A 72,089-nucleotide genomic window follows, 5' to 3' on the forward strand; every position below is an offset into this window, starting at 1 on the left:
GAAGCCATCTTCGTGCTTATCTATTGTTCCCTGTGAATATGAGATTTATAACTATCAAAAGCATTCAATTAAATGATGGCTCATTGAAAGAAAAAAAAAATGACAGATTAACAATGACTCAAGTGACCAAACAACCATAAGAACAAATTCAAAGAGAATAAGGAGATGGGACACCCACTTCAAGTAGATTGAATTGAAACAAAGCAGACCCTTTTGCTGCACAAGAGTGAAAGAGGGGGGAAATTCTTAGCTTGCTGACCTTGGAGATCTCATTGAGCTTGGGTTTGAAGCAAGCGATCTGGGAGCTGAAGGAGAAGAGGTGGACTAGAGATATAGAGCAGGTTCTTGGAGTTTTGATGCACAATGAAAAGTGAAATTCGAAAGCTTTGAGTTTTGAGTTTTGAGACTGAAAATTTTCACTAACGTGCCCAATTAATTCCTTTCTAAAAATTTTGAATTTGTTCTTCAGATTTCAACGGGTTAACAACACATTAAGGTGGGTGAAGTTTATTTAGCTGATGTGGCATAAAAGTTTATGTAAGCAAATTTTAGTGAGGTGTCTTAAATCTATTGGTTGGGACTACAAGGTTAATTAGCTTGCTAACCTTGTAGCTAACCTTGTAGTCCCAAACCACCCAATAATTTCCCGAAGTGGACATAGAAGAATCCCCAAATTAGACTAAAATCAAGGACAATTAATGTTCCTTGATTTTAGTCGATCAAGGAGATCAAAATATGTTAAATTGTGGATTGGTTAATACTTTTTTTTTTTTTTAATACAAGATAGAATTTCTATTCTAGCCTAATCTAAATGTATATGTGTGTGAAGCTCCTTCTTGGAGACTTGAACCCCAGCCCTTGGCCCCCACACCCCACAAGCATTTATACTTGTGGAGTGACCACTGCACCAAGGGTGTGCGGTGGTTGGATTGGTTAATACTTAATACACTAATCGGTTTGAATTGTTTGATATCTTAGTTTGGTAAATTTTGTTGAAAGTATTATTGAGATTGCATAAAATTATTTGATTGCGCCCTAATAGATTAGAGCTTGGACCATTATGAAGTCGTAATTAATTTAGTAATAAAGTAAAATATAAATAATATAACAAGTCAGTAAGAATTAGCAAAATTGACTAAAAAATATAAAAAGAAAGTCAAACAATTTTCAAGCTCATTTTTTCAAATTACCCAAAAAAAAAAGAGAAATAATAAAGAATAAAAAAAATTAATATTAAATTTATAATTATTCCATCAAATACAAGGCATGATAACATAAATAAACAAAGAATTTCCAAGTTTCACATTGTAACACCACAAAGATAAGAACCATTCAATAAAAATATATACCGCCATAATCTATAAACATAAATGTTAAACTTGTCAAGTACATAAAGTCATACTGAATGACATAATAAAAGAACTATAAATAATTTAGTTATAATCTATATATCTATATAATATCCAAAAGTACAATATTTATTGTTATTATGCTTTTATTGAGCCACATTAACATAACATTTCGGTTAATTTAGTCCACTTGATCCATTTCAGTCCCATTATGTCCACTTCAGTCAATTCGGCCCACTCCACTCCATTCGGTCCACTTCAGTCTATTCTGTCTACTTCAGTACACTTTGGTTTGCTTTTTGGTCTAGTTCAGTCCATTCAATCCTTTTAGTCCATTCAGTTCACTTATGTTAGATTCTCAGCATAATGTTTGTAGGATCTTTATAAAATTACATTTTTCTTATATGTTATTAAAGTCTTGTATTTTTTTTTTTCTAATGTTAGTGATGAATTTACTTATATCTGTTTCATCTTTAGGCCATTCTAGATGTGTAGAGGATGAATTTTTTGTAAATAATACTAGAAAAAAATTCCAACCACACATTATATTATTTTTAAAAAATCTCATCTTATATTATAATTGAATATAAAATGTATTATGTTTCCTTGTAAAAAATCTTACAAAATATAAAACACATTCAAATAACAAATACACTTAATTTATAAAATCTAATATATTGTATCAACTATAATTTGTTAGATAATAATCACATCATTTTAAGGAGATTTTGGGACTAATACTTATAAGTTGTCAAATTTTTTCTGCACATCACTCAGGTCTCTGACTAGTACTATATATATATATATATATATATATATATATATATATAAGGTGAAACGTAACATCTATTTTTGTTGTACTTCTGTTAAGCCATATCATCATTTATTTTCTCCTTATTAATTTATCTCATTTTTTAGGGAGATTTTTAATTTATAACCTTAAAATTACATTTCCCCCTCACTTCCATCTTTTATCTTCCATTTCCGTTATATCTTAATGACTAATTTTACAATTCCTCCATCCATTCATTTTCCTTTTATTTTGACTCTTCTTCTCGTCATTTTATTTACTACAAAAATGTATTATTCTCTCTTTTTGTTTCAATCCATATTTTTCCCACAAAAAGGTGAATACTCGCTCTCTCTCTACTTTAGGTTGATGAATTTTTGTGTTGAAGTCTACTTTGGGTTGATGTGATTTGATTGAGTTTTATTTTTATTTTTTTTAATCTTTTTCTCTTTATCTTTTTTTTTTAGAATCATCTTTGTTTTGATTGTTAAATGTTATCTTCTGAAATTATATAGTATAAAATGTTATAATGTTATTCTACTATGTAGCATTACTCGGATAATTTAGCATTTACAATTATACATTTTTTCTTTCAGTATTCTTCATTTCTTCTACTCATCTTTTTTTTATTATTATAAAAATTTGCTATTTCTATCACATTATCTCCGAAAAAGGTAATTATTCTCTCTCTCTCTCTCTCTCTCTCTCAATTATTTATTCTTTATTGCAACCCTACTTTGAGTGATGAATTTTTGTGGTTTTGTATCACTACTTTGGGTTAATACATTTTGGCGGTGTGCCTTTTGAGTTCTTCATCACATGTACTTTCTCTTGCTCTTGTAGTTTTGTTTGAATTAATTCTTAGATATTTTGAAAGTGAGAATTGGAATTTATGTCAAAATACACGGTACATGGCTAAGTATTTGAATGTGCCTATCAATTATAAATTTATGATGAGGTTTGATTATCATGATAATCTTCTTTAGAAAATGAGAAATTTGAATAATTAATTTGAAACTTAAAGTAGGTTAATTGCACTAAAAAAGAACAAAACACACTATAACAAAATTTTGAAGAATATAGACCACTTCAAAAAAGAATAATATTAATCAAACGCACCCAAGTTTCTCAAAAAAAAAAAAAAAAAAACCGAAAATTATAGAATGATATTTTTGTAAAGAATCTAGAGATAATAAGATGAAAACTAATTTTAGAAATAGTTTAATTTTTAAGGAAAATAAATTATCTTTAATACATTTTAGAAAATAAATTATACATTATATCACGTTACCAAATAATTACATATTTCCACATATTGTGTGGGACTATGACTAGTGTATATATATATATATACACACACACGCATATATGTATTAAAAGGAAACAACTTTCATTAGAAAAACAACAACAGAAACACAGTATATTTTCGATTAAAAAATTGGTAAACCTAAATTGTGAATCAAGCAAATCACAAGGGGTAAATAATTTATCTACTAATTGAAAAATCAATTAATTTGAATGGAATTTTAAGGATTTTATTTTAGTTCATCCTTTAAAAGATCAAATATAGCAATCAAAATCTCTTGTAATTAATTGTGATAGAACCAAACCACATTGGATAAATTCCCATTTCTTCTAAAATTAAACCATAAATTCGAAGGTTATATCTAAATTCTTTCGTACTTCACTTCTCTACATCAGTAAAAAGATGCTTACCTTTGGTATTCCAATCATGTTTATTTTTAAGTTACACTTTGATTTTCAAGCCAGAGGACAATCACATTACCATAAGAAGTTAAACATTACTGTACCTATCCAACTTGCAAGCTTAAGTGATAATATCATCTTTTATTATATAAAGAAAATTGAAGACATTAAACGGAAAAATGAAAAATAAGTAGTACTTTGAATTGAAGAAAAGAGTAACCAATAAAAGTGTAAGGTTGAATTTAATCAACCATGTGTTGGCTTTATTCCATGACAAATTTGCTTGTAATATAGCACTTAGAAACCTTGTATTTAGGTGGGAATCATGTAAGGGTAGTGTGTGAGAGAGTGTGAAAAAATGCTCAAGACAGTGCAGTGAAGCAGAGACTCGCGGCTAGGACTCGCGAGTGGCTCGCGGCTTGCAAGCCGCCAAAAGTTGCTCACGTGCAGAGCATGCAGGGGAGCTGAACAGTCATGCTACCTGGAGCACTACACGACAAAAATCCAGACTGGCCATTAAGTTAGCTCGCGCCTTGAACTCGCGACTTAGTCAAGTCGCGAGGTCAAGTCGCCAGCCAGCCCTGTTTTTGGAAAAACTGACTCTTCGCATTCCATTCTCATACCAGTATAAATACCCCTCATTCCCACAAGATATGTGTGGCTATTCAGAAAGAAAAAACCCTAAGAGAGGTTTCTTCAAAACACCCACCCAATTAGAGAGAGCTACTCATTCTTAGAGAGAAACCTTTGTAGTCTCTTCTCATTCCCTCTCTCATTGTCATACCTATTGAGAAGAGATTTCTATCCAAACACTACCCACACCAATTTAGAGTGTTGAGTGTTTTTGGAGTTTTGGGAAGCATTGGAGGATGCCAAGGATGGCGGATGCTACGGTCTAGTAGCGGAATCCAGTAAGCTAGAAAAGAAAAAGGTTCGGCGCAACCTCGTTGGAGCAAGAAGCTTGGAGGGCTTAGGTACATCGGGTAGATTAGGCTTGGAGGGTCTATTGTTGTTCATGTATCCCAACTACATTTTCTAGTGGATTATTGACCGCTTGGAGGGCGGCGGAGAGGTTTTACGCCGAGGGCTTCGGTTTCCTCTTCGATAACACATCGTGTGTTGTCCTTGTGTTTGCATCTCTCTTCCCTTTGTCTTTGCCTTTTATTTTCTGTTGTGGATGTGATTTATAATTGGCTTAGATTGATTTCCAATTCTATTCTATAGCTTTTGTTCATTTTTCGCACACTAGTTGTTTGACATAAAGCTTGAATTGGTTATTTTGTAATTTGAGGGTCTAAACGTTCAAGGGTGTTTATACACGTTTTTGAACTTTCATTTGGTATCAGAGCGGGTACACTTGTTGTGGTTTAAATACCTAAGTGTGATCCTTGACCCCTTGTGTTTATTTGCCATGGATTGTTCTTTGTATGCCTCTTTGTTTGATTTGGTTGGTGATGAATGTAATATGCCACGTGTTTGTGAAAATGCCTCTATGAGTGTTAATCCTCATAAGTGTGATGACATGTTATTTGAATCTATGGGTGTTGTTGACAAACTCTTAACGAAAAATGCTAAGAAGTTTCAAAAGAATTTGAGCAAGTTATTTTGTGAAAATGATGATTTGATTGCTAAGTTCAATGAATCCACCAAATTGGTTGAGAAATATAAAAAACTTGCTGAAATTTCTCATGAAAAGCTAAAAGAGTTTGAATGTTTGAATATGGACTTGGATGCTAAACTTGTTTTGTCTAACAAACTTGTTGATGATCTTAAATGTGAAAATGAATCTCTTAAGATGCATGCCAAATGTTTGATTGCTGAACCTATTGTTAAAAAGGATGAAAATATTTGTTGCAATCATGTTATAGTACCCGATGTTGTGCCTAGTGTGTGTTCTACCTTAAAGGACAAATCGGTGTACATTCCTCCACATAAGAGAAATCAAAAGGTGGAGAGAAAGGCTGTTAAGTCAAAACCTCCGTTTAGGTCTCAACCTAAGGTTTTGAATGGATCTAAGTTTGTTCCAACTTGCCACCATTGCAGTGTGATCGGTCATATAAGACCTCAATGCTCCAAGTTGAAAAGGGAACAAAACAATGTTGCTAGATCTCTTTCTAAAAAGCCTAGTAGACCTAAACGCATTGTTTGCCACCATTGTGGTGCCTTTGGTCATCTAAGACCTCAATGCTCTAAGTTTCATGCTTTTAAAAGAATCAAAAGAAAAGAGAAACTTGAGCTTTTTGGAAGTGCTAAAAAGAGTAAACCGGTTTTGAGTGAAAATAGCATGTTATTAAAGAAAATGTTTAATGCTCTTAACTCCTTGACTATGTGCATCTCCGGTTTTCATTCTTCCAACCCTCGTCTCACTTCTCTTGAGACACTCATTCCAAAAAATCGTTTCGTTTGGATGAGGAAGGGTTCCTATGGTTGAGCTTTTGCTCTTTTGGTCCTTGATTTAATTTTTTCGATCTTTGTAGGACCCTTCATGCATTAAATGTCATATCTTCATGCATTTTGTGCATCTTACATTTATTTATATGCATTGTTTTGTTTTTTATCTTACTTTTATATTTCAGTTTTGTGTGAGTAAAAAATCCAAAACCACATAAAAAGTGAAAAATTCAAAAAGTTTGATCGTATATGTTTGAGCACATATCACATGTGAGTTTGGCCTTGTACCTTTGTACAAATGGCTTTGTGCATTTACGAGCTTAGCTTGTTATTTTTGCACATATATCTTCGTGGGAAAAATCTTGACATCTTTGTGTGATTGTTGTAAATCGATCTTCAAGCTTGTCATGAATGATTAGTCAATAGTCATGTTGGTATTGATACATGCGTAGACTTGTGCTTATATCTCTTCCCACTCTTTTATTTTTATTGCTTAAAGAGCTCAATAAATGTAAATCTCAAAATGAAAAGAGATAATGAGCTGCAAAAGCCGTCGCATATACTAGTATTTGACTAGGAAAAAGGGAAAGCGACTTGTATTGAAAATGTTTGATGCCCAAAAGCCAAAGGCTTGTTCATCAAATTGAAATATCAAAAATTTCAGGCATCAACCTAAAAAATGAGATGTATTGCTCAAAATGAGTTGTATTGATTCAAAATGATCAAATAATATGAATTGTAAGAAGCCAAATGAAAAGCTTCAATCTTATGTAATCATTTTCTTGTGGGAGGTCATATATGTTCATTTCTATAATTGAGATAGACCACTTGACTTAGTACTAGTTGTGTATGACTTGATTGAATTGATCATTGAAGCTTCACTCTAGACTAAGGACTATTCCACATTTGATACACACACATAACACACTTGCCTAATGTTCAATGAATGTCTTATTCATTTGTTAGATTGTACTTGTCTAAATGTGATGTGTGTGTGCTCAATCTTATATGGATTAATCCAAAAAGATTTTTGATCATTTTATATGTTTTTGGAAGTGATTTTTATCACTTTTTGTGTTTATGTTTAGTGCTTACTTTGTTTTTCAATGTTTAAACATGTTCTGTATTGAAAAACAGGTGTCAGAGTTTTTCGCGGCTCAGCTAGCGACTCGCAAGTCGCGAAACCCCAGTCGCGAGCTCATCCAGAAGCTTTTGGCGACTCACTCGCGGCTTGCTCGCGACTCACTTGCGACTCGCGAAGATTTTCGCGACTGAAACTCGCGACTCGCGGCTTGCTCGCGACTCACTCGCGACTCACGAAAATTTTCGCGACTGAACCTCGCGACTCGCCCAGTCGCGAAACGCCCAGAAACAGCTTTTTAAAGGGCTTTTTGTGGGAAACTTGTTTTAAACCTCTCCCATCCTCTCTAAAACCCCTCTTTCAATATTTTTATATCAAAACCCAACCAATTTGAATGGTTTTTCATTCCATTAACATTTCTAAGGTATTTATAAACTCTTTTCATTAATTTTGATCCTTAGATTATGTTTTGGAGAATTTTATGCTCTTGGTTGGGATTTTTATCATAGGGGTTGGGAAAACTTAATTTTTGTCAAATTTCTTCATGGGTTTGGTTTCTTTTGCTGATTTGCATTGGTTGTTGGCCCCTTGTGGCAAATAGAACTTGTATTAAGGGTGGATTTCATGATGTTCATGCATTGTTTCACATTATTGTTCATAGTGTGCATGCTAGGTGTTTGATAAAATGCCTCTTAGACATTTTCTCGCTTGTTTGGACTCTGATGAGTACCAAACTTTGGGGTTTCTCATGTTTTTTCTTTAGGAACATGTTTGGTTCATTGGTTGTGTATTTAACACACCTTGCCCCACATGTGCATTTTTCATGCATTGGTCATGCATTGCACACAGCCACCTCTTGCACACACCTTTGCTACCCTTGTCATGCTTTGGTCTAGACCTTGCTTATTCATCCTAGCATGTCATGTCTACCTTATGCTCTGTAACATTTTACAGTGTCTTAGGTTTGAGCTTCATTTTCTCATTCATCTCGCACCCCTCATGCATCATTAGCATTGTTCGTACCTTCATCTCTTGCCCTCGTTTCTTCTTGACCCTTTGTCTATTCCTGACAAAAAGAGGGAGAGTATACTCTAGAGAGTATACTAGAGTGTTTTGTCATTTCTATATGACTCTTGTGTACATCCTTTGGGGGAGAAATTCTATTTCTCATGCACATTTGTAGGGGGAGAGATATTCCATAGGGGAGATGCATATACCAAGGGGGAGAAGGCATTGAGATCATAAGAAAACTTTGTTCTATTTGTTTTCTTGTTGGCTTTATGGTGCTTTGAGTTATACTTTGTTGTTCTCATTGCATCATGTTTGTGCTTTGGACATGCATATATCCCTATGCTATTGTGCTTCTTTGAATGCATGTTCGGATGATCATTTGCTTTGCTATGAGATCATTTTAGTCATTTCTATATGACTGTTTTGGTGTATGATCAAGTTGCTCACATGTTTCACATCATGTTTACTTAATCGCAATTTACTTGTTACATTATACTTGTCCTTTTATTACTTGCTTTACCTTGAGAGTCTAATGTATTTTGTGCAAGTGTTTCAGGTTACAAGTATATATGTTCCTAGTGCATCACAGCTTCTCATCATTTTGAAGGGGAGAAACTTTAAGCACTTTTAGTTTATATTATTTAAGTTTTTATTCAATATAATGTGGTTTGTAACCATGTTGCTTTTGTAAGCTTTTAGGGTTTATGTTCTTTTACTTGTAGGCTTTATGGTTTGTACCATGCTTTATGCAGCCTCTATGATTTTGTTAAATCAGTATTTCTATCCAAATGTCATGCATTTGCTGGTTAAGTACTGTCACTCTTGTGCCCTTGTAGGATTGTTCCTAGATGCATATACTTAGTGTGTTGTGCATTGGTTGAGTGTAGAACATGCAAGTGACTTGCATTGAGCTTGTTTACTTGTTTGTTCAAGTGTTCATTCCAAGTGTGAATGAGCATTATGGTCACTACCTTGTAGTGATTGCTTTGTTGATCTAGCCATGGTTTGTTTCTTAACTCCATTTTTGCTTGATCACATATAGCTTGCTTCATATGCATTTCATGCTTTTCTGCATACAATAATCATGGTGTATTGTTGTGTTTCAGGAGACTCATGTTCATATGATTCAAGTGCTTCACAGCTTCTAGATTTAGGAGTGAGTGAGTTTTGCCATTGTTCCCAAACTCACGTTTAAGTCTAGAGTCTGTTTTAGGGTGATTTGTCACGGAATAGCCAAAGGGGGAGATTGTAAGGTTGAATTTAATCAACCATGTGTTGGCTTTATTCCATGACAAATTTGCTTGTAATACAGCACTTAGAAACCTTGTATTTAGGTGGGAATCATGTAAGGGTAGTGTGTGAGAGAGTGTGAAGAAATGCTCAAGACAGTGCAGTGAAGCAGAGACTCGCGGCTAGGACTCGCGAGTGGCTCGCGGCTTGCAAGCCGCCAAAAGTTGCTCACCTGCAGAGCATGCAGGGGAGCTGAACAGTCATGCCACCTGGAGCACTACACGACAAAAATCCAGACTGGCCATTAAGTTAGCTCGCGGCTTGAACTCGCGACTTAGTCAAGTCGCGAGGTCAAGTCGCCAGCCAGCCCTGTTTTTGGAAAAACTGACTCTTCGCATTCCATTCTCATACCAGTATAAATACCCCTCATTCCCACAAGATATGTGTGGCTATTCAGAAAGAAAAAACCCTAAGAGAGTTTTCTTCAAAACACCCACCCAATTAGAGAGAGCTACTCATTCTTAGAGAGAAACCTTTGTAGTCTCTTCTCATTCCCTCTCTCATTGTCATACCTATTGAGAGGAGATTTCTATCCAAACACTACCCACACCAATTTAGAGTGTTGAGTGTTTTTGGAACTTTGGGAAGCATTGGAGGATGCCAAGGATGGCGGATGCTACGGTCTAGTAGCGGAATCCGGTAAGCTAGAAAAGAAAAAGGTTCGGCGCAACCTCGTTGGAGCAAGAAGCTTGGAGGGCTTAGGTACATCGGGTAGATTAGGCTTGGAGGGTCTATTGCTGTTCATGTATCCCAACTACATTTTCTAGTGGATTATTGACCGCTTGGAGGGCGGCGGAGAGGTTTTACGCCGAGGGCTTCGGTTTCCTCTTCGATAACACATCGTGTGTTGTCCTTGTGTTTGCATCTCTCTTCCCTTTGTCTTTGCCTTTTATTTTCTGCTGTGGATGTGATTTATAATTGGCTTAGATTGATTTCCAATTCTATTCTATAGTTTTTGTTCATTTTCCGCACACTAGTTGTTTGACATAAAGCTTGAATTGGTTATTTTGTAATTTGGGGGTCTAAACGTTCAAGGGTGTTTATACACGTTTTTGAACTTTCAAAAAGAAAAGAATTACCTTTCAAAACATAATAAATTTTTCTTCTTTGGAAATTTAATATGTAAACATTTATATTTAAGCTTTTTTTTTTAAATTTTTTTTAAAATACAAGATAGAATTTCTACTCTAGCTTAATCTAAATGTATATGCGTGTGAAGCTCCCTTCTAAAGACTTGAATTCTAGCACTCGGCCCTCACACCCCACAAGCACTTATACTTGTGGAGTGACCATCACACTAAGGGTAGTTATTTAAGCTCTGTGTATGTGTGGTTTTTTTTTTTGTTTCTATAAATTATTAATGACTGAATTTAGTGTTAGTTTACGTTTATGTATATGTTAATATTTAGGGATAATTACAGATTACCCACCTATGGTTTAGCCCAAATTTAACTTACCCACCCGTGGTTTTATTTTTGATACTTTACCCACCCATGGTTCATTCTGTCTATGCTCCATAACCCACCTCTAATTTTTCCGATACTTTGACACATTTCATCAAAAAACCAAATAAGAAATCAAATCAAACACTCCTTTCCCACACACTCTCTACACTTGCTCACCCACTCAGGAAAAAGAACATTTGATATTAGCTTCCATAACAGGATTCACCATTTGTGAACACATGACACCAATACCTTGCTGCCATTGTTTCCTCCATTTTTTCTCCTCCCTTCTTTCCCCACCACCACCATTACCTTTGACTCTGTCATGATCAAAAATTTAAATTAAAAAATCAACACAGTAATTCAATGAAGTATAGACAACAACCATCCCCAACACAACTCTCATAGTCAAACATTCATTCACAGGCAAAGAATCAAACAGTTTGCAAATCTTTCATAGATCTTAATCATCATCAACCTTTTCAACCACCACACCTAAAAAAAAAAAAAAAACCCCAAAAAAAAAATCCAAAAAATAGAAACCCCACAAAATTCCCAGATTAAAAAAATGCCCAAAAACACTGTTTAAGATTATAGAATAAGGGTCAAAGATTTGCATACCCATTAACCCAGAAAGGCAAAAGTAATACCCCAAAAAGCAAAAGAACTTGGTTAAAATTGTGAACAAAGATAATCAAGTAAGCAAAAAAAGAAAAAAGCGTTTTTGAAATTGATATATTATAACAAAAATTGTTGGATCCACAAATAAAGAAAAAGAAATGAGATTGAGAGAAATTTTGCACTTACCAAGACCCAAAAGAGGAACAAGAGAAGAGAGCGAGAGCAGGTCCAAAATTAAAATCTAAACAAAAATTTATAAAATTTGGCTTTTGGGTATTGGATCTCGGAGAAAATAAGGATGGTTTAGACTCAACAATTTATGTTTTTATAAATTGCTAAGTCTAAGCCCTTCTTATTTTCTAAGATCCCAAGTGGGTGAGCAAGCATAGAGTGTGTGGGAGAGGATACAAGTGGGTAAGTTAAATTTGGGCTAAATCACAGGTGGGTAATCTGTAATTATCCCTAATATTTATGTTTGTTTTTTTTGTCCACGTGCTTATACATATATTTTGTTGGGTCGTGTATGTGTAACATTTTATAAGTCACTTTATGGTCGAAAATTACTAGGTACTAGGAAAGAAAAACATTAGCAAAATAATAAATCACAATCTCTGTTGTATTTGTATAAAATATAGATTTGTTTCAATTTCTTAGAGGCAAGTACATTGCTTTTTACATTTCCTATGTAGTGAATTTAAGTGAGAGTGCAACTTACCAATACATATATATTAGATAAGAGTTGCACTGGCACTAAAATCTATAAGATAGGAGTTGTAAATGAAAACAGAGATAAGAATACTAGCAAACTGCTATTAGTGAGAGGAAAAAAGGAATTAGATAAGGCCATATCATGCAACTTTAGTCTCTCTTGTATTTGTCTAAAGACAGATTCTCATCAATTTTTTAGGTGTAAATAATTAGAAATTGATGGTTTTAAATTTCAAAAAAAACAACTAATATGTATATATTTTTTATGGTTTTGAAGAAACTATATCGAAAGAGCTGGACAAAATCAAATAGAATGCCTAATAATTTTTCATCATAAATTGATTCATCAATAAATAAATAAAAAATAAAACTTGCATAAAACTGTGATTTGGTAAAGATTTATAGCATTAATTCAATTGTTACACATACACAATCCAAGGAAATAAATATGTCATCCAAAAGAAAAAAAAACATAAATACAAAATAAAATAACTTTAGAATAACCTTTTAAAACTCATTATCTTTGTTCTTCTTAGTGAATTTTTGTAGATAAACTTAAAATTTAAGATGTAGTATATTTTTATTCACATAGCTATTTTATGTTTCCGTAAAAATATTAATTGTTGAATTTAGTGTGTTAGTTTGTGTATATGCATATGTTAATGTTTATGGTGTTTTTATACTTTTATATATATATATATATATATATATATATATATATAGATATTTCAAAGCATATGTTTATGTTTGGGTGTGCATGTGGCCCTACCACTGGTATTGGACTTTCTTTTAAATTGAAAGCTAAACGACTGCTCAAATGATCATAACCTCGAGAATCATAGGCAATGGGAATGCTTTCAAGATGCGTTCAAGAGAGGAATATTCAACGCAATCTCTTCTCAACAGATTTCCTAATCATCTCCTTAGAAATGATCCAAGGATTCAGCTTAACAACAACTTCCTTCTACCATTGACAAAGTAACAAAGTGATCAAATGTGATTAGTAAATAGTTCATAGCAATGTGGGTACCTCAAACTACGTTTGGAAACTCCAAACTCTAGATTAGGATATCAATGTCATCTTTCCTACCCTGAAATCATTGAGAAGTCAAGCAAAGATTATTACTCACGGGTACCCAGCTCGAACCATTACCATGGCTCCAACGATGTAAAAGATATCCACAATTTGAACTGATCTAAACTATCCATACTTGTCCACGCTCCAATGACAATCCCTAAAACCGCAGTTATAATAATACAATTGCAATAGGTGCTATGTCATTTTGGAGCCATCTTTCATACATAGAATTAGCAAAATCATTAATTATGTAAAACATAGCCACAAGACTTGTCATACATAGAATTAGCGATAGAATGTTAAATTTAATATTTCACAATTGGACAATATTAATTTGGGGAAGAAAGCAAAATGAGAGAATACATTGAAAATTTTAGATAATAATAATATATTAGGAAATTCGAGGAACCAAAAACACTGACTTAGCAAACTTCTCAAGTTAGTGCTTTTGGTCCCCAAGTTCAAGTTTTTGTGAGTTCAGTCTTATTTCTCAGAGATTTAATGCCTATTCAAGTGGAAGTTTATCATGTGAGCTTTCTAGTTGAAGTAAAATGTTAGTTCATATCATCATATGTTACAGGTAGGTGCGGTATTAATTAGCAATTTTTGGAATTGACCTTAATGCTCTAATATACCAAAAATTTTGTGCTAAAGAGAGTTAAATCATCCTTAAGATGATTTAATGGTTTGCTTCTACGTAGATAGGACTAATGGTGGACATAAGAGAGAATAGAGGAGTAAGTATTAAAACCATATAACATGCTGGAAATGTCTATTATTTGTACCAATGGTTTTGAATATACATTCGATCAGTTCGTTGAATACAAACAAAAGTTTTAAGATTCTTCTGAAAGTGTTCAAAATGAATAAATAACCAGAACATGACTATGTCAATAACACATGCCAACTATCGACCTTGAACCATTGTAACAGTAACATTGTTAACAGAGCATTCTGTTTGGCTGCGTTGAGAGGAATCTGTATCTGATGCGATCTGCCTTTCAATGAAGGCTGGTTTCATTGGAAGAGGCGGATGAACAATCTCACTTTTAAGCATGGAAACAACATCAGATACTGTTGGCCGATCTTGAGCAAATTCTTGCACACACAACAGTCCAACTTGTATGCATCTTAAAATCTCTATTTCAAAGCAGGGCTCATATATCATCACGTCTATTAATGCTATAGCGTTGTTTGTGTTCCACAATTTCCATGCCTAGAAAAGTGAACAGATGATAGAAATTATAACCAACAATAAAAAAAAAAAAACTTATTAAAGAACAAAAGGAATTGGATATTAAAAAAAAAAAAAAATGAGGCAATGAAATGACTTACAAGTCCTAAAAGGCTTTGGGACTGCTCATCATTATAAAAGCTACTGTTTCTTCTTTCACTAACTATCTCTAGTAACAACACTCCAAAGCTAAAGACATCTGATTTCTCTGAAAATCGGCCTTCCATTGCATATTCAGGAGACATATAGCCACTAAATAATAACAACAAAACACATCCAAATCTTGTCATCTCAAATATTAGTATTAGCATCTAATTGAAATGATCAAGTCGGGAGTTACTTACTAAGTTCCGACGACCCTATTAGTATTGGCCTGGTCTTCATTACTTCCAAAAATCCTGGCCATACCAAAATCTGATATTTTTGGATTTAGCTCTTTATCTAACAATATGTTACTTGCCTTTAGATCTCTATGAATAATCCGTAATCTAGAATCCCTATGAAGGTAGAGTAGACCTCGGCCAATTCCTTCAATAATGTTGAAGCGTTTTTTCCAATCTAGCAGTCTTTCTTTGTGTGGATCTAAATAAATTAAACAAAAGAAACGTTAACAAGAGAAAGAAAGTGATTAAATCTACAAGGTGATGAACATGAACTTTGCAAAAGTTATTTTGGTGGAAGTCATCAGAAAACTATTTCAAGTGAAGTCTGTCCAGAAAATTAAAATATGTAAAATATTTTTGTAATAAAAAAATGGTACAAAAATTAACTAACCGAAGAGAAATGCATCCAGACTTTTGTTTGGCATGTATTCATATAACAACATCCTCTCTTCTCCTTCAACACAGCAGCCAAGGAGCCTAACAAGATTCCGGTGTTGGAGTTTAGAAATTACCACCACTTCATTCATAAATTCTTCTAACCCCTGTGCAGAGGTTCTGGAAAGTCTTTTTACTGCAATTTCTTGTCCATCTGACATTTTTCCCTATTTTAAAAAAAAAAAAAAAAAAAAATGTCATTAACTATATATTCGTAGTATTTGATAATAAACCTTTGGGAAAGCAACCATTACCCTGTATACGGGACCAAATCCACCTTGACCAAGCTTGTTAGATAGATGGAAGTTGCTTGTTGCGTTCACCAGCATCTCAAAATTGAATAGTGGGAGCTCCTGGACTTGTTTCTGGTTGTCACTAGAAAATTTTTTATGTGATTCCTCTTTGTTGAGCAATAACATCCCATTTTCTTTCGTTCTCCTTGCTGATTTCAACTACAGTTGTGATCAATCTGTAATATATTGAAAAATTTCCTAGTCGTATTATTTTAGTAGGATTATTACCTTTCCGTTTAGCAATGATCCACTTCCACAATTTGTAAGTGCAGAATGAAATGCTAACAATTCCCATGATCACTGAGATTGTTACAATTTTTTTCACGTCTCTCTCTGTATCTGGAAATCAGAAAATATATATATATATATATATATATATTGCATTTAATTCAAAGAAAACAGCTAACTAAATATGTTTTTTGGGAGTCAAATAGATTGCTTCTTACCAGGATTTCATTAGCTTGGGGAGCTGAGGACTTTTTGGGGGTTGTTGGGTTAAAGATTCACCAAGTTCCGAATAGGCAACATGAATGTAAAGATCAACTCTGCCGCTAGATAATACCTATGGGTCAATTAAGCTTCCATTGTGGAAAAATAATGCAGTTGATATACAACCTGTCCCAGTATTAAATGCATAAGCTATAAAAGAACTGTTACGTGTGGCTTTAACTTGTGGAAAAGTAATGCAGTTGACTAGAATTAATAAACTTTCATTACGTATGTGATAGACCAAACTCTTTCAACTCTCTCTATCTTTTTTATTTTTTTATTTAATTAATTTTTAGTTTTATTATTATTAAATGCTTCACATCTCTGTTTTAAGCCTATTTGTCTATCTGTGTGTGACAAACACTAAAGTTGACATAAGAGAATCTCTTAATTGGACTAAAATCAAGGACCATCACGATGTGCTAAGGATGATACCCTAATAGAGAAATAGGTTTGAATAATTTGATATCTTGATTTGGTAAATTTGATAAAAGTATTTTTGGGATTGCTAAAATTATTCAATTGATTATCTTTATCGTAATTCATGTAAAGTAGATTGTAACCCAAAAGATTAGAGCTTGGAGCATTATAAAGTCATAATTAATTTTTTGATTCAAATATATATGTGTGTGTAATAAATTTGTAAGAATTAGTAACATTGACTAAAAAATATCTAAAAAAAATTAAACGACTTTCAAGCACTTTTTTTTTTTTTTAATTACATAAGAAAACTAAGAAATAAGAAAAAAAATAAACAACAAAAATTTAATATTAAACTTATAATTAATCCATCAAATACAAAGCATTGTAATATAAATAAACAAATTGCTGGTCTATTTTTAGTGCAGTTGTAGAGAGTCAAATAATAGTCACACTAACAATCTCTCGCTCACAATAATGCTCGTGCGACTTGAACTCATGACTTGCCTGATGCCTCTAATACCATTTGTCAAACTGTGAGCTATGCCACTTCTCTATAAAATATATTGGTGATGTGGACACTCAAGCCTTTCATGACATTCAACAACACATCCTATGGGCTTGTTTTTAAAGTAGTTGTAGGGAGCTTTTCTTTTCTTTTTTTTATTTTATTTTTTATTTTTTAGATCTCCCAACAAAAATAGTTTTTAAATTTCACATTGTCATATCACAAAGATAAGAATTCTTCAATAAATAAATTATATAGTCATAATCTATAAACATTAATTTCAATCTTGTCGAGTATATAAATTCATAATGAATGACACAATAGAAAACTATAAATAGGTTATAATTGAAAAAATATGTGCTTTCATTTATTATTGGTTATTGGTAGGTGCCATATTAATACGAAAATTTTGAAATTAGTATTAACACCATATATAATGCGAGAGTATAATCATATTTATTTCAGTTAAATTATGTGAGATATATAAAATTACTTAAATTCTTTAGCTTCTCTTCTGATTACCAAAAAAATAAAAAGATGCTACTAATACGGTAATTCCTTAACATGTATTTAGAACCAATGAACCATTTTACTAGCTTAATTAATCACTTTTAATCTAAAACTACCAATTAAACCTATGTACGTGATTAAACAAGTTCCATATAGCAAGCACGAACAATTAAGAGCTAAATCAAATGGAAACGCTGAAATAAAAAACAAACCAAATCTAAACACAAGAAAGTGTTTAGGCTGAAATAAAAAACAGACCAAAGCTAAACACAAGAAAGTGTTTAGGAAGAGGAAAACCTCAGCCTCCAGTCGAAAAACCCTCTTCCCCAACCATACTATTTGGAAAATTTCCACAAGATGAATAGTTGCAATACAAGAGAAACAATGAACCCTCCAATCCCATATCCCCCTATCAAGGGAGTCAATCTCATACCAGAAGTTGTACCAGTTTAACCAATGAAACGATATATTTTAGTATTGGTCAATACCGGTATATCATTTCAAGTTTACCACTATATATATATATATATATATATATTTATATATTATAATAAATATAAAAGTTTACTATAAAACATTACCTCAAACACTACAAGAAAACTGAGCAATTGCGGCGGACCTATTGCGGCGGGTGCAAAAACCGCTGCTATATGTCACCTATTGCGGCACTTTTTTGGCCCGCCGCTGTATATGAGATCTATTGCGGCGTTCCATATGCCCGCCGCAATAGCTCTAGTATTTTGCGGCGTACAACAGCGGCGGGCTGATGACCCGCCGCAATAGACCTGTTTTAGCGGCACTCAACTTAGATATAGCGGCGGGTCAATGAACCGCCGCAATAGCTCCAGTATTTTGCGGCAGACTATAGCGGCGGGCGAATGACCCGCCGCAATAGACCTGTTTTTGCGGCAGTAATCTTAGATATAGCGGCGGGTCATTGGCCCGCCGCAATATGTACTCCTTTTTGCGGTGGGTTGGACCGCCGCAATAGACATTTAAATTTCCCTCTATTTTTTTCTCATCCCATTTAAAGATCAAATAGTAAATTACACCCGATTGGCATGAAAATTGGCATGCATGTTAAGAACATATAGAAAATGTGATCTAACGGTTGGATTTTCAAAATTTAAATTCAACAATAAGTTATTAGTTTGTGTAACATTTTTTAAAGTTACATCAAGTGTAACTAGAACTCCACGATATATTTCTTAATTCGATGTGAATTTTGACAAATGTACCGTTAGATTACATTATCTTCATATATTTTTCATGCATACAAAATTTCAAGGTGATCAAAGATTAACAGTCATGTCATTGGTTGGTGTGATATTTTTTAGAGTTACATCAAGTGTAACTTGAACCCAACCCTATATTTCTTAATTTGATTTGAATTTTGACAAATCTACCGTTGGATTACATTATCTTCATATATTTTTCATGCTTAAAAAATTTTACGGTGATCAAAGATTAATAGCTATGTCATCAATCAATTGTTTAAATTCAAGTTTTCGTAATTTAAAATAAGGCATGAAAGATGAGTTTAAAGATCAAAGGGTAAATTACATCCGACTAGCAAGAAAATTGACATGCATGTTAAGAGCAAATAGAAAATGTGATCTAACGGTTGGATTTTCAAAATATGAATTCAACAATAAGTTATTGGTTCGTGTGACATTTTTTAGAGTTACATCAACTGTATCTTGAATCCAACCCTATATTTCTTAATTTGATGTGAATTTTGACAAATCTACCGTTGGATTACATTATCTTCATATATTTTTCATGCTTAAAAAATTTCACGATGATCAAAGATTAATAGCCATGTCATCAATCAATTGTTTTAATTCAAGTTTTCGTAATTTAAAATAAGGCATAAAAGATGAGTTTAAAGATCAAAGGGTAAATTACATCCGATTGGCAAGAAAATTGACATGCATGTTAAGAACATATAGAAAATGTGATCCAACGGTTGGATTTTCAAAATATGAATTCAAAAATAAGTTATTGGTTCATGTGACATTTTTTAGAGTTACATCAAGTGTAACTTCAACCCAACCCCATATTTCTTAATTGGATATGAATTTTGACAAATTTACCGTTGGATTACATTTTCTTCATATATTTTTCATGCTTAAAAAATTTCATGGTGATCAAAGATTAATAGCCATATCATCAATCAATTGTTTTAATTCAAGTTTTCGTAGTTTAAAATAAGGCATAAAAGATGAGTTTAAAGATCAAAGGGTAAATTACATCCGATTGGCAAGAAAATTGACATGCATGTTAAGAACATATATAAAATGAGATCCAACGGTTGGATTTTCAAAATATGAATTCAACAATAAGTTATTGGTTCGTGTGACATTTTTTAGAGTTACATCAAGTGTAACTTCAACCCAACCCCATATTTCTTAATTGGATGTGAATTTTGACAAATCTACCGTTGGATTACATTATCTTCATATATTTTTCATACTTAAAAAATTTCATGGTGATCAAAGATTAATAGCCATGTCATCAATCAATTTTTTTAATTCAAGTTTTTGTAATTTAAAATAACGCATAAAAGATGAGTTTAAAGATCAAATGGTAAATTACACCCGATTGACATGAAAATTGGCATGCATGTTAAAAACAAATAGAAAATATGATCCAACGGTTGGATTTTCAAAATATGAATTCAACAAAAAGTTATTGGTTGGTGTAACATTTTTTAGAGTTACGTTAAGTGTAACTTAAACCCAACTTTATATTTCTTAATTTGATGTGAATTTTGACAAATCTACCGTTGGATTACATTATCTTCATATATTTTTCATGCTTAAAAAATTTCACGGTGATGAAAGATTAATAGCCATGTCATCAATCAATTGTTTAATTCAAGTTTTCGTAGTTTAAAATAAGACATAAAAGATGAGTTTAAAGATCAAAGGGTAAATTACATCCGATTGGCAAGAAAATTGACATGCATGTTAAGAACATATAGAAAATGAGCTCCAACGGTTGGATTTTCAAAATATGAATTTAATAATAAGTTATTGGTTCGTGTGACATTTTTTAGAGTTACATCAAGTGTAACTTCAACCCAACCCCATATTTCTTAATTGGATATGAATTTTGACAAAACTACCGTTGGATTACATTTTCTTCATATTTTTTTCATGCTTAAAAAATTTCATGGTGATCAAAGATTAATAGCCATATCATCAATCAATTGTTTTAATTCAAGTTTTCGTAGTTTAAAATAAGGCATAAAAGATGAGTTTAAAGATCAAAGGGTAAATTACATCCGATTGGTAAGAAAATTGACATGCATGTTAAGAACATATAGAAAATGAGATCCAACGGTTAGATTTTCAAAATATGAATTCAACAATAAGTTATTGGTTCGTGTGACATTTTTTAGAGTTACCTCAAGTGTAACTTGAACCCAACCTTATATTTCTTAATTTGATGTAATTTTGACAAATCTACCGTTGGATTACATTATCTTTATATATTTTTCATGCTTAAAAAATTTCACGGTGATCAAAGATTAATAGCTATGTCATCAATCAGTTGTTTTAATTCAAGTTTTCGTAGTTTAAAATAAGGCATAAAAGATGAGTTTAGAGATCAAAGGGTAAATTACATCCGATTGGCTAGAAAATTGACATGCATGTTAAGAGCAAATAGAAAATGTAATCCAACGGTTGGATTTTCAAAATATGAATTCAACAATAAGTTATTAGTTTGTGTAAAATTTTTTAGAGTTACATAATGTGGAACTTGAACCTAACCCTATATTTCTTAATTCAATGTGAATTTTGACAAATCTTCCGTTAGATTACATTATCTTCAATGTGAATTTCTAATTTTTTTTTTTTTTTTAACGTGAGTCTTTTTTTTTGTATTGAAACTTAAAGTGAGTCCTTTTTTTATATATTAAAAAAATCTAAAATAAGGTCTAAAATAAAGAAAATTTTATAATTATTTTTTGAATAAAATACCCATCCAGCAGCCACTTCATATGTTTCAACCCAAGCAGTTCAGTCAAAAAAAAAAAAAAAAACCATCTGGACCAAAAAAACCCAAACCAGAAAACCCTCGCCGATGAGCTCCGTTGAGCGTCAGGTCGCCGATGAAGCTCAACGACGATGCTTCGGTGAGCTAAATCATCGCCGTTGAGCTTCATCGGCGACCTGACGCTCAACGGTGACGCTTCAGCGTCGCGATCGGCGAGCGAAGCGTCGCGTTCGCGACGCTTCGCTCGCCGATCGCGACGCTGAACCATTGCCGTTGAGCGTCATCAGCTAGCTGACGCTCAACGGCGATCACGACGCTGAAGCGTCAGCGTCGCCGTTGACGCAGCGTCGCCGTTGAGCGTTAACGGCGACGCTTCAGCGTCGCGATCGGAGAGCTGAAGCGTCGCGATCGCGACGCTTAGCTCGCCGGTTCGCGACGCTGAAGCGTCGCCGTTAACGCTCAACGGCGAGCTGAGCGTCGCGATCAACGGCAACGCTTAGCTCGCCGGTTCGTGACGCTGAAGCGTCGCCGTTGACGCTCAACGGCGAGCTGAGCGTCGCGATCAACAGCGACGCTTAGCTCGCCGGTTCGAGACGCTGAAGCTTGGCGATTGCGACGCTGAAGCGTCGCCGTTGACGCTCAACGGCGACGCTTCAGCGTCGCTATCGCGACGCTCAGCTCGCCATTGAGCTTCAGCGTCATCGCGACGCTCAGCTCGCCGTTGAGCTTTATCGTCGCGAACTGGCGAGCTAAGCGTAAAGTGTCGCGACCCCTTCCCACTTCAATAATTATCACTTCTGGAAACACAAGGTCCCTTCTTCTTCTAACACAAATATTATTTATTATTTTACAATTACAATTCATGATGTTTGTTTGTTTGTTGTTGTTGTAGCTGAGAGAGAAGTGTTACAAGAGGGTTCGAGAGGACAGAACGCGCTTGCTTTGGAAATTAAGGTTGCCATCTTCTCCCAAGCATAATAATAATAAGGTTAAGGTTGGCGTCTTCTTCTTAGATGATGCTTACGTTTTGATTTAATGCATTGTGTTTTATATTATGATGATAGATAGATAGAAAGAGTCAAGGAATATTTATTTATCTTATTCATTAATAGGTTTAGCAGAAGATCCACCCCCAACCCCACATACCTGTTTCAATGTATACCATCTCATATTATTGTTGGCATAGTTTTGTGTGTATTATTCATGGGAAGCATTTATCACTTGTACCTCATAAATTGTATCAGTGAAGGATTGTGATTTTGTCTTGTGTAGTGTAGTCCAATTTATTCACTTTACTGCTCTTCACCTTATCTAGAAACCTTTGAAATCTCTTAATTTTCTTTGTACATTCACTAGTGCACTTCAAATTTAATTCCTCCAATAGGAAATAAATATGTCTACTTACAGTTTTGTCATCATTGGCTAGTCTAAAAATAAAAATTTAATTTATTTTTACGGTTTCTGTTCAATGTGTTTCTTTTTTTCTTTTCTTTTTTTTGATAAACTGTTAAATGTATCATTGATATGTATAATTTTCATAATTGGAGTACACCACTTTGGATGGTGTACTTAGTTATTTGCCTTGTCCAACTGAAGTCAGTAGCTATGCTCTTGGCCAAAGTAAGAATGTAGTGGAAATGTTAGTACTCAGACATGTACTGCAAGGTGACCAAGCTTCTATTTTTATCTGATTGCAATGCTCGTTATTATGGTTCAATATGGTAAGACATGTTGTATGTGTGTTATGCACTTGTGCTTTTATGAATGATATAATCTGGACAATTACATCCATTAAATTTTGAAAAATAGTTATATTTTGTTAATGAATTTTCCGGCATGCCCATTTTATCATGCTATCAGCGCTTTGATACTGATTGAATTTCTAAATTAAATTTAATAGTTAAGGATATATTATCTTCTTGGTACAGATTCCTCGCTTGGTTTGGATGCATTCTGATGAGATGGAGGTTAGTTTTGCTTTGACATTCATCTTAGTAATTAATTCTAATGATATGATTGAGAATTTTTTTATACATGAAATCAAATTTTGCAAACCAACTATCTCTACAATGTCTTCTACCTGTCCCCATGCTGTGGCTTAGGTGGTAAAGGGGTAGGGGTGAAGTTGGGGTAGGTTGCACTCTAATCTTTCAGAACAAAATAATATTTGTGTTAAATTAATAGATTGGGGTTTCAAGTCATATGTTTTCTATCCAAACTAATTTACTCTTTTTCTTCTTCCTTCTTGGGTTTGTGTTGTTGATTTTCTTTTTTATATCTACAGGATATTCAAGAGGCACATGCTGGGCAAATAGTTGTTGTATTTGGTGTGGATTGTGCATCAGGTCCCACTTATCCCTTTGCACTTGTGTACACAATAATTTATGTTTCTATATTGTTTTCCATAATTGTCTGAATAGAATGGGGGTCGAAGTGAGAAGTGAGGAGCTAGTGCAAGTTGAAGTTTCTAAAAGTGAGAGGAAAATATCAAAATGGACATTCAAGCCCATAACCTCTAAGTAAAATGGCATTCCTTATAGTTTGCAACTGAGATGTCTAGGGTTCGAGTCTCCCTTCCCCGACTTGAAATGTATGAAAATAATAATGGTTTTCAGAATGGGTAAAATTACTTAGACTGCTAATATTTGAGATAAGGGCATGAGGCTTTGAAACCTGATGATTATGACTTTTGGATAGCAATCATTCCTATTTCAGTAAGTTCTCTTTTTCTTTCTTCTTTTTTTATTTATTTATTTTTTATTTTTCATTTGTAGCTTTAACAGTTATGCTGGTTCAATACATTGTACATTCTAAGGTGGTAGCATAGATGTGCATTGACAAACTGACAGTTGCATAAAAAATCACATAGAGCTCTTTCTTTATGAGGCATATCATATTTCTTGAAGTATGCTTGTGGACCTTTTTTTCAGATAATTAAAAGAAATTTCAATGAAAAAAAATTTCATTGAAGTATGCTTGTAACATTTGGTTCAAGCATTTGCCAATTTGGTCCTATTTGGTCATTTATTTTAATTTTGGTCCTATTCGGTTTATTTCAGTCTTATTCGGTCCACATCAGTCCTATTCAGTTCATATTGGTCTTATTCAGACCACTTTGGTCTAATTCGGTCCATAATGTGCTCTTCGGTCCAGTATGGTCTTATTTGGTCTGATTTTGGTCCACTTTGGTACTATTCGGTCCAATTCGGTTTATTCGGTCCACTTTGTAACAGGTGTGAACTTATTTTCTAGCAAACAGCAGTTTTAAAACCCACTGGGAAAAAAAAAAAAAAAAAAACCTATAGCGGCGGTCCAAAAAGCGCCGCTAAAGGTTCATATTACGTTTTAAATATATACCTATAGCGGCACTTATAGCCTGCCGCTAAAGGCAGAGACCAATAGCGGCGGTCACGGCCCGCCGCTACAAGTACGATCTGCTGCTTTCAATTATTGCCTATAGCGGCGCTCTTTGCCCGCCGCTAAAGGTCGAACCAATAGCGGCGGGCATTACCCCGCCGCTAAAAGTCTATCCCACCTATTTCATAGACGTATTGTGGCGGTTTTATGCCTGCCGCAATAAACCTTGACCCGCCGCTAAAGGGTGTGTCTATAGCGGCGCTTGAACCGACCGCCGCAATCTACCTATAGCGGCACTGCAGCACCGACGGGACGACCCGCCGCAATAGCACCCGCCGCTATAGGTCAAATGTACCTTTAGCGGCGGTTTTTGGGGCTTTAGCGGCGGTTCTGGACCGCCGCAGTAGCCCGTTTTTCTTGTAGTGAAATCAGAATAAATTATTCATAGTTTTCGACTTTAGCATCAACAAAAAGAAAAGGAAAAAAAGAAAAACAATATAAAAACATATAAAGCTTAATTTTTTGTTGCATACTAAGAAAACAAATAATACTAATAAGTTAATGCAAATAAGTTACCATTTTACCCTTACAAAAATTCAAAAATTACAAAACTAAAAAAAAAAAAGAAGCTTTTTTTTGTACCGGCCAATATGCCCGGTATCGGCTGGTACACCTGAAATCGGTCGGTACACTCGGTACATGGCCGGTATGTCTGGTATTTAAACCGGTATGAAATGTTGGCATTTCAATACCGGTACGGTACATACTAGTCGGTACGGCCGGTACTGGTACGGTATCGACCACCTTGCCCCCTATGCACTTAAACCTTTCAAGCTCTTGCTAGCAATTGACTTCCCCGAGTCCTTTATTCAACTAGCTTGTTGGAGACACCACCATTAAGCAACCGACGGAAAGCCACCAAAAGTATTGTATTTGAGATGACACCATAAGTTTCCAAACCTTCACTCATATCGCACAAAAGTCAGCTATAGGTGAATGAGATGAAGGGAATAAAATTTCACTTAAGAGGATGACAGTGGTGAAAGAAATGCAGAAGAGAGATTGAGAGTGTTTAAAGCTCCAAGGCAAAGACTCTCTCTCTCTACAAGGTGGGAAGATGAAAATGAGCTCCAGCAATAGGCTTATACTTAGATCCCACTCTCTAGGCACGTCCAGCTTGCACATGGTGAAATATGGAGAAAGCATATCAGGATGAAATATGTCAATCTATCTGCATGTAGTTCGCGATCTAGTCTCGACCTAGCTAGGTCACAAAGACGCCGTAACAAGCCTTGTCAGTAGCCACCTTGATCTTCTACCACGTGTCAATTGCGAGCTTTGCAGATCACATGAAGGCCGAGAGGTCATAGAAGTAGCATTGGCCATGATTGACTAGGGTCAAGTACTTTCTACCCTAAATACAATTAAGCCTAAAAAAACATTAAAGATAAAATAATTATATAAAACTTAGTCACTGAATAAAGCCAATAAAAACATAGACTCAACAATAGTGTCTATTTTACTCTTAAAAAAAAAAAATAGTGTCTATTATTTGTACCAATGGTTTTGAATATTCATTCACATTGATGAATATTAGCAAAACTTTTATGATTTTTATGAAAGTATTCAAAATGAATACACAACAAGAACATGATTATGTCGACAAAACATGCTAGCTATCGACCTTGAACCATTGTAACAGTAACATTGTTAACATAGCATTTGTTTGGCTCGGTTGAGTGGAATCTATCATCTTCCTTTCAGTGAATGTTGGTTTCTTTACATGAGACGTATCAACAATCTCACTTTTAAGTATGGAAACAACAGTGGATATAGTTGGCCTATCTTGAGCAAATTCTTGCACACACAATAACCCAACTTGTATGCATCTCAAAATTTCCATTTGAAAGCTGGGTTCAAATATTATCGGATCTATTAATGTTATAGTGTTGTATGCATTCCACAATTTCCATGCTTTGAAAAATGAAAACAAGAATGTAACTATTACTATCAATACCAACACTTATTAAAGAACCAAAGGCAGTTGAGGCTTTAAAAAATGAGGCAATAAGATGACTTACAAGTCCTAAAAGGCTCAGGGACTGCTCATCATTTTAAAAGTTAGTGTTTCTTTTTTTGATTGACTATTTCTAGAAACAACACTCCAAAACTAAAGACATCCAATTTCTCTAAAAATTGCCCTTCCATTGCATATTTAGGAGACATATAACCACTAAATTTCAACAATAAAAAAAATCCAAGTCTTGTCATCTCAAATTTTTGTATTAGTAGCTAAATTGAAATAGCCAAACAAAAAGGTACACTTACTAAGTTCCAACAATCCTATTAGTATTGGCTTGGTCTTCTTTACTTTGAAAAATCCAGGCCATACCAAAATCTTATATTTTTGGATTTAACTCTTTATCCAACATGATGTTACTTGCCTTTAGATCTCCATGATTAATCCGTTAATCTAGAATCCCCATGAAGGTAGAGCAAACCTCGACTAATTCCTTCAATAATGTTGAAGCGTTTGCTCCAATTTAGAAAATTTTCTTTGAGTGGATCTAATGAATTCTAACAAAAGAAAAAAAAAAAAAAAAAAAAAAAAAAAAAAAAAAAAAAAAGAAAAAAAAAAGAGAAAATGAGGATTAAGCTTACAAGGTGAACAAACATGAACTTTGCAGTAGTTTATTTTGGTGGAAGTTGTCGGAAAACTGTTTCAAGTGAAGTACAACAACAAAGAATATTGTTCCATTATCTCATAATATCCTATTTCTGTCAACACAATTAAAAGAAATATAACATATATTTTTGCAATAGAAAAATAGTTTCAAAATTAACTAACCGAAGAGAAATGCATCCAAACTTTTGTTTGGCATGTATTCATATATCAACATCCTCTCATCTCCTTCGACACAACAACCAAGAAGCCTAACAAGATTTTGAAGTTGGAGTTTAGAAATTACCACCACCTCATTCATAAATTCCTCTAACCCCTGTGAAGAGGTTCTAGAAAGTTTTTTTACTGCAATTTCTTATCCATTTGACAGTTTTCCCTATAAACAAAACTTAAATCAATTTCTTATCCATTTGACAGTTTTATTAATATTTAAATTCAGTCACATCATCCCTATCATTAAATTATTTATATGTTCTCTCATTTTCATTTTAAAAATTAAACATATAATACTTTACTTAAATTCTTTTGAAGATATTTCGGAATCAAGGACCCATGCATCCAGCACACGTGAATCAAGGCTCCTTGAATCAAGCAATCATACCAAAGCTGGCAGCCAAAGTCAAATACGTGCCAAATAAAGGAAATCCCTCAATGGGATATTTTCATTTAATGTAAATATTATAATGGCAGATTTGTTGCCTTCCATTGCGTATAAATTCAATATATATATATATATATATATATATGAAAGTCCCCACCACACATTTGCAGTGTGTGGGAATTCAGAATCACTTTACTCTTTTTAATTCAAATAATAAAATTGTCCTCATGAAACGTTGCAATGTATCAAAGGAAAAATGGAACACAAAAAACACATGCCAATTTAAAAACATTAAATTTTAAAAAAAGAATTGATAAGGATATCAGGCCAAAAATAAACACAAACAAATTAATAGTTGTGGATATACTAACTTAAAGCATGGGTCCATGACTAGTAAATCTTTAGAAGAGCAACCATTACCCACTACACGGGGCCGAATCCACCCTGACCAAGCTTGTTAGAGAGATTGAAGTTGTTTGTTGCACTCGCTAGCTTCTCAAAATTGAATAGTGGTAGTTCCTGGACTTCAACTTCGTTCTTGTTGTCACTAGGAAAAGTTTTCTGTGATTTCCCTTTGTTGAACAACAAGAACCCCTTTTCTTTCTTTTTCCTTGCTGATTTACAGTACAGTTGTGAGTGATTATCCACCTTCACAGTAAGAAAGTGCAAATTGGAATAGAAACTGCTCCTATGATCGCAGTAATTGTGACAACTATTACACTAATTCAGAAAAATAGTTAATTAAATATGGTTTTTTTCCGGTTTATTTATTTATTTATTTTGGTCATGTAGATTGTATTTTACAAGGATTTCATTAGATTGGGGAGCTGAGGTGTTATGTGGGTTGGGTTGAAGTTGGAAAACAAAACAACTCACCAAGTTCTGAATAGGCAACACAAACGTTGAGATCAATTCCGGCGCTAGAGAATTTCTGTGCGTCAATTAAGCTTCCTGTCCATGACAAACAACCAGTGCCAATATTAAATGCGTAAGCTGTACAAGGGCAATTCTATAAACACTGCTGTTTGCAATCAGATTCAAGAACAAATGAGGAATCTGCAGAGTCTGGGACTTTCATCATATTCAATGTCACAAACCCATCCATTTTACCGATTTCACCACCGGTGGCAACCCTCTCACACTGCAATGGTGTGCTCCTCACACATCCACCAATCCAATTCCCTCTATTCCATTCTTCTGTGTTATTTGGCTTAAACCCCAGTAAACAGCTGCAAATTGGCAAACTCTGTGAATTGCAGCTACCAAATGCCCCACACCACACTAACCATAAACATCATACTCACTCTGCAAAGCTTTCCACACGACCTTCGAATTGTTCTTGTTATAATTCCAAATTATCTCCTTTGTATTTCCTTGCACATTGAGGGATAAATGTATCAAAGAATAGTTCCCATCAGAAAACATAAAAGAAATTGTTCCTTCTTCTTGATCATCAATGAGACTTAATCCGTTCAGAAGTCGTGAAAGCATAGATGGTATTCCAAAAAAGAGCTGACCATTCCATGGACCACTCTGCGCCAATATGGGCTACCATCTTTCCATATGAATACTTGAGGAAGAATAAGTGGTTGAATACTAACCAAGAAGCTTCCAATGCATGGACAAGAGTGTATCACAAGGATGTTGGAAACTCTGCCATATGATTGTCCCTGTAGTGTTTTGTTACAAGACAAGGTTCCCTGAATACAAAAGCTGGGCAGTTGAATTGGGAACAGAGGTTGTAACATTGGCTGACCAAATTACCTCCTTTTGTCCGTTTAGTAGCACCAGAAGTCCGTCCACAGATATAGTAAGAACCCCAAAGAATCATGGTTTGTCTCTGTTAGTAACCCATACGACAGTGAACACGAAAATGTTGTTATACCATATTCCGAGGGAGCAATTGGTAGAGTTTACTGGACTGAACAATCCCAGTTTGAAACTACTCCCATTGGAAATTATATAATCAGGGTCTTTGATGGATTGAGAAGATGTGATAGTGTCTATGGCAGAAGCCGCAGAACCAGATTCTAAACAAATGCAACAAAGGATAAACAACAAATTATTCTTGCTAAGAAGTCCCATAACTTGTTCGGGACAGCAGAGTCTTATTCTTGTAACAATTTACAACTTTGGATTGGTAGTTATCTGAGACACAGGCTACCCAAGTACCCATAATATAACTTTTAAAAGCCTAGCTTCAAATAATTTTAAGGAAAAAATAAAATTGCAATAAACAATGTATTTAGGTTTTTCTGTCATTGTCTCAAGATTAGAAGTTGCAGTGCGGATTAGAGAATATATATATATATATATATATTTATTTAGAGAGAGAGAGAGAGAGAGAGAGAGAGAGAGAGAGAGTAGGGCTATCCACTGGTCGGGTTTATGCCCAACCCGGAACTGACCCACTAGAATTGAGTGGCAAACAATGCCGCCGACCGCCGAAGTAATCAAATTGGGTGGATCAGACCATCAACGGGCAGCATGCAGGTCAATCAAGGTTGAAACTCCAAAAAAGGGTGAAAATCCGGCATGAAAACGGTGAAAATCCGTCCAATATCTTTGAGGTTTCTCCAGATCTGGTCTAATCTAGGCCATTTTCGACAAGATCTTGGCTAAATCCGATGAAATCTCACCGAGATCTTGACAAAAATGGTCTAGATCTCACCAGATCTACCAAATATTGCCGGAAATCTTGTGGGTCAATCGGATTGGTTTGATCGGATTCTAGAGAAGGAAAACCAACATCTGACCCGCCAAACTCGAGTTTTGGAGGAACAAACTTGGTGTCGACTGCCGGAGAAGTCGGAACGGCGGGTGGGTCGAGTTGGCCGGGTCTCTGGACAGCCCTAAGAGAGAGAGAGAGAGAAAGGTTTAAGTTACACTTGGTGTAATTCTTGTAAAGTTACACATTTTTTACACCATAGATTTCTAAAAGATCTAACGGTTAAAAAATGCACCATTAAATGTTATTGCTTTCCACTTTTGTCTCTCTCCTTATTTTTTGTTTTTCACTTGATTAAAGGGCACTTGCCATTTTCAACAACCCACTTTTCAAATGAGTCATTAAATTCTCTCCACCCAACCCACTTGATTTGGCCTTTTTTTTTTTTTTTGGATAAAGATAACAAAGGCACGAGGACAAATCCTTCCAAAAATGATAATACAATAATTCTACACAAACTTTAACTTTAAATTTAAATCCTCACAATGCCGAATCACGAAGATGAGAAAAGACTTTATTAAAATTTAAGAGTAGAAACTAATTTCTAATTCTATATCCTATCACCATAGTGAGGCAACTTCCTAAAACATATATTGGTAGAACAATTGCACTCACCCACAACCACAATAATCTATAGTAAAAAAACACTTCCAAATTAATAGCAATAAACCATAAAACTACAACTGCAACCACCCAGAAGAATGTGCTCTCTTAGTTTCAGTCAGCTCTGGACTGACCAACTTGGGAAGAAAGGATGATGCCAACAATGAGACCATAGAGAGCCAGTGCTTCGGCGAAAATAAGAATAAGAATCATCCCAACAAAAAGCTTTGGCAGTTGTGCATTGGCTCTGAAGTAGATTAGTATGGTTTCTAGGTTGTTGAAAATGGCGTGTGCCTTTAATCAAGTGAAAAATAATAAAACATTAAATAAGGAGAGAGAAAAAATTGCTAGTATTAATTAGGAATGAAGTGGAAAATAATAGTATTTAATGATATTTTTTTAACTGTTAGATCTTTTAGAAATCTACGGTATAAAAAAGGTGTAACTTTATAAGAGTTATACTAGATGTAACTTGAACTTATCTCATATATATATATATATATATATATATATATAGAGAGAGAGAGAGAGAGAGAGAGAGAGAGAGAGAGAGAGAGAGAAGACGTATCAAAACTCTTCTCCGACAATTAGTAACCAAACTGGTTCGTTCCATGCAGTATTAAACATGGTTTATCTGTCATTGTCCCAAGATTAGATGTTGTACAGAGGATTAGAGATTCAGAAAAAGAATTGGTCAACAGGCTAAACTACATAAGTTGCCTTTATTTATTGCTTTTCTGGGTATCTTGCTAGTGAAATTTTTTTCATTCAGTTCAGGTATTTTATTTCCTTTGGCTTCTTCAAGCAAGGATTAAATTGAAGTATTTTATTCTTACAAGTCCCATAACTTGGGTAGCGACAGAGGCTGTTAGCTACACAAGCACCCCTAACTTTTGGAAGCCTTTAAATAATTTTAAGGAAAAAAAAAAAATCAAAGGACACCCATCAGATTCAGAGTTCTTCTGGGAAAATTAGTAATCATAGGGTTGATTCCCTGCAGTATTAAACAAGGTTTATCTGTCATTGTCACAAGATTTGAAGTTGTTTAACAATTTGATATGGGGATTAGAGATTCAGAATCAGAAATAGAATTGGACAATTGGGCAAATGGCCATTTATACTTTGCCAGATCTGGAATATTTTACCTAAACAGTCTAAACTACACACTTTGCCTTGATTTATTGCTCTTCTGGGTCGTCCACTAGTGGAATTTTTTTCTTTCAGTTCAGGTATTTTGAAATTTCAAATATGTGTAAAAACACCCTTGAACGTTTAGACCCCCAAATACAAAATAACCAATTCAAGCTTTATGACAAACAACAAGTGTGCGGAAAATGAACATAAGCTATAAACAGAATTGGAAATAAATCTAAGCCAATTATAAATCACATCCACAGCAGAAAATAAAAGGCAAAGATAAAGGGAAGAGAGATGCAAACACAAGGACAACACACGATGTGTTATCGAAGAGGAAACCGAAGCCCTCGGCGTAAAACCTCTCCGCCGCCCTTCAAGCGGTCAATAATCCACTAGAAAATGTAGTTGGGATACATGAACAGCAATAGACCCTCCAAGCCTAATCTACCCGATGTACCTAAGCCCTCCAAGCTTCTTGCTCCAACGAGGTTGCGCCGAACCTTTTTCTTTTCTAGCTTACCGGATTCCGCTATAATCCATAGCATCCGCCATCCTTGGCATCTTCCAATGCTTCCCAAAGTTCCAAAAACACTCAACACTCTAAATGGGTGTGGGTAGTGTTTGGATAGAAATCTCCTCTCAATAGGTATGACAATGAGAGAGGGAATGAGAAGAGACTACAAAGATTTTTCTCTAAGAATGAGTAGCTCTCTCTAATTAGGTAGGTGTTTTGAAGAAACCTCTCTTAGGGTTTTTCTTTCTGAATAGCCACACTATTTTGTGGGAATGAGGGGTATTTATACTGGTGTGAGAATGGAATGCAAAAAGTCAGTTTTTCCAAAACAGAGTTGGCTGGCGACTTGACTGAGTTGCGAGTTCAAGCCGCGAGCTAACTTAATGGCCAGTCTGGATTTTTGTCCTGTAGTGCTCTAGGTGGCATGACTGTTCAGCTCCCCTGCATGCTCTGCGCGTGTGCAACTTTTGGTGGCTTGCAAGCCGCGAGCCTCCCGCGAGATCAAGCCACGAGTCCCTGCTTCACTGCACAGTCTTAAGCATTTCTTCACACTCTCTCACACACTACCCTTACATGATTCTCACCTAAATACAGGGTTTCTAAGTGCTGTATTACAAGCAAATTTGTCATGGAATAAAGCCAACACATGGTTGATTAAATTCAACCTTACATATTTTATTGCCTTTGGCTTTGTCAAGCCAGGAATAAGTAGAAGTATTTTATACTGGTCAATCGAAAAATGATTTTTTGTTTCAATCTATTGGTAATATCAATTTAAAAAACTCTTTAGTACCAAACTGAAACCAACTATTCTGTCTTAAATAATTAACAGGAACACCGAAGCAACAATTCCCATGGCTTTGGTTGGCTGATGAGAGAGTCAGGGAGCCTTGCAGGACCTATTGGATTTCCTTTTTTACAGTGAAAAACAATACTACTACTGCCCTTCTTCCTTCACGCATGTGATATGGTCTACACAGTACATACATCTTAAAATTTATACATGTGAATTTCACTTTATGCTTTACAATTTGATCCAAAAGGAAAGCTCAATAACAAACAGGACAATCAGATGACTTGATAAGAAATCTGGAATGCTTAATTCTATAATTTTGTCTATTACTTTTTTTTTTTAATCATTTGAATGATGATTTCTCTTGGTGCTGTGTTTTGTGTTTCTTAATTAATCTCCTAAGAAATCCCATAAACTCTCAGATTCATTCGCCAAAAATCTGCTTTCAAGATCAAACAACACAAAAGAACGTTGAGATTGACCAAAATATAATCAATCAATTTTCCTAGGATGAATTCAAATTTTTTCTCATTATTGAGATCTTTGAGCTCCTTTTTTTGAAGAAAACAATAATAAAATGATGTTGGTCATGGTTTCGCTTGAGTGTAGACTACATATGCCCATCTAATGTTGATAATTTAAATTGAACATTAGAACATGCACATTATGTGTTTGAAAAAATGTACACACACACACACACACACATATATATATATATATATATATATAAAAGAATTAGAAACCATAACTGAAAATATCTAAATAAAATTGAAAAATTCTCAAGTGCATTTTCTCCAATATAGCATTTAATAAATAAATAAATAATTTGCAAGTTTCATATTGTAACATCCCAAAATAAAGAACCTTTCAATAAAAAAATAAAATAAAATAAAATAAAAGTAATTATCATAAATTTTAATCTTGTCAGGTACATAAAATCATAATGAATGACATAATATAAAACTATAAATAAATTAGTTTTTTTTTTTTTTTTTTTATGCTTTTTGGGTAAATAAGGACAAAATTTTTTTTTTTTTCAGAAGTAAAAGAGGGACTAGGGCCACTAGGGGAACCAACTCTGAAGCCCATTAACATCAATAAGAACTCAAATACCGAATAGAGTTCCCAAGTTATACAAAGATAGGCGGCCCAACATGCGCTCAAGTGAACCTGTCTGAGCACAAGATGGGCTTGATAATGGCATAGATTACAACTTTGGCATTACATTCAAAGAAAACAGATTTGCATCCTTGATTAGCAACAATGGTCAATGGAACTCGGATTTTTTGAATGGGATTGGCTGTGTTGGAGTGAATTTTTTTGGAAAGAGAATAAATGTTCCATTGCTTTGAAGCAAGGTGAAGGAGGATGAAGTCTGTTACTTGGTTGATTTTAGTTGTGGAGAGAAGTTGAGGATTGTAGGGACCCGTGAAACAGTCAATATATTAGTATTTGAGCCTGATCCAATGAGGTAGCAAAGACTGTTGTTAACCAATGGAACAGAGTTTGTGAATTCCTTTCCAGATGGGAGAAGCTGATTTCTTCAATTTTGAAGATTGGAATGGGCTACCACTAAAGATATTTGGATTTGAGAATATGAACCCATGTCTTACTCTGCAATAGAAGCTACTGATGACTGATGAGCCCAACTTAGAGATCAAGGCTTTATTTAGATCATCAGTTCTTCTGAGCTGAATAGCTTCAGCTGATTTAGATTTACAAAGTGAAAACCATGCTCATAGGTGCCTATCTTAATGGCTGAAACCCAGAAAAAATCACGGAGTATGTTTTCTATTTTGTGTAAGATATTCTACCGAGCTAATATGAAAGTTCATTTGCTATAAGTAGGTGCCATATTAATTAGCAATTTTGTGTCAAAGAGAGGTAAATCATCGTAAGTGTTCCAAGAAGAGAATATGGCTTAATGGCTTACTTCTTCATAGATTGGACTAATATTGGAAATCAAAGAGGGAACAGAGGAATCTGTATTAACACCATATAAGATTCTTCGGAAAGTGTTCAAAATGAATATGTAAACACGCCTTGACTATGTCAATAACATATGCTAACTATCTACCTTGTACCTTTGTAAAAGTAACATTGTTAACAGAGAATTTTCTTTGGCTGCTTTGAGTGGACTCTCTGTCTAAGGCAATCTGCCTTTCAGTAAATGCCGGCTGCTTTGGACAAGGAAGATCAACAATCTCACTTTTAAGCATGGAAATAACAACAGATACAATTGGCCTATCTTTGGCAAATTCTTGCACACACAACAGGCCAACATGTATGGATCTCAAAATTTCTGTTTCAAAGCATGGTTCAGATATCATTGGGTCTATAAAGGCTACAATGTTGTCTGCATTCCACAATTTCCATGCTTGGAAACATGAAAAGAAGATTGAAATTCTTAGCATTAGTAATAAAACTTATAAGAAACAAGCCTTGGAGGTTTCAAAAATAATGATATGAGATAAGGATGACTTACATGTCCTAAAAGGCTCATGGACTGCTCATCATGATAAAAGCTAGTGTTTCTTCTTCCACTAATTATCTCTAGTAACATCACCCCAAAGCTAAAGACATCTGACTTCTCTGAAAATCGTCCATCCATTGCATATTCAGGAGACATATAGCCACTAAATTTCAACAACAAAACACAATTAAATCTTGTCATCTCAAATATTAGTATTAGTACCTAATTGAATTGGGCAAACCGAAAGGTACTTACTAAGTTTCAACGACCCTATTAGTGTTGGCTTGGTCTTCATTACTTCCAAATATTCGAGCCATACCATCTGATATTTTTGGATTTAGCTCTTTATCCAACAAGGTGTTACCTGCCTTTAGATCTCTATAAATAATCCTTAATCTAGAATCCCTATGAAGGTAGAGTAGACCTCGACCAATTCCTTCAATAACGTTGAAGTGTTTTCTCCAATCTAGCACATTTTTTTTGTGTGGATCTAATGGGGAAAAAAAAGGAGAGAAGAAGAAGAAGAAAAGGAGAGAGAAAGAAAGTTAGGATTAAACTTACAAGGTGAATGAACATTACGTTTGCATAAGAAGTTCATTTGGTGGAAGTCATCAGAAATCTATTTGAAATGAAGTACACTACAAAGAATAATGTTCCATTGTCTCATAATACACAATTTCCATCTGCAACTAAAAAATGTTATCAAACTTAACTAACCGAAGAGAAATGCATCCAAACTTTTGTTTGGCATGTATTCATAGATCAACATCCTCTCTTTTCCTTCAACACAACAGCCAAGGAGCCTAACAAGATTTCGATGTTGGAGCTTAGAAATTACTACGACCTCATTCATAAATTCTTGCAACCCTTGTCCAAAGGTTTTGGAAAGTCTTTTTGTAGGGAATTCAAACGAAATTCCCAACCTGTGAGAAACAAAAATAGAGAAAACACACGCCAAAGAAAACAATCACACGCACAAGACAATATTTACGTGGTTTGGCAATTTGCTACGTCCATGGAGTTGCAGGGATTTCACTATTATCAGGAAAGAATACAGAGTACAAAATTGCGGCTACAATACTTTTTTCTCTCACCCTCAAGAAGGCGGCAACAACAACCTACAATCTTAAAAACCCTAATCATGGCAAAGTCTGTTTCTACATATATAATTCGGGTCGGGTCAGGTCGTCAAACTGGATCAAACAAAACTAGGCTCCACAAAGCCCAACAAATCTCCCACTTGGAGACTAGTTCAATCACCAACATCAAACTGCTATCCTCCAAGAAACAATCCCTCATCCTTGCAACTCATCCTCCTGTCCTCAAGCTAGAAGACCAATTGAAGCTGCACACAGCTTCAACTTCTTAATGGTGACACCCTTAGTCAACATATCTGCCAGGTTCTTAGATCCACAAATCTTCTCAAGTATTACTAGCTTATCTTCAACAAGGTACCGGATAAAGTGGTATTTTGTCTATATATGCTTCGACTTTGAATGAAAAGCCAAATTTTTGGCTAGAAAAATTGCACTCTAACTATCACTGCGTAGAATGCCCATCTCTTGCTTCTTCCCCAATTCATCTAAGAAGCCATGTAGCCAAATCATCTCCTTTCTAGCTTCAATTGCTGCAACATACTTAGCTTCTGTAGTAGACAAAGTTATAATCTTTTGTAGATTTGAACCCCATGATATAGCTGTACCACCTAGAGTAAATACAAATCCAGTAGTACTCTTTCTACTATCAATATCACCAGCAAAATCAGCATTTACATAATCCTGCAGTTTCAAACTTGCACCTGTGAAACAAAGACATGTATCTGATGAACCCTTCAGATATCTCAGAATCCACTTGACTGCCTCCCAATGCTGCTTTCCAGGCCTACTCATGAATCTGCTCACAACTCCCACTGCATGTGCAATGTCTGGCCTTGTACACACCATAGCATACATCAAACTGCCAATAGCTAAGGCATAGGGCACCTTGCTTATATAGTCCCTTTTTTCTTCTGTCTTCGGTGACTGTTCTTTGCTTAGTTTAAAATGACTACCCAAGGGTGTGCTCACTGGTTTAGCATCATTCATGTTGAATCTGTTGAGAACTTTCTTCACATACTCTAACTGTGAAAGTTTCAATGTACCATTAGCCTTGTCTCTAATGATTCTCATACCAAGGATTTGCTTTGCAGCTCCCAAATCCTTCATTGCAAACTGCTTGGACAATTGCTTCTTTAGATTATTAATCTCTTGAATGCTAGACCCTGCAATAAGCATATCATCCACATACAACAGTAATATGATGTAAGAATTTTCAAAAGACTTAACATAGCAACAGTGATCAGCTTTACATCTCTTGAACCCAATTCTATGCATAAAACTGTCAAATTTCTTATACCACTGTCTAGGAGCTTGTTTTAGGTCATACAAGCTCTTTTTCAGTTTATAGACTATATTCTCTTGTCCCTGAACAATAAACCCTTATGGCTAAATCATGTAAAGATCTTCCTCCAAGTCACCATGAAGGAATGATGTCTTCACATCTAACTGCTCAAGATGTAAGTTTTCTGCAGCCACCATTCCCAGTACCAGTCTGATTGTTGATATCTTCACAACTGGAGAAAATATCTCTGTGTAGTCAATGCCGTCCTTCTGTTGGAACCCTTTAACAACTAATGTGGCCTTGTAACGTTTACTACCATCATGTTCATTCTTTATTCTGTATATCCACTTGTTGTGCAAAACCTTCTTTCTTATTGGCAATTCAGTTAGTTCCCATGTCTGATTCCCTAACAAGGAATCCATCTCATCCTTCATGGCTAACTCCCACTTGCTTGAATTCTCATCTTGCAAGGCTTCATCATAACACTCTGGCTCACCACCATCAGTCAACAGGAGATAATTTAAAACAGGTGAATAACACTATGGAGGTCTAATGTTCCTGGAAGATCTGCGAACTTCAGCTATAGGTGTACTCAGATCTACCTGTGAATTTACATTCTCCTTATCTTCGTCACCCCTTTTCTGGATAGTGCTTTCAGTCAATTCATCTAAGTTGACAAACTCAGATTTCTTTTGATATATCTCTGTAACATCTGACACTACAGTTAACCTGTCCTTATACATAACCTGTTCATTAAATATCACATTTCTACTTCTGATGATTTTCCTGTTTTGTTCATCCCAAAACCTATAGCCAAATTTCTCATCACCATAGCCAATGAAAAAACATATTTTAGACTTTGCATCAAGTTTACTACGAGCATCAGAATCAATATGAACATAAGATACACAACCAAAAACTTTTAAGTGTGAAAACTTTACCTCTTTACCGTTCCAAACCTCCTCAGGAAGTCTAAACTCCATAGGAACTGATGGTCCTCGGTTTATTAGGTAAGCTGCAGTGCTAACAGCATCAGCCCAGAAAGTTTTGGTAGTCCAACATGCAACCTCATACTTCTAACACGCTCATTGAGAGTTCTGTTCATACGCTCAGCCACACCATTTTGTTGTGGTGTCCCAGGAATGGTCTTCTCCATCTTAATTCCATGTGCATCACAATACTCACTAAACCCTCCATCTATGTACTTTCCTCCATTATCTGACCTCAAACATTTTACTTTCAAACCTGTTTCTGTCTCAACCATGGCCTTCCACTTCTTAAAAGTTTCAAATACATCAGATTTATTTTTCAGAAAATAAACACATACCTTTCTGGTTGAGTCATCAATAAATGTGATGTAATACCTTGAACCTCCAAGAGATGCAACCGGAGAAGGCCCCCACAAATCAGTGTGTATTAATTCCAATTTTTCAGCCTTCGGTGTCCTGCCAATTTTCAGGAAGCTCACCATTTTCTGCTTTCCTAAGATGCAGCTTTCACACATGTCAAAATCAATGGACTTCAATTCTGGTAGTTTTCCTTTTGACAGCAGCATCTTCATCCCTTTCTCACTCATGTGACCAAGTCTGCGGTGCCATAGGCTTGTATCGGTACTTGTATCAGCAACTGCAATTATGTCTCTTGGACTTGAGGTCATATATAGAGTACCAGTCTTCTTTCCACGAGCTAATACCCTAGCTCCCTTTGTAACCTTCCAAGTACCACCAATAAATAGTATTGCATGCCCTTCATTATTAAGTTGTCCAACAGAAATCAGATTCCTCCTCAAGTCAGGAATATGTCGAACCTTCTCCAGTAACCAAACAGACCCATTGGGCAACAATATCCGAACGTCTCCCATACCCACAACATCCAAGGCTGAACCATCAACAAAATACATCTTACCAAAATCACCTGTAACATAATTCTGTATGATTTCTCGGTGTGGAGTGTTATGAAACGAAACTCCTAAATCCAAAACCCAATCATCAAGTGGACTGTCTAATGCAAGAAGTAATGCATCCTGTACCTCTTCTGTTACAGCATTAGCAGAATCATCTTCATTCTTCTTCTTAGGACTTTTGCATTGGTTCATAAAGTGACCTGTTTTCCCACAATTCCAGCATTGTACTTGTTGGCCTGATCTAGATTTACTTCTGTTTTGATTAGAATTTCTGGATTTTGATTTGCCCCGATTTGAATTTTTGTTATTACCTCTACCTCTTGTCTCAAGGTTTAGTGTAGAACCAGATCCTGAGGTTTCGTCTGCATCTCTTCTGCGAATCTCCTCAGCTAGAATTAAATCTCGTATATCATTGTACTTGAGCTTTTCCTTTCCTGTAGAATTACTTACTGTCATCCTCATTGCCTCCCAATTGTTTGGCAAAGAAGCCAAAACGATCAGAGCACGAATCTCATCATCAAAATCAATTTCTACAGACGACAATTGATTTGTAATAGTATTGAATTCGTTCAGATGTTGTGCTACAGAAGCATTCTCTGCCATCTTCAAATTGAATAATTTTTTCATCAGATGCACTTTGTTGTTTGCAGACGGCTTTTCATACATACCGGACAAAGCCTTCATCAGATCTGCTGTGGTCTTCTCCTTTACAACATTGTGTGCAATAGACCTAGACAAAGTTAACCTAATAACTCCCAATACCTGTCTGTCAAGAAGAGCCCATTCCTCAGCCATCATAGCCTCAGGGTTTTCCCCTTGAAGCGGCAGATGCAACTTCCTCCTATAAAGGTGATCCTCGATTTGCATCCTCCAAAATCCAAAGTCTATGCCATCGAACTTTTCTATTCCAAACGCCTTTCCTGCTTCCTTTGCCATTGCTCCCACTCAAACCTAACCCTAGGCTCTGATACCAGTTGTAGGGAATTAATCCAAAGTCCCAACCTGTGAGAAACAAAAATAGAGAAAACACACGCCAAAGAAAACAATCACACGCACAAAACAATATTTACGTGGTTCGGCAATTTGCCTACGTCCACGGAGTTGCAAGGATTTTACTATTATTAGGGAAGAATACAGAGTACAAAATTCAGTAAATATCCCATTAAAAACCACGTAATATAATTCGGGTCGGGTCGGGTCGGGTCGTCAAACCGGATCAAACAAAACTAGGCTCCACAAAGCCCAACACTTTTAACAGCAATTTCTTGGCCCTCTGACAATTTTCCCTACAATAAAAACATCAAATCATTAACTAGATATCCAAATTATCAAACAAGAAACCTCTGGAAGAGCGACCATTACCCAATATACGAGACCAAATCCACCCTGCCCAAGCTTGTTAGATTGCTGGAAATTATTTGTTGCAGTCGCCAGCTTCTCAAAATTGAATAACAGTAGCTCCTGGACTTGAACTTGGTTCAGGTTGTCGGTTGTCTCCAAGCACATTCTCAGTAGGAACTCTTTGACGTGCTTCCCCTCTGTTGAACAACAAGATTCCATCTTCTTTCTTTTTCCTTGCTGATTTTCACTACAGTTGTAAGTAATCTCTAATATACAACTACTTTTCATTGTGTTAATTTTAGTCAGAATATTACCTTTTTGTTTAGCCATCCATCTCCACAACAAGTAAGTGCATATTGAAATGGAAGCTATTCCTATGATCACTGCGATTGTGACAATTTTTATCACATGTCCCTCTGTATCTGAATTTTTTTTTTCGAGAATTTGTCCCCTTGTATCTGTAAATCAGGAAAAAAGAAGTATTACACTAATTCAAACTGTTACATGGCTTGAAGCCTTGAAATAAGATCCGTGTACAACACATGAATAAATTAGTTAAGGACTCAACTTCCACCTGGATTCTGAGAGTGAGCACCAAGGCAATTGTGCACCAAGTTATTTGTTGGCCTACTCTATCAGTTCTGATATGCGGCATAACCTAATATAAAAGGCGCAAACTCACGCACATTCAATATATATAGGATTGGGTTCAAGTTACACTTGATGTATTTTTAAGTAATATTACACCACGTAATAACTCTTTGTTAGATTAATAATTTGAAAATCTCATTGTTCGATTACAAGTTCTCCATCTTCTTAACATTTATGTCGAATTTCATGTAGGATATTATTTACTATTTGATCAATAAACTCATCTTTAATATATAATTTTAAACTAAAAAAACTTACATTTCTAATATTTAATTGATGACATAGTTATTGATCTTTGATATCAAAGTTTGTGAACATGGAGAGTATATGAAGATAATGTAATTAAATGGTGAATTTTTCAAAATTCACACCCAATAAAAAAAATATTAAGTAGTGTAACATTGCTTAAAGTTACACTAAGTAATAGAGCTATAAATGAATCAAGCCGATCATGAACAGCTTGAACTTGGCTCGATAATATGCTCATTCATATTTGTTTGTTTATAAATAAGCCAAGCTTGAGCCTTAGTTTTAGGCTCGTTTAATAAACAAGCCGAGGCCAAACAAAAATTTTTTGTTAACGATCAAGCTTGTGAGCTATTAGGCTTGATATAAAACAATTTAAGAATAGACTCATTTATAAGTTTATATGTGTTAGCTAAATATATTCATTACACTTGTCTTAATAATGACGTGGCCAACATGGGACCACTACCCATTTCCTTAATTTTTTCATTTCCTCTAAACTGACCAAGAACCACTTTACACTATAGTTACATTTAAAAATTAATTAATTAAGTGGGCCACATATGATCATTCCCTATCAATCATTTAAAGTAAAATTATGAATCATGTAAGTATTTTCTCATTCATAATAGTTACAAACAAGTATTTTTCTAGTTCTTCTCCATCTAACATGAATGTAAAAATTGTCTTTTGAACAATTGTTGTAAATTTTTAATTTGAATAATGACTAACCATAAGTAGGACAAGATGCATGATAAAATTAGTATACTATTTTCTTTTTCTTTTTTCATGATTTTAAAGATTTAACCCTTTGATAATGTAATTTTTTAAGATCTCAAGCTCAAAAGCTTGACCTAAGCTCAAGTTTGAACTTGATATTAAGCTTGAGCTTAACTTAACTAATTACTAAAGTCAAGCCAAGCCAAGTTCAAGCTTTTTAGATTTCTCACGAGCTCAAGCTCAAACTTTATTTTTAGGCTTGTCACGAGCTCAAGCTAAGCTTGAGCTTTTGACTTTTCCTGACAAGTGAAGCTTGAACATGCACTACTCAACAAAGTTCGGCTCATTTACAGCCCTACCAGGTGATCTACTCTCTCAATTTTTTCTTTTAAACAACGAACATTATTTTGATCTTTTGCAAACTATATTTTTTTAGTGAAAATTTCCTCTTGATTTTGCCCATGGACGCAGGCATAAGGCCAAATCACTTCAATTAATTGTAGCATTACATGTGTTAAATCTTGCACACCTCTGGTTAAATTGATACAAACTTATAAATAGAACTCACCCTTGAAAACTGACTTGTAAGGGATAGGTGTCTAATAGTTTATATACACATGGTTAAGCTTACAATTAAGCTATGTAGGACACTAGAATCATAACATACCACCACACTTCATAGCTAACATCCACAACAACTTACTCTATATACTAATGGCCAAATGGTAGCCCTTTCTCTTTTTTAATGGCTCCACTCATCTATCAATTATTCAATGACTTAGTAAGACATTTTAATCTACCCTTTAAGTAGCCCCCTTTGAGATTCTACCACAAACCTGTAACTCATTTGATCCCATACTTAATGAGTTACGTTCAATTACTTGACGTGATGGTTGGCTTTGATACCAAATAACATAAGCACATGGATAGAACTCACACTTGAAAACTAGCTTGGAAGGGGAGGGTGCCAAATAACTTATATACACATGGTAAAACTTACACGTAATCCATATGAAACACTATCATAACACAAATCTTCCACACCTTGATCATAGATCAACCCTGCCCAAAACCAAACAACAACACAGGTCAACCCATACCAAAACCAAACAACAACACAAATAACAAATCTCTCTCTCTCTCTCTCTCTCTCTCTCTCTCTCTCTCTCTCTCTCTCTCTAAGAGAAAAGAGCAAATGTTTGTAAGTTGTGAGTGTCAATCTCTTTATTATAAACTAGTTGCAAACTCACGCGATGTGTGGGAATATATGATTATTTTGAGATGTGATATAATATATAATTGTTCTCTAAATTTTATTGTAGATAATTTGTCCTCTCAAAAAATTAAACAATTTACAAAAGTAGTTTCTATCTCTCTATTTTTACAAATATGTAATTTTATCAATTTTGGAATTTTTGAGTGATATTATTCTTTTTTAAGTGGTTCATATTTTTCTAACTATTATTATGCTGCATTAGATTTCCTAATTTCTTTTGGCAGAAATAAAATTTTTAAGTTTTAAATTTATCATTCAAATTTCTCATTCTTTTAAGGAGATTATCATAATAATTAAAACTTATCATATAATTACAATTGATATTACTCAAATAATAGATAGGCACATTCAAATACGTGGCCATGTAGATTATATTTGATATAAACTCAAATTCTCACTTCCAAACTAATGATAGATTAACTAAAAAAAAAGATCAAACCAAAGTTATAAATGGGAGAGAGAGGAATTGTGATGGAGAACTCAAAAAATAGAACACCAAAATATATCAACCAAAAGTAAAGATATTATAAAACATAAAAATCCATCAACCTAAAGTAGAGTTATAAGGAAAAAAAAATTAAAAATCTAGAGAGAGAGAGAGAGATAGCATAATCACTTTTTTTTTTAGGAGAGAATATGAGAGGGAATAGCAAATTAATAGAATAAAATATAATGAGAAGAATATTCAAAATAAAAGGTATAGTTGTAAACATAAAATTATCCAAGTCATGCTATGAAATAAAATATCATTATATCATATACTATATTTACAATAAAATAGGATCACATCTAACATTCAAAGAAAAAAAGATAATAGTGTTATTTATTTTTAGTTTATGCTCACCTGAAAAAAAATTATATTCCACCACTGTATTCATATCTGTATACTAATGCAACATTCAACACTAGGTTAAAGGGTCCAGTTCCACTCCCACTTTAAAAACCATATGTCAATTTCGTAAAATTTAAGAGATAGAGATAGCAAAGACAACAATTTATTTATTTTTAGTTTACTTGAAATGGACTAAATAGACCGATCGAATTGAATCGAATGGACCGAAGTGGATCAAATTGGACTAAAGGGGTGCTCATTATCTCTATCTCTTGAAGTTGATAAAAATGACATATGTTTCTCTAATTAGGAGTGAAAATGAACCTTTCGACTTGGCATTGAATATAACATTAGCATACAAATATTAATACAGTGGTAGCATATGATTTTTTTTTTTTTTTTTTTTTTTTTTTCAGGTGAGTGTAAATTAAAAGTAAATAAATGCTACCTCTTATATTACTAGCTGTTTATATTACATATATTTTATATTATAAGTCACATTTGGGCTCAAGAATATATAAAGTCATGGTAGTGAAAAGTGATGGTCTTATCATGATTAAGTTACAATTATTTTTGAGAATGTGTTAATGCATAATGCATTTTTGCTTATATATTTTAAAAATGATGGAAAGAAAATAATGTCATGGTCAATTATATGGCTTAACAGAAGCGTAATAACAATAAATATTATGCTTCAACTTTTAAATATTATATAAATTTATATATTGTGTGTGTGAGTGTGTCTGAAACTGATTGAGTGTATTATTATTACTATTATTGTTGTTGTTGTTGTTAAAATGTTATTTGCGTGTATGTGTGCATGTGTAGTATAAATATAACATAAATTTATATAATTTAATAATAAATATTTGTTATAAAATTAGTGATTCAAGAATAAAAAATAGAAGACAAAGGCCTTGTAGCTGAATTGGAATCTCCCCATATATAAAGTGCTTGGAGGTTTAGGGGGGAAAGGGTTCGAGCTGCGGGGTCAGCAATATGTTGTAATTATCTCTCAAAAAAAGAATAAAAAATAGAAATGTTAGTTATTGCTCAAACATTTGATCTATTGAGTAGACACTTGGTATATTATTTATGTATAGATAAGTGTATCCATGTGGGTCAATAATTAACACAATTTATTATTTAGTTTAAAATATTTTTATAAAAACAATGACACTGCATAAAAATAAAAAGGTTATACAACCTTAACAAAATAAAATAGTCACCCCTATTCACATTGACAATAGATAATGTAATGAACTATTATAGAATGATTTCAAAATTTAAAAACTTGTAGAAAGAAATTATAAAATTTCATATATTTGAGTGTTTTTTTTTTTTTTTTTGATAACTCAATATTTTTTTTCTCAAAAAAAAAAAAAAAAAAGTTTAATTTAAACTTCTTAATAACCCTTCACCAAAACTTTTTGGAGCCGCCGAACTCACAATTATTGGCTGCACACAACGAACAGGAATTTCTATCATTCAAGTCCGAGAAAAAAAAAAAAAAAAAACACAACCACCAACCACGGGGCCAGCAGTGAATGATTTGACAAATAAACCACTTAAAAACTCACCAAGTTCTGAAAAGGCAACGCGCTGGTAAAGATCAACCCCACCGCTGGAGAATTTTTGTGCGTCAATTAGGCTTCTAGTCCATGACAAACAAGCAGTGCCAGTATCGTATGCATACGCTATACAGGAACAGTTCTCCAAACACTTCTGCCTGCATTCGTCCTCAAGAGCAGAAGAGTAATCTGCAAAGTCTGGAACCTTCATCATTTTCAGTTTCAAAAACCCATCCATTTTGCTGCCTTCACCGCCAGCAGTATTCACTCTCTCACACTGCAATGGTGTCCTTCTCACACATCCACTGCTCCAATTTCCTCTATTCCATTCTTCTGTATTCCGTGGCTCAAACCCCCCTAAACAGCTGCAAATTGGCCAACTTTGTGAATTACAGCTTCCAAATGCCCCACACTTACCATAAAAATCGCACTCACTCTGTAAAGCTTTCAACACCACCACCCAATCCTTCTTCTTATCATCCCAAGATCTTTGCTCCATATTTCCATTCGAATTCTGGACTAAATATATCAAAGATTCGGTCACATAAGAGAAACTTAAAGAACATGTTCCTTCTTCGTCAGTTTCGATACTATATCCGTCGCCAAATGCAGAATACATATTTGGTACTCCAAAAAAGATCCGACCATTCCATTGACCACTGCGCCAATATGGGCTACGGTCTTTCCAAATGAAAGATTGAGGAAGACCAATATTAAGAGGATCAAAACCTGAAGAGAAGCTTTCAATGGATGGATCAGAAGGGCTTTTCCATGATGTCAACTGAACTTTCTTACCTGTTCTTGCATTAGCACTTGTTTTCATCTTGGGCAACATTGTATTAGTAGGAAATTGAAAACCTTCCCATATGGTTGTCCTTGCTGACAGTTGCTGTGTTGTCTCGCAAGACCAGGTTCCCCGAATCTAAAAGCTGCGCACTTGGATTGACAACAGAATTGGTAACATTCGTTGACCAAAGAATCTCCTTTTTTCCATTTAATACTACAAGGTTGCCGTCCTCAGATATAGTAAGAACCCCTGAATAATCCTTGAGGGGTTTCTCTCTGTTCGCTACCCATACGACTGTGAATACAGAAATTCTATTATACCATATTCCAAGATATCGATTTGTTGATTTCACTGGGCTGAAGAATCCCAGTTTGAAAGCACTCCCATTGGAGATTATGTAATCAGAGTCTGTGTCTTTGATGGATTGAGAAGATCTAATGGTGTCTACGGCAAAGCCAAAGTTTAAACAAAGGCAACAAAGGACAAACAAGAAGTTACTCTTGCTAAGAAATCCCATAACTTGTTTGAACCTACTTGGTGTGAGAATGCAGGAAAGGGTTCAGGAAGGCTTTGTTTATTTAACAATTTACGGTGGATCTTTTTTATTTCTTCTTTGCTTCATAAAGCAGTATTTCTGAAAAGTCCGGTTTTCTAGTAAAAATGCTACTCCAGAATTTCGCAAGTCTAACATCTCAAAAAAAATAAAAATAAAATAATAATAATAAAAGAGAATAAATTCGGTCCGTGACGTAAAAGACCACTTTTACGCCCTCCAATAGTGATGTGCCATGTCATATTTTTTATGTATTAAATATTAAGCACTTCCACACTAAATCAATCCCTCTTCAATACAGAAAATCAAAGTCACACTTCTTCTTCAGTTATGGCCATCAGAGGTGGAGGACAACTAGTGGTGGAGGAAGTGGACCACAGAGGAGCCTTCGGGAGTGCCGCCGACAACCCTCCAAACCCAAGGTGGACGCTGCCCAAGACAAAATCAAATCTAAAAAAACGAAACCCACAAAATCAAATTAATTTGGAAAGAACGAAACCCACAAAACCAAATCTAAAAAAAGCTACTCCAGTAGTAAGATTTTAAAAAAATCTTTGATTTTTGAGTTGTGTTTTTAATCTGGATTGGCAACTCAGGGAGTGGTTGTTGAAGTGAGCTTATATGGGTGGTGTTATGGACTCTGGTGCCATTTGGTTGTTGAAATGGGCTCATGTGAATCGGAGAGAAAGGGAGCTAGTGAGAGAGAGAAGCGAGTTTCTAAGCCACTAACAGTGGTTGCGGGTGGCAAGAGTCGTGGAGCTTGGCCGGCAACTGGAAATGAGGGAGCTTGAGAAGATCGGCTATGGGGCTGGTCCGATTAGAGAGGGCTGAAGCAGATGGTGAGCTTGCAAAAATATGACGTGGCACATCATTATTGGAAGCGTAAAAGTGGCCTTTTACGCCACATCCAGACTGAATTTATTCTCTTCTAAAAAACAATACAACTTACCACACACAGTAACAACTAAATTATAACTTATTTCAAAATTAAAAATTAAAACCTCCTCCTTATTAGAATAGGTAACACCGATTCAAAAACCCACCACAGATGCCGCCCCAAACGCCGTAGATGCTACCATCACCATTGCCCGATTTACTCTCCTAGGCCCAATAACATCAAAAACAACGTATTCTGAACTGATGTCCTATAAAAAAAAAAACAAAAATTAAAAACAAAAATTTGGACGTTGATCAAGGCAAACAAGTTTGCGAAGCAAAAATTGGTTGACAAATATCAATTCTGAAGCTTCAAAAAAGAAACCCAAGTACATATAATCTTTGATATGCATTGGAACTCATAGCCACTATGAAGACCAAATTCATTTTCCTTAAAAAATTCATTTTTTTTAATGGACTAAAATTTATGTTACAAAAATTCATTTCATTAATCTGAACCACAATAAACAGCAAACCCAGCAACACAATTTCATTGAATTTTTAGTTAAAAAAATGGTTTTTATTTTATTTTATTTTTAATTTACTTTCCAAGCCACAAGACCGAGTATAAGATTTACAAAGGGTGCAAGCTGAACCACAATTAAAGCTGTTGAATAAATATATACTTTACTAGAGGTCATGTAGACACATACCTTTGGTGGAACAGATCACCAAATTGCTGGGTCTTTCTCTTTGCTTGCTTTACGAACTCCTCACGATCTCCTTTGTGGAACACCTCCAAGTCGCAGGAAAGGCTACTAGAGTCTCTCCTATTTTCCACGCTCCAAATTCTAGGGAACAGTAGATGATGTCCCAGAGAGATGGCTTATTTTGAGAGAGCACTCAAAACTATACGTATGTCCACTCACTGTGTCTAACCACTATCTGACTGATGTAGGAATATTTAAATACTAGTAAAGATTCACTTACTATTAGATATATGTGATCCCTAAAAGATACCGTCTTTTAAATTTAAATGACTCCACTACTGATATTGATAACTCATATCAATATCTGTTAAGTTCAAATTTAAACTTACTTATCAGATAACCCATGTGGACGATCCATGGGCCATGGTTTATGGGTTGGATCAAAACCAGCCCAATTTCTAACATCTCCCACTCGTCCACACTGGGTACTATAGTTAAAACTGGCTCCTCTCAATCTCTTGTCCAATCTTCTCTTTATACAGAAAAATAGAGTGTGCGACCTGACGAGAAGGTGTAGGATATGAGTACTATATTAAGTCACCATCTAAACTAACATAGTACATCACTTATAGTATCTCGTCTATGCCCCAGATTATTTGATCACACCTGATCAAGTTTCTTTAATCCCTCATGAGTTCAAAACTCAAAAGCAAAACTTGATCCAATACCATATAATATGCTCATGATTATATTGAAAAACAAATTCCTCATAATTGCCCGGGTTATGAGCCATAAAATAAATGGTGTGTTCCAAATAATCTTCCCCAGACACTCATGTCAATTCATTTACACTTGACCGCTTTCTTAGACATGCTCCGCGAGACCGTATATATCATGGCCCTGAGATGACATGCTAAAGTAGCGACATCAAACATTCACTTCATGACATAGTTCTAGGTCGAAAAAGGGCACAGAATGGACCATATAATGGTCGACTAGGGCTCACATAGTGACGGAGTAGGGATCTTTCCAATCACTCCCTTAATTGGTCGGCTATAGCACATATAGTATAATTTGTATGCTACGGTGGAGCTCCCACTCAACTGGGCTTGTGACACTCAAACACCGTACAAATCTTAGTCCAATTGCCACAAAAGCAACCAACCTGATTTTCTCAGCACAGTTACACATCAAGTTCCTGTCCAAGATCTCACATTTGGCTTTATTCAAGCTTCATGAAGTTGTGGATACACTTCAAGTGCGACTCCCATAAGTCTCATCTTAGCCTAGCTAAGGCGACATTCATTATATTATCTTGCACGCCTCCCTAAGCGTCAAGATGATCACTTACTTGATTTACAGAAAAACAAAGTGATCATTATGTCTCATCCTGCTCGCTACTCAAGCGCTAGGGTGATCGTCTATGTGAGTAGATCGATCTAAGCCTGGTGACATATTCTCAAATAATGTGTGCTCAATATGCAATCAATTACATCACAAGATGAATCAAAATGAATAACATCATTATTGCATAAAGTATGAATAAACATAAATGTCCATAAGGTATCCAAAAAACATATCAAATCCTACAAAGTCCCAAACTCCTAACATGAGCCTGAAAGGCATCTCTAGCAATGGCTTTAGTAAGTGGATCAGCCACCATCCTGCTAGTGGAGATATGTTGGAGGATCACCTCTCCTTGTGTAATAGCAAGACGAATGTAGTTATAACAAGTCTGTATGTGTTTCCTTTTGCTATGATACTTAGGATCTTTAGCATGAGACAAGGCTGTCGTATTATCACAATACATCTTTACAGCTTCATCTGCAAGAGATGTCACCCTTAGGCTTTGGAAAAATCTCTTTAACCAAACAGCTTCTTGTGCTGCTGCTGAACAAACAACATACTCAGAATCCATTGTGGATAAAGCAATGCAAGATTGTTTCTTACTGCACCAAGAGATAGCTGCACAACTAAGTAGAAATGCATAACCTGTAGTGGACTTGCGCTCATCTCTATCACTGGCCCAATCAACATCAGAGTATCCTCTCAATCTCAAATCTCCACCCTGATAGCAAACAATGAGATCCAATGTCCCACGAAGGTATCGAAAAATCCTCTTAACTGCTTGCCAATGAACAGGTCCTGGATTACTTTGATAACGACTAACCATACCAACTGCAAAACAGATGTCTGGTCGAGTACACAACATAGCATACATCAGACTTCCAACTGCACTTGCATAGGGAACTCTTGCCATTTCTCTCTTTTCCTTTTCTGATTTAGGGCAATCTTCAAGGCTTAATGTATGTCCCTTCTCAATTGAAGTGTCTATGGGTTTGGAATTATGCATACGGAATCGTCTAAGATCATCTTTATGTAAGTTTCTTGAGACAAACCAAGAAGATTCTTTGAGCGATCCCTGAAGATCTTAACTCCAAGCACATAATTAGCCTCTCCCATGTCCTTCATTTCAAAAATAGAGGACAACCACCTTTTGGTGGTGACAATCATCTCCATGTCATTTCCAGCCAACAAAATGTCGTCCACATACAAAGACAGGATAAGTAAACTCTTTCCTGATCGTTTGACATACACACAATGGTCTTCTTCCATCATTTCAAAACCAATCGAAATAATAGCCTTATGAAATTTGAAATACCATTGTCTAGACGCTTGCTTTAGGCCATAAATGGAACGTTTAAGGCGGCACACTTTGCGCCCTTGTTCCTTGACCTCAAAGCCAATAGGTTGATCCATATAAATCTCCTCGTCTAGTTATCCATTGAGAAATGCAGTCTTTACATCCATTTGGAAGAGTTCCAAATCCAAATGTGCAACAATAGCCAGAATAAGGCGAATAGAGACAAATCTCACTACTGGGGAGAAAGTCTCTTCATAGTCTATCCCTTCTCTTTGGGTATAGCCTTTCGCCACGAGACGAGCCTTATATTTGTCAATCAATCCATCTGCCTTGTGCTTTATTTTTAAGACCCACTTGTTTCCAATGGTCTTGCGCCCAGGCGAAAGATCAACCAACTCCCAAACTTGATTCTTTGCCATAGAATCCATCTCATCCCTCATGGCAACTATCCATTCATGTGAAGCAGGTGAAGCTAATGCTTCCTCATAGGAAGCAGGCTCATCAAGGTCCAGTGAATCACATATAAAAGATTCCCCCTCAATCTCAAAATGACGACGGGGAATAGTTCCACGTTCACTTCTACGTACCTTGGATCCTTGTGTGTCACTATCTAGTGGTTTGCTCCCACTAGGAGCAAAATCACTCCCACTATCTTTGGCGATTTCAGGATGAAGTTGTGATTCTCCACCCTTGCCCAAAGATAGTATGACATTTTCAAGTTCTTGCAGCTCATAAAGCTGAAGATCTTGTTTTGCTTCACTGATGCTTGGAAAATCATCTTCAATGAAGTTGACATCACGAGACTCTATCTCAGTCATTCCACTATCAGAATGTTCACCATACATTACATACCCCTTTGAGCTTTTTGAATATCTTATAAAGATTTTCTTACTTGCTCTAGGGCCCAATTTCCCATACTTATGGGAAGTACTGTGAACAAAACCTGCACAACCCCAAGGCCGCAAGTTCTCCAAATTGGGTTTTGCACCAGTCCATAACTCATATGGTGTTGTGGGAACTGACTTAGAAGGCACACGGTTAAGGATGTAGGTAGCAGTCATCAATGCATCCCCCCAAAACGAAATTGGAAGGTTGGCTTGCGCCATCATCGATCTAACCATCTTTAATAAAGTACGATTCCTTCTCTCTGCAACACCATTTTGTTGTGGAGTACCAGGAATCGTCAATTGCCTACGTATCCCTTTTACCTCACATAGTTCCTGAAACTGTTTAGACAAATATTCACGACCCCTATCAATTCGAAAAACCTTTAGGTTCCTTTCTTTCTGATTCTCAACCTCTGCCACAAAGCGCTTAAAGCAATCCAATGCTTCAAAGCGATGGGAAATCAGATAGATATAACTGAAACGTGAATAGTCATCTATAAATGTGAGAAAATAAGAGGCGCCATGGCGTGCCTTAACATTCATAGGTCCACATATGTCTGAATGGACTAATTCCAAAGGATGAGTTGCCCTTGGAGCCTTACCAAAAGGCTTCCTACAGGCCTTTCCAGCTAGACAAGGTTCACACATAGGTAGGCTTACATTAGTGATAGACCCCAATAGGCCTTCTCTAGCTAGTCTAGCCAATCTATCTTTTCCTATGTGTCCAAGTCTAGCATGCCACATTACAAAATCAGAAATATTATCATTATGAGCAATGAAAGAAAAAGAGGAATGATCTAAATCCAACATAAAGAAATTATTAGATAAATAACCATGTCCATACAAGGTTTTATTTAAATAAAAATCCAACTGAGGACCATCAAAACGGAAACTAAATCCAAGTCTAAGCATAGTAAGTACTGAAAATAGATTACATTGGACATCAGGTGCATGAAGCACATCATGAAGAAGTAACGTACGTCCCAGACGCAATTTGCGTTGGTAGGTTCCAACTCCTATGACTTCTTCTTGAGCTTCGTTACCCAAAATAACGTATTGCGTGCCTGTTGGTATCTTTTTGTAATCCACACACCCAACTCTATCTCTAGCTATATATTTGGTTGCTCCTGAATCTACAATCCACCCAGGAATAGTATGAGCAACAAAAACATGTGTACAAACATAAGTAATAGCAGAGTTGTTAAGAATGGATACCTTCTTCGGCTCAGTGCACTCACGAGCGAAGTGACCCTTCTTACCACAATTGTAGCACTTGATCTTTGCCTTGTCCTTCTTAGCACGCTTGCCCTTTTGGCGCTTTGCTATCTTGCCTTCTTTAGGCCCAAGGTTAACAGCTCCTTTGGCATTCCTCCCTTGTCCTTTGCGTTTAGGCCTGAATGCCTTCCGCTGCCCAGATTGGACGACAAGGAGGGTGTTTTGGTGCACCCCCATGCGCTCTGCCTCAAGCTCGAGATGACGAGAAATATCAGCAAAAGTCTTGATATTCTCACTATGTGTCAAAACAAGCTTCATTTGCCCCCAAGTAGGTTCAGGCAGTGAACGTATCACCGCTGTGACCTGTTGTTCATCAGAGAGATTATTACCAGCAGCCTTTAGGTCACGGATCAATGCTGACATTGTCCTTAGATGTTCAGCTATGCTATGTTTTGAATCCATAACATATTGCTCAAACTTCAAAGTAAGAGCTCGCAACCTAGTTGCTGAAGTCCCTCTAAAGGCAATCTTAAGTTGGTTCCACATCTCTTGGGCATTTGGGTAGTTCTCAAACTCCCCAATAAGATCATTGTGCATGCTACTCAGCATAGTGAAGCGTGCACAACGATCTTTCTTAACCCAAGACTCATAGGCCTCTAAGTCACGGCGATGTTGGGCAGTATTCCCATTTTCAGGTTGCATCATCACATTAGTTAGGGTTTCAAGGACCTCTTGTTCGTTAAGCAAATATTGAATTTTTCTATGCCACATATCATAGTTGGTTCCATCTAGTTTCTCACCCTTAGTTAGATCAGCAACTACATTCTTAGTGGCCATGTCCACTACATTCATTACACAAGTTGACATTAGCACATACATTTTTAGATTTTATTTCCAAAAAATCCAACTAGACCATGATATTCCTTTCTACATAGTAAGATCAAAAATTTCGCTAAGCTCATAATCATCTCTCACTATGTAAATTGGAATAACACATCTAATTGATTTTTAAATAAAATTTTGTGAAGAATAAAACATCACACCATACACATATTAAATCATACATATAACATGTCTCCATACATTTTTGTGCACAACACATTGTGCATGGGCTCCACTATAAGCCCTATTGGTAATTTCATACAACATGCTAAGACAAAATTTGAAAATTATAGGTAATGTGAAACACATCCCCTTACATGGCATCCAAAATTAAATTACATAGCCTTAAATTACATTGCCAAAAACAATGGCCCAAAAAATTGCCAAAAAACATTGGCCCCAAAAATTACATATTCAAGTATCCTATTACAAAGATTCTATTTGTAATTAAAAAAAAAAAAATTGGGGATGCCACGTTACCAAATAATTTCAAAATTGTCTTATCCATCCATAGTAACAATAAATAAAAATATACATGTTGCATAAATTACCAATGCAATCTTTAACTATAAAGATGAGCCAAAGAGTCTCATAAACCCTTTGGACACATATTCATCACATAATGCATTCATATAATATCAATTCAATCATATCACAATATGTTAAAAAGACATCATAAATTAATTCAAAGAATTAAAAACATGCATAATTATACAGAAAATTAGAAAACTAATTTCACAATTTTCTCATGTTATCACAATTATATTTTAACATCACAGTTAAAAAATTGCCACTACAACTACACATATGTCACATTAGAAAAAATGTGGTCTAAACAAAATTAAGAATATATGTAGTTTTACTATAAATAAAAAATAAAAAAAGCCCACTGTACAAGTTATGATTAATTGTGCAAGTAATATATTACATTTTCATTTAACTCAATTCCTTTGTAACTATGTTACAAACTCACACAGTATTTGTAAACAATGTTACAAACCCACATAGCCACTTGCATGTGGCTTATCGCTTGCACAGTTTCCTTGTTGAAGGAAACAACAACAATATGTGATACACCAACGTGATATGCACATCATTTTTATCAAGGTGTAACTAATACAGTAGCGTGGGGCCCTTATATTTGTGTGTATCTGAAACAAGGATAGTGTTCTAGTGTAACTAACACATTAACATCAACGTGGGGCTCTAATATTTTTTTTATTATTATATTAGATAACCACTCAAACAATTAGTGGTTAGTGGAGTTCGCACGGTACACCATAACAAAAACAATTTTCCTTTTATTGTTCATCGTCTTCCACGTTAGACATCAAATTTTCAGATTTTATCAAATACAACCATAATCTTTAAAAGACCATAACTTTCTCATTTAAAGTCTAAATTAAGCATGTAAACTGTCGTTTTAAAGCTTATGGAATGTACTTTCAAATCATTAAAAAATATTTGACATTAAATAAGATTTAATGGGTCAAAATAAGCCTGTAAATTTCGGATTACATGTAAACAATCAAAAAATTACAGTTTTTTTTTTCTATTTCTCTCTCTACATGCCATAACATGCCTAAAAAATTACAGATCTGAAAAATTAAAAAAAAATTACAGATCTGAAAAAATTAAAAAATTACTTAAACTTTTAATATTAGCATGCATATGGGATTATATATTTCCGAGATCATGGCATCATTCAAGAGTGAAAACAAGCATAAAACGGCTCTGATACCAATGTTGAATAAATATATACTTTACTAGAGGTCATGTAGACACATAGCTTTGGTGGAACAGATCACCAACTTGCCGGATCTTTCTCTTTGCTTGCTTTATGAACTCCTCACGATCTCCTTTGTGGAACACCTCCAAGTCGCAGGAAAGGCTACTAGAGTCTCTCCTATTTTCCACGCTCCAAATTCTAGGGAACAGTAGATGATGTCCCAAAGAGATGGCTTATTTTGAGAGAGCACTCAAAACTATACGTATGTTCACTCACTGTGTCTAACCACTATCTGACTGATGTAGGAGTATTTAAATACTACTAAAGATTCACTTACTATCAGATATATGTGATCCCTAAAAGATCTCATCTTTTAAATTTAAATGACTCCACTACTGATACTGATAACTCATATCAATATCTGTTAAGTTCAAATTTAAACTTACTTATCAGATAACCCATGTGGACAATCCATGGGCCATGGTTTATGGGTTGGATCAAAACCAGCCCAATTTCTAATAAAACCCAACAACACAAGTACTTTCTGACCCATAAGAGTTTGCTCTTAAACTTCCTTTCTTACTTCCAGTCCAAACTCTCCGATGTCCATCTTTTCTTTAAAAGCTTAGCTCTTTCAGGCAGTGTGTGCGGCACCATCTAATTTGATGTTGATGTGGAGGGTGGGAAAATAGATCGAACGTTGGTGATGGTAGAGTCTTTGGTGGTGTACGACGGCATTTGTGGCGGGGTGGCTAGCAACGTTTGTGGTGGGTTGTTGGATTGGTGCAAACTTTTCTAAGGAGGAGATTTTGGTTTTGATTTCTAAAGTATGTTATAAAGTAGTTGTCATTGTATGTGATAAGTTGTATGGGTTGTTTAGTAAAATGTTGATATGGCATACAACTATTGGAGGGCATAAACTAAAGCTTTTCTGCCACATCCTGACCAAATTTTAACTCTTTTTAGAAAGATGATAACATGGCATTTATTTATTGGTGTGTTAGGTGGCGAAAATCATGGCTTTTACGCCATAACTGGACCCAATTTACACCCATTCTTATTATCAGAGCCTACCACTTACATCACTATGCTCTTTTGTAGTAGTACTTTGGGTTAAGTAATGTATTTGAACTTGGTAAGAGAGTGGAAAAATTATTGTGTACTCCCAGAGTACCATAAATGTATACTCCCTTATCTCACATTAAATGGTGGGTCCTACTAATTAAATTCATAGTGGGACCCACCATTCATGTGAGATGGAGGACTACGCATTTATGATACTTTGGAAGTACCTAATAATTTTCCAAGAGAGTGTAATTAAAAGTGTGTGTGTTTAGCAATTAGTTTGTTTGTCAAAAAATAAAAAATAAAAAAGGATAAATTAATTATTTGGTCTCTAACATTTTAATTGTGTCAATTTGATCCTTAATATTTCAGTACCATGTCAATTTAGTCCTTACTGTTAATTTTTGGATAAAAATTGATGATGCATCTAATGACCAAAATAAAAAATTAGCTTTCATTGATGTGACAATATAGTAAAATTTTATTTTGGCCTTTTGACATGTGTCATCAATTTTCATTCAAGATATAACAACAGGGACTAAATTGACATGACACTGAAAGATTATGGACCAAATTGACACAATTAAAAGATTAAGGACTAAATTGAAATATTTTGTAAAAGATAGGAACCAAATATGTAGTTTACCCAATAAAAAAAGTAACCACTCACTACATCACTTTTTAAAACACATCATGTTTTTGCAACATTGATGTTTTAGGGATTATATATATATATATATATATATATATTGATTATGTAGATAGATATAGATATAGATTGGCATGCCGATATAAATATAGTGTTCTCTATTGTAAGTTACATTTAGGTTTAAGAATGTATAAAGTCATGGTAGTGAAAAGTGAAGGTCCTATCATGATTGTTAATTGCAATTAGTTTTGAGAATGTATAAAGGCATAATGCACTGGTGCAAACATTAATATTTATATTTTTTAGAAAAAGTTTACCCAAACAAATCTAACAAAGTTTACCCAAACACCTGTAATGGGTATTCATAGGCACGCTCAATAAGAATCCTTGTAATGTGTATTCATAGACACACTCAGCATCTGAACACCATCCGCCCTAGGAAGGACCACCTTTTTTCATCTTTCACCTTCCTCCATAATGCATCCTCTTCTTCACATACCTACACAACCATTGCCAATAAAAGCTTGGTTAAAACTAATGGTGAAAATAATACTTTGTGATTGTGATTGTGTTTTCAAGCAATAGCCATAAGCCTCCATCAAATGATACTACAAAAATAAAAATGAATAAGGAAGACATATGAAGTGAAATGCATCAAGAATGAAATTTAGATAGACATAAAATGCATGATTTTTTTTTTTTTTTGAGAGAGTTTCAACCTATGGTGTTTGCTCTTGATGATAGTTCTTTATCATCAGATCAAGACACCTATCAGTGTTTGATTTAGGTAAGGATTGAACCTCAAATCTCTTATTCAACTATCGAAGACTTTATTAGTTAAGCTAACTGGAACCCACATAAACTGCATGATTATAGTTATGGACCTTATGGCTTAGAGATTTTCTTTTTCCCCAATTCCATTAAAAAAGAAATTGGTAATTGTCATTTATTGTCTCACTCTCCTAATTAAGTTATCACTAAAATTACAAGTGCACACTTCTCTCCTCACACAAATACACAAGCAAAGACAAATTATGATGCTACTACTGTGTGTCCTAACTCCTAACTATCGCATACATTTTCTTTTAAATAATTCAATTGTTATTATAAGTGAACATATTTAAACCTTAGTTCTTCTTATAAAAGAGAAAGGTGAAGCCACTAAACTAAAAGATTTTTAGCATATTATACACACCCTTTTTTTTTATACCAATATACTCCTTGGTAAGTAAGAAAGTATAATTCTCTTATAAGATTTATATAACAAATATATTACTATTCCATTTGAGTGGAGAAATATATTACTATTCCTACTACAATTCGGAAGAACTATTCGTAACCAATTAGTATTTTGAATTTGATACCCAGACTTTTGTGAGTCTAATATCGCAAAATGTAAGTTAAGTCTTCGTCCCTAGTGTAGACTAGAAGTTGTTTATATCTATTTCTCTTCTCTTGGCCAAAAGGGCGTTGAATAAAGAGTTAAGGATGACGATTTAAAATTAAAATCTTTATATAACATAACAAAAACAAAGTAGTCATATTGAACTCCATGGCTATTGACAAAATTAAGGAGAGAATGTGCCTCTGATCAGCTCTCACCAATTATACTACACAAGATGCTAGAATTAATAGAATCACATATCTTTTAAATTTCTCTTGACAAAAAAGAAAAAGAAAGAAAACCGCCAAGTCTTTTTTTCGATAAGTCAGTCTTTGTTCTCTATAAGTCAGTCTTTGCTCTTAGTGTGGACTAGAAGTTTTTTATAATTCTCATAATCTGCTGTTTGCCGAAAAAGGCAGTTGAATAAAGACTTAGGGGTAGGAGGAGTAAGTAAGGACTACGGCAGAAATTAAGAAGAGATTTTTATTTTTTTATTTTTCCTTTTTCTAAGAATAAATAAGAGGGAGGAGGATTTAAATCTAGTTAAAGTACGTTTTTTATTTTATTTTTATTTTTTTAAATTTATGAGAAACAAAGCAACTTTAAGGCTCTTGACAAAATTAAGGAGAATACCACTCAGTTATAAATGCTAGAATAGAATCACATTTCATTTAAAAATTTCTCACAAGTATAAATGCTTGTGGGGTATTAGGGGCAAGGGTCAGGGTTCAAGTTTCCAGAAGGGAGTTTCACATATATATACACTTAGATTAGGCTAAAGTAGAAATTCTATCTTGTATATATAAAAAAAAATAAATAAATAAATAAATTCTCAAATTCCTTTCTTGTAAATTGGATTTCTGCTTTGTATGAGTATCAATTATCGTGATTGTATTTTGTTTATATCTCATTTTCTTTGACTTTAGTTAATCAATTATCTTTGACTTTAGTTAATTTTGTTTTATCTATATTTTTATCGATAGATGATATATTCTCAATGAGGAAAAGAATAAGGATCCTGAAATATACTAAAGTTTGTTCCCCCTATTCTTTCTTCTCTTCTCTTATTCCCTCTTCGGTCTTAATGTCACATAAGAGGGGTTGAAGTAAATCTTTTGGACTTTGATTTCAAACCGTAGTTTTGTTGAGTTTTTTATTAATTTTTTAGATACGTTTCCAATGTTTTGGATTGTAGGAAAAAAAATAAATAAATAAATAAGGCATTGAGAAAGCAATTTTAAAACTATAAAAAAATAAAAATAAAAATTCCAATTTCTAACAAGGTTTTAAATGATGTACAACATGTTATAAATAATTGTTATTAAGAAATTAATATTTTCCACAACTTACGTTTTGCATTCTTGAGAAAGCTTGACATGTTTTTAGTTTTGCTATCTTTATATAAAACTTTTCTGTGCATTTTGCATATTAACGACTACTTAATTTTAATAACAACAAACATAAACATAATAATAAAAATAATAAAAATGGAATCATATCTATTCATATAGATACAGTAGACAAGTTTTTCTATTGATTCAAACGTTGTACCTACAGGATACAAATAGAGAAAGAGGAAAAAAAATGAAGATTTCACATAGTACTTGTAATCAATAAACATAAACATAATATTAAAACTAATAATGATGGTAATCATGATGGTGATACTTCTTGATAGTGATTTTGGATTTAAAGCAATAACCTTAATCATAAGCCTTCATTATTTATCTTACCCAATAATTATAGGTTGGCAAGGGTGCATCTAAATATGTATAATTAATTATTCTTTCATCATGCACTTTCGTCTTTAATAAATTGGACTTGAAATGTTAAACTCAACCAATGTGCTTGCCAATGGCAAACTGTATGGAATGGTTGCATTTCTATTTGAGAAATTAGACACCATGTACAATTAAAATGGAGATTTGAAAGCATTGATTTCCAAGACATTTTTCTGAATTTGACGGCAATTGAAAAGCAGCATAATTTTTATGGGACACTCTTTTGTAAATTGTAGAAATTCTTTGAATTTTAAAAATGTAAAACAAATATTACAACCCCAGTTTTCATAATGGAGCAGAAAAGCCGGAAATTTCCGATTGGGTTGGTTCAACCAAGAAAGAAATGTAATTCTTTTTGTTTAATTGGTCTGAGCTTGTAACTAGATAGTCTTGTCTGCAAGACCCTATTGCAATTACGGTTACCCCACTTAGCCTAAGTTTGTTTTCGAATTCTAAAAAGTTCTCATCAGCATGAGTGAAGTAACACAAATTATAGAGATTTTCATTGTGGCTGCCTTAAATGATGATGTAATAATTTTTAATGACAAATTCGAAACAAGAATTTCCTAAGGGCATATGTCTGCTTCACCTTTTGCTACTTCTTCAATATGAAGTATGCTAAGAAGAGGGTAATTACTCAAGGAGCAATCCTATTAAAAATATTAATGAGGTTGATGCATCTCCATAGATGTCCCCCTTATAAACCCACCTTGTATTTTTTTTGTTTTTTGGTTTTTTTTGGTTTTTTTTTTTTTGTTTTTTGTTTGTTTTATCTTTCGAGGAATTAAATTGAACTCTTTTCTTCTACCTACGCCTAGATGAACTTTAGTCAACCATAAAATATTTTTCATTGAGACAACAATTTCTCTTATGGTTTGTTCTATTTTTTAATTGATATATATCATTAATGAGTACTTTTTATGGGACATAGTGCTATCAATAACAATACACATAAACATAAACAAAATAACTATAAAAATCAATATAAGATAAAAACTATCGATCACCCTAAAATTCCAATTGTCGGCTAATTTTCTTTGATTGTAGAATGAAAATATTATTTTGAGTTAAAAAAGAATAAGATTAAAACTAATGATAGTAATAATACTTTGTGATTGTGATTATGATTGTTCTTTTAAACAATTCCCAACAGCCTCCATCAAATGTTATTCCATATATATAAATCCAAATTGAGAGAAAATTTAATTAGATTTCAACTGTAGGCTAATTTTGTGCCTTGTGTCCACTTAATTTTTTTAATCTTTGTGACAAGTGAGTTAATGAGTGAAAAATACTAAGAGTCCAATATTAATGAACTATAAAAAAAAAAAAAAAAAAAAAAATGAAAACGAATCATATATTTACTAGTCTCTGAGCACGCACGTGACTTTTCTATTTTTTTTGGTAAAGATTAATAATTTGCATTTATTATAATTTAGGATTTCTAATTTTTCCAATCATAAAAATAAATAAATAAATAAATAAAAAATAGGTGGGGTGAGTTTTGTAGATTAGAGGAGTTTTAAAACTAACAAAAGAGTGATCTTATTTTGTATGGAGTTAGTGAGTAGAAGTAAGAATTTAAATCAACGTAAAAGTATGAGTTTATTAGAAGCATGAAAGCATTTCAACGTAGAAGTAGGAATTTATTATTTTTGTCAATTTACTATTTTAACCCAATTTTTAAGGTTTAGGTAGGGGTATTTTTGACAATAAAAAAAACAATATCTAACTTTCTTTTGCCAATTTACTATTTTAACCCCATTTTTAAATTGTTGGTTAATTAATTTAGGGGTATTTTTGACAGGAAAAAAAGCAATAACTAACTTTCTGAATCCTCTTAATATATACAGATTACTTAAGAAAAACCACTGCATGCTCTATCTTATTAAAATTAGAATAAAAATGATCATAAGTAATGTTAAACTTAAGCAGTAATTTTAACATCCATCTACCTTGAACTTCCTTACCTCACTATAAGTTCTTCCCATGCTACTTCAAGGTTAGAGCAATCTAAGACAGAATAGAACTAATGAGATCTCTCAAGGTCTTTGCTTAAAGGTTAGAACAAGCTAAGCTAGATAAGAACGTGTATTAGACGTGAGCTCTCTTCTTTCCTTTTGTAGTTGCATGTAGCTCCTTGCCTGTAGTGTTAGAGCATGATGTATTGAATTATAACCCATTACCTCTAGAAGCACCGTCGACATTGAATTTGAACCTTCTCAGAGGAGGTCTACTCCATCTTACAGCCATATATCGAAGAGTTTTCGGCTTAACGATTGGAATACCCACCGCTTCCTAGCGCACATTTATTTATTTATTTTTATAATTTGATTATTTATTTTTATACAAAAAATGTGTTTATATTTAAATTCATCCATGCATAGACATGGGTTGTAATCAAGATAGTAAAACTGAAGGCGAAAAACCCATTTTCATTTCTACATTTTCACGTAATTTCCACTTTGTTCCCTATCTTTTATTTTCACCGCTTTTAGTCCCTATTTAGAAAAATGCATTCTGTTTTAGTCCCTGCCATCATCTCACTAACAGAAAAAATCCACGTGGCAGACGAAGAGCATTGTTGGCACTCAGAACACCTACGTGTCCATTAAAATAATAATAATAATAAATTTTAATTAGGCATTTAAATAATGCCACATCAGCATTTTATTATTAAAAAAGCCACATCATTCTTTTTTTCTTTTATTTAATTATTTTAAAATAAAATAAAATTTTAGTTACTATTTAATTATTTAAATAATAGTTAATAATTAAAATAAAATTTTCTTTTCTTTTCATTATTTTGTTGGAAGATCATCTTTGTGTTCTTACAGTTCATATTCTTCATGTTTTTAGTAAATTAATTCCTATTTTCTTGTCTTTTCTTTTCTTTGCCTTTCCAGTACTTTCTTTATAACCAAACAAATCAAAATTCAAAACTTAGATCAAACAATAATCAACATACACCAACCAAAATCCAGAAATCAACATACACCCATCAAAAGTGAAAACCCAGAAATCAACATACACCAACAATCAAACCCAAAAATAGATCTACATATTCAAAAATTTTAACCCAACATACACCCATTAAAATCAAAAGACCTGCATCCTCTTTGTTCACAAAATCAACACCAATCTTCAAGTTGGAAACCCACCAATCCATCAAAACATAAAATTAGATCCAACTGGAAACCCACCAATCTCCACCATCCTCCAAATCCCACCATTCTCTCAAACCCAGCCTTTGGAATCATAAACCACAAATTCACCACAAATCAGTGTACCAATCCGCCACAAACCTAGATCAATAAATCTCACAAATCCACCACAAATCAGTGCACCAATCTGCCACAAATCCATAAACGCAAATCAGCAAAACTCACAAACCCACAACCCACAAACCCAGATCTACACCACTGAGCTGAGAGATAGAGAGATGAAAGAGAGAAACTTGCCTATCTAGGAGAGAGAGACAACGATTCGTGGGAGTGGGTCGGACACAAGTGGTCAAAGAGAGACTTGAGCGAATCATGAGAGTGGGTCGGTTAGAGGTGGTAAGACGATGAACCACCGTCGATTTTAGTGGCAGCGGCAATGGAGATGAGTAGAGAGGCCGGCCATGGAGTTAGAAAGAGTTGTGAGAGTTTTGGAAGAAAGAGAGGAAAGTTTGAGAATATCAATGGAGTCCGGTTTGAGTTTTGTGTTTGGTTTTTGTGTTTGGTTTCAAAGTATAAGAAAATCTAGTTGAATGGCTTTGTGTAACTGTTGAATGTCTCTGTTTTTTGTTTTGTAAATTTTTATGGGCATGTCTTTTTATTTTGTAAATTTGAGTGATTTTATGGATTTGGTTGCTAAGAAAATGCAAGAAAAGAAAATTAAATTTAGAATTTTTAATTTTCTAAGCAAGCTTAGTTGGGGAAGAAAATGGAGAAAACATAGTTCTAAGTTCTTCATGTTCTTCCAAAAAAAAAAAGAAAAAAAATAATAATTTAACTAATTTCTTTTCTTTATTAAAAAAATAATTAGGTTTGAAATTTTTTTATTATTTTTATCTGATGTAGCTTTTTTTTTAAAAAAAAAAAAATTAAATTATTGATGTGGCATTTTTAAAAATGCAAATAATTTGTTTTTATTATTTTAATGGACACATAAGCTTTTAGTGTGCCAACAGTGCACTCCGTCTGCCACATAGATATTTTCAGTTAGTGAGATAACGGTAGGGACTAAAACAGAATGCATTTTTCTAAATAGGGGCTAAAAGCGGTGAAAATAAAAAATAAGGCCAAAGTGGGAATCGCGTGAAAATGTAGGGACAAAAATGGGTTTTTCTTCAAAAATGAGTAATGAAGATTCAATGTGATATTAACATTGAAAGCTCGGATTTGTGTTAAAACTTTAGACCCCCAAATTAAATATTACGGCTCGATTGATTTTACTCTAACTTATACTAAGTGCGAAATAGAGTAAATGTGAGAGGATAAACAATATAACTACTCTAAGCCATATTCATTAAAACACAACAGTAAAATGAAAGCTAAAAGAGTAGGGAAGAAGAATGCAAACACAAGATAACACGTCGAGGTGTTATCGAAGAGGAAACCGAAGTACTCGGTGTAAAACCTCTCCGCCGCCCTCTAAGCAGTAAATCGATCCACTAGACAATCAGTTGGGATACACGAGTAGCAAGAGACCCTCCAAGCCTAATCTACCCAATGCACCTAAGCCCTCCAAGCTCCTATTCCAACAAGGCTTCTCAAAACCATGTCTCGTCTTGCTCTCCGGATCCCACAATGTGTCCGATTACATTCGCCAAAATTTGGCTTCTTCCAATGCTTCCCAACAACACCAAAACCTCACTTGACACTCAGAATGGGTGTGGTAAGTGTTTGGGCTATCAACCTCTCAAGGACATAGAAATTGAGAGGTAAGAGTTGAGGAAAAACCACAATGGATTGTGTAGAGAATTATGGGTATAACAATCTCTAACTCTCAAGGGTTATGGCTAGGGTTTTCTCTTAGAAGCACTCCTCAACATCTGTGGGTAATGTGGCTATATATAGTATGGGTAGAGATAGTGTGTGTCAGATATGATAGATTGGCAAAACAGAATGTTACATAGGTATCTCGGGGAAGGCCTTACCTGCGAAACACTCGCGAAAACCAACTGTCACCATCCTGTCCTGACTCTTCGCATTCCAGTCATGTGCTGGGCACATGCTTTACTTCTTGGGAAAGCTTCTCGCGAGTTACCCACGAAAACGTCTTGCTCTTCCTTTGCCTTGAGTCTTCACACTCTCTCTTACACACACAACCCTTACAAGAAATTCCACATAAAATACAAGGTACATAAAATTGAACAAAATTACAATCAAATTTGGTACGAAATTAAAGCCAACACAAAATAGTTGTAAATTACAACTTTAAAATGATCATTTTTGAACAATACATCTCATTTTGAGATTGATACTTGAAATTTTTGATATTTCAATATTGAGAATAAACCTTTGGCTTTTTGAACACCATACATTCCAATAAAAAGTTGCTTTCCCTTTTTCCTAGTCAAATACTAGTATATGCAACAGCTTTTGCAACTCATTATTTCTTTTCATTTTGAGATTTACATCTATTGAGCTCTTTAAGCGAAAACATAAAAAGTGTGAGAAGATATATAGGCACAAGTCTATGTAAGTATCAAAACTAATAAAACTATTGACCAATCATTCATAACAAGCTTGAAGGTTGATTTACAATAGTCACACATAGATTTCAAGATTTTTCCCACAAAGATAGATTTGCATACATAACAAGCTAAACTTGTAAATGCACTACGCTATTAGTACGAAAATACTAGGCCAAACTCACATGTGATATACACAACACAAGCGATCAAACTTTTTGAAGATTTTTGTTTTTTCAATTTTTATGGCTTTTTGAATTTTTCAACACACTCAAAAACAGAACATGTAAAGTAAGATCAACAAACAAACACATAGCAAAACTTGAAAAAGAAACATGCTATAAACCGGAAGCAATGACAAAGGAGGATTATGTATGTCATGATGCATGAACCTATGACCCTAAACATCAGAAGAATTAAAGCACGGACATAGGAAGTGATCATGCATAAGTACCCTTCTTCACCACTCTTTACGAGTGTTTTGGGTGAGAGCCTTAGATGGCGGGGTACGACTAACATAACTTTCAAACCTCGGAGTGAAGCTAGCAAGGCATAGTGATATGTTCTTCAACATTTCCATAGCGTCTCCAATGAGATATCCCTCACTATCTCCCTTAGCTTGTACTCCTTTTGGTCTTCTATTTGAACTTTCCTGGCCATGCATAGAGTCAGCCTTCTTAAGTGCATGAAGCTCGAAACAATTCAGCCTTGTGTGCCCTTGTACGCCACAATGATGACACACATGCTTCACTTGAGGCCCACTTTGATTTTTGGGTAATGAATTCCCTTTTTCCTTTGGTTTTGCACCAATGGTTCTTTTTACAATAGCAGGGGTCTCAATCTCAGGTTTCACTTCTTTGAGTTTCTCGTCATTCTTGGCTGATACGAACCTTACTTCCTTCTTGGGTTTGCTACTAGAACGTCCTTCTCTGGTATAGCCCAAACCTGTCTTATCATGTGAAGATTTTTGAGAGGACAGCATGTTGTCAAGTTTCTTGGTGGACATGTGCTCAACCTTGACATTAGTTTGAATAATTTCAAGTTCAAGAAACTTGATCTTAGAGTAAGCTTCAACCAACTCTCCTTTGAGTCATTCTACTTCACACTTTGCTTCCTTGAGTTGCACAAGTATACACTTATGTTCTTCTTCAACCTTTTTCATCTTTTTCACAGCAAGGTTCGTAACTTTGGTGTATTTGCCACAATCTTCCAACAGAGAGTCATATGCTTCTTGAAGGTTGTTCTCCCCTTCATTTTGGCATACGACTTCATCTTCCGATTCTTCAGCTTCCTCATCCTCAAAAAGATTACCAAGTTCATCAACCAAATTGCTCAAATCATCCTTTGAATCAACGGAGGCAATTGCCACAAAGGCCCTATAATTACCTTCATTGTCACATTCTCCTTTCGTATTTGAATTTGTGCTTTCAAAATCGCTAAGGGTAGTGACAAACACTTTACCCTTCCCTCTCAAATAGTTGGGACACTCCTTCTTGAGATGTCCATGACTGTTGCATTCATAGCCCACAATTCCTTTAGGGGATTGAGAATCCTTCCCATCTCTCTTCTTAAGCTCCTTCCTGTCACCTTTGGGGGATGAAAACTTTCCTTTACTGAACGACTTCCCACTATTTTTCATCTTCAGAAATTTGCGAAAGTATTTTGCAAGAAATGCTACCTCCTTCTCCACATCATCTTCTTCGGAGGAGTCGTCTATTCTCTCAGTGATGGTTTTAAGAGCAAGTGATTTGCTCGACTTGTGGGAAGGCAGGACAAGCTCATATGTTTGGAGAGATCCAATGAGTTCTTGGATCTTGATCTCATCCAAATCTTTACTTTCTTCTATAGCTGTGACCTTCACATGGAAGCTCTCCGGTAAAGACCTCAAAATCTTTCTCACCACCTTGGCATCCTCAATCTTCTCTTCGAGATTGAGCTTAGCAATTACGATTTCATTGAGCTTAGCAATTACGATTTCATTGAGCTTAGCAATTACGATTTCATTGAGCTTGCCATAGAGTGAATCAAATGACTCATTGTCACCCATCTTGAGCTCTTCAAATCTGGTGGTAAGCATCTGGAGTTTTGTATCCTTAACTTTCTTGGTACCCTCATAGGTAGTCTCAAGAATCGTCCAAGCTTCCTTGGCAATCTCCACATGTGATATCTTGTAAAATTCATCAGTAGACACACCACAGAATATAGCATTAATAGCTTTACTATTTGCATTTGCCAAAGCAAGAGCTGCCTTATCCCATTGGGACTTGGGTGTCGTGGGTTTGGCATACCCATTCTCGATAGAATCCCATACTAACTCATCTATAGCACATAGGAATGCCTTCATACGGACTTTCCAAAATGCATAGTTGCTTCTATCAAAGAATGGCAGAGCATTAAGCGATTGAGATCGATCCATTACAAAGGGGTCAAGGATCACACTTAGGTAATGAAACCAAAAAATGTACCCTTTCTGATACCAATTGAAAGCTCGAATTTGTGTTAAAACACAAGAGTTGTTTAGACCCCTAAATTAAATGTTACAGCTCGATTGATTTTACTCTAACTTATATTAAGTGTAGAATAGAGTAAATACGAGCGGATAAACAATATAACTACTCTAAGCCATATTCATTAAAACACAGCAGTAAAATGAAAGCTAAAAGAGTAGGGAAGAAGAATGCAAACACAAGATAACATGCCAATGTGTTATCGAAGAGGAAACCAAAGTATTCGACGTAAAACCTCTCCACCACCTTCCAAGCGGTAAATCAATCTACTAGATAATCAGTTGGGATACACGAGTAGCAAGAGACCCTCCAAGCCTAATCTACCCAATGCACTTAAGCCTTCCAAGCTCTTACTCCAACAAGGCTTCTCGGAACCGTGTCTTGTCTAACTCTCTAGATCCCGCAATGTGCCCCATTGCATCTACCAAAGCTTGATTTCTTCCAATGCTTCCCAACAACACCAAAACCTCACTTGACACTCAGAATGGTGTGGTAAGTGTTTGGGCTATCAACCTCTCAAGGATATAGAAATGGAGAGGTAGAATTTGAGGAAAAACCACAATGGATTGTGTAGAGAATTGTGGGTATAACAATCTCTAACTTTCAAGGGTTGTGGCTAAGATTTTCTCTTAGAAGCACTCCTCAACATCTGTGGGTAATGTGGGTATATATGGCGTGGGTAGAGATAGTGTGTATCAGATATGACAGATTGGCAAAACAGAATGTTTTGTGGGTATCTCACGGGAAGGCCTTACTTGTGAGACACTTGTAAAAACCAACTATCACCATCTTGTCCTGACTCTTCGCATTCTAGCCATGTGCTGGGCATATGCTTTACTTCGCGGGAAAGCTTCTCGCAAGCTACCCGCAAAAACTTCTTGCTCTTCACTTTGCCTTGAGTCTTCATACTCTCTCTCTCACACACAACCCTTACAAGAAATCCCACATAAAATACAGGGTACGTAAGATTGAACAAAATTACAATTAAATTTGGCACGGAATTAAAACCAACACAAAATAGTTATAAATTACAACTTTACAAACATATCCAGTGAAAAGCATCAAGAATGAAATTAGATAGATAGAAAATGTACCATTGTAGTAATGGGATATTTATGAGATTTTTTTTTTTTTTCTTTCCAACTCCATTAAAAACAAAATTGGTGATTGTTACTCATGGT

At 34.8% G+C, this 72,089-nt stretch overlaps 2 protein-coding genes, 1 long non-coding RNA gene and 1 pseudogene across 3 annotated transcripts; 1 reads left to right on the plus strand and 3 right to left on the minus strand.

Annotated features, from left to right (window-relative positions):
* Window positions 1–14,240: 14,240 nt before the first annotated feature.
* On the minus strand, window positions 14,241–16,384 carry LOC115991642 (G-type lectin S-receptor-like serine/threonine-protein kinase SD1-13). The gene is made up of 7 exons (XM_031115490.1): window positions 16,263–16,384; window positions 16,045–16,155; window positions 15,778–15,965; window positions 15,480–15,690; window positions 15,050–15,287; window positions 14,807–14,957; window positions 14,241–14,687 (listed from the first exon to the last, which is right to left on the minus strand). Exons 2-7 carry the CDS (start codon window positions 16,109–16,111, stop codon window positions 14,379–14,381), a joined length of 1,164 nt encoding a protein of 387 aa, XP_030971350.1. The 5' UTR covers window positions 16,112–16,155; window positions 16,263–16,384; the 3' UTR covers window positions 14,241–14,378.
* Window positions 16,385–22,462: 6,078 nt separating this feature from the next.
* Window positions 22,463–24,252, plus strand: LOC115991649. Its single transcript, XR_004092267.1, has 4 exons — window positions 22,463–22,558; window positions 22,641–22,742; window positions 23,677–23,715; window positions 24,033–24,252. It is a non-coding gene; the product is annotated as an uncharacterized LOC115991649 (long non-coding RNA).
* Window positions 24,253–28,812: 4,560 nt separating this feature from the next.
* Window positions 28,813–48,860, minus strand: LOC115991239 (annotated as a pseudogene).
* Window positions 48,861–52,061: 3,201 nt separating this feature from the next.
* Window positions 52,062–52,742, minus strand: LOC115991240 (secreted RxLR effector protein 161-like). The gene has a single exon (XM_031114969.1). The coding sequence runs from the start codon at window positions 52,740–52,742 to the stop codon at window positions 52,062–52,064; it is 681 nt and encodes a 226-aa protein (XP_030970829.1).
* Window positions 52,743–72,089: the final 19,347 nt, after the last annotated feature.

This window comes from Quercus lobata, chromosome 5, assembly GCF_001633185.2.
Source record: "Quercus lobata isolate SW786 chromosome 5, ValleyOak3.0 Primary Assembly, whole genome shotgun sequence".
NCBI classification, from domain to species: domain Eukaryota; kingdom Viridiplantae; phylum Streptophyta; class Magnoliopsida; order Fagales; family Fagaceae; genus Quercus; species Quercus lobata.

Excerpts from the sequence above, each read along its gene's own strand:
- LOC115991642 (XM_031115490.1), bottom strand. The coding sequence starts at position 16,111 with ATGGGAATTGTTAGCATTTCATTCTGCACTTACAAATTGTGGAAGTGG. Across the intron at positions 15,288-15,479 it reads TCTGGATGCATTTCTCTTCG|ATCCACACAAAGAAAGACTG; the intron begins GTTAGTTAATTT and ends TAATTTATTTAG. Across the intron at positions 14,688-14,806 it reads CCCAAAGCCTTTTAGGACTT|GCATGGAAATTGTGGAACAC; the intron begins GTAAGTCATTTC and ends TCACTTTTCTAG.
- LOC115991240 (XM_031114969.1), bottom strand. The coding sequence starts at position 52,742 with ATGGCAAGAGTTCCCTATGCAAGTGCAGTTGGAAGTCTGATGTATGCT.